This window comes from Mytilus edulis, chromosome 14 (assembly GCF_963676685.1).
Source record: "Mytilus edulis chromosome 14, xbMytEdul2.2, whole genome shotgun sequence".
NCBI classification, from domain to species: domain Eukaryota; kingdom Metazoa; phylum Mollusca; class Bivalvia; order Mytilida; family Mytilidae; genus Mytilus; species Mytilus edulis.
Window position 1 is genome coordinate 62801807 of NC_092357.1, and position 71555 is coordinate 62873361.

The window sequence follows — 71555 nt, forward strand, 5'->3', positions numbered from 1 at the left end:
TTTTTTTTTACAGGTAAAGTTTGCAGGTTCATATATAAGTCGTGTTTATATTTATAACACTTGTAAAGTACATACCTTTCGTTTTGGTCAGGTCTAATGTTGTTTGCTGTCACCATCTCGTTTTTACCTATCAAACATTACATACGTTGAAAGTAAAATTATATCAACAAAAAAGCTACTTTTCTTCGTTGTTCAAAATACAGGTGTTTTAATTTAATCGAACATAAATGTACGTATATTGAAAAGGCTGCAGCAGAAACGCACTTAACTATTTTGCGCTGAATTCATTTACGAAAAGATAAAAATTTATCGTTGTTCAAAATCATTTTGCATTATTTAAACAATACTCATTTTTCATTTTCGAAATATTCGGAAATCATATGTCATACCCCATCCATGATTTTTAAAGCTTTATTATTGAAACCTTCTTCAGACGTTTTCAGTCTTCTAAAGATTCACAATCTATTTGTCTTGCATCATTTTTTAGAATAAAACTAAATAAGAAAATACAATTCCCTGAAGATATTTTATTTTGGCTTAACTTTGTAATAAGAATACACAAATAAAGGCAACAGTAGTATACCGTTGTTCAAATCTCATTAATCCATGGACAAAAAAACAAAATCGGGGTAACAAACTAAAACCGAGGGAAACTCATTAAATATAAGAGGAGAACAACGACACAACACTAAAATGTAACACATACAGAAACGGACCAAGCATCAGACAAAATACAACGAGAATAACAAATATAACATCAAAACCATTTACATAAGTTTTAGATAGACCAGTATCGTGACACGTCTTATCGCAATGTGAATTTACACTCAAAAATGAAAGAAAACAAACGACGTAACGTTAAAATGAAACACACACAGAAAAGAACAATAATATAACAATGGCCATATTCCTGACTTGGTACAGGACATTTTTAAAGGAAAAAAATTTGGGTTGAAACTGGTTTTGTGGCATGCCACACCTCGCAAAAGCGTTGAATTCTGTACACTGTTTTAAATATTTTTTTTACGACTCAATACCCATGATTTCGTGATGCTATTTGTTTTGGATTGTAAAAAAAGTATTTTCTCATACCCCTGTTACACTGATACTATATTCCATGTTTGATGTATTCCGATTTGCCGTTATATAAATGATGTTTTACATACCTGATCTTTGTCTGTATTTCCAAATTGCGAAGACAAACGTTCCAAATACGGCTATTGTACCAATACTACTAATTATTCCTATTACAATTGTGTTAGCTTTGAAAATATAAATTAGGAATGTTTACCTATAACTGCAAAATGATGTCTCTTTATCTTAATAACAGCAAAATGAATTTTTTTTTAGTTAAAGTCTTTATGTTTTAAGTGAGTGCATAGTCAATTTATTGAACTCATAGAAATCTACCAACCTTATTTAATGAATATGATTTTATATTGAAAATAGAATTGTTTAAAAAATAAGTTAATGACCTCGTTCGTATCCACTTCATACCAAAGAGACATAAAGGTGAGGGAGTAGGTCCCTCAAATTTGCAAATGTGTTATGTGTTATTTGTAAATATGTTATGTTTCTCTATAACAACTCTTACTCCCCGGTATTGATTTATACTCCTCAACACCAAGAAGAAGAAAAAACATATATACGTACAGACAAACTAAATCAAACAAGGAAATTTGTTTTGCCTCCTTCATCTTCCTTTTTTGAGAGTTTAAAAATCAGCAATAAAAAAGGATCTTTTGACAACTGCAACTTCATATGAAATAAGATTAGAAAGAGACAAGCATAATGCAACATTTATACATATTGACAAAAGCAAAAAAGTTAAGAACCCTTCCTGAGTTTTATCAGCAATTCATTAAAACTTGGTTTAATGTAAAGGGAGGACAAGCAATTATCCCATTAACTTTCCTTAAAATAATGGGACAATCTGAACATACAAACAAAAGGAAAATACTTATTGTTTAATAAATAAATAGAATTTAATATTCGATATGTAAATGACATACTTGATGAATGAGGTATATATCAGAAAATAAAATAGTCCTTTAACTAAAAGATATTCGCGATACGCTATTCTTTATAAAGAATTATCCCATTAACTTTCCTTAAAATAATGGGACAATCAGAACATACAAACACAAGGATAATACTTATTGTTTAATAAATAAATAGAATTTAATATTCCATATGTAAATGACATACTTGATGATATCATTAATTATCTAGATAACAACACATTGAAAGTGTTTAAACAGAATATTCCTCCACACCATCATTCCTTCCAAAGAATTATTAGTTCAATTGAAAGAGTATAAAATGGCTCATGTAATTGCATGCCCTTATAATACTGAATACTGGCAAGAAATATATAACACACCACTTTTTCTTATAAAAAGAGACACATTCTAAGTCTATAAAATATATCAGATATAAACCTTTTGATATAAACACCCTTATAACAGTTTTTTGTTATCCATATATAAGGCACATTTTATTTTAAATATAAAAGGAAGATAAAAAATCTTTAAAATGTTAAAAATAAATATATACATTATCAAATCAAGTACGATAAGAAATGTTGAAACCGGAATAATGTTATCAAAGACAAATATGATTATTGAATTGTAACTTATAAGGGTGTATGTAGGTAATGCGTATGTTTGCGTATGTCTATGCTTAATGAAAATTATATAATGATAATTGTTTGATATTATATCGTTTTAATTTGTTCATCCACTAATTTTGAATATTAAATTTTGTAACGTTTTAATTCCGGGCTCATCACAGCAATGCAATATTTGTATCGTCCGAAGCGTTGAACACGTGACACAATTTTATTTTTCATTTTCAATTCCTATACCTATAATGTGTTGATGGGTTTTTTTACGTTGAGACTGATTAAGTGTAATAATAATTCGACTCAAGCAAATATCTTGAAGGGGAAACCTTCCATATACTTCAAAATAGACGATAAAAAAAAATGTCTGCTAGGCAACACGTAAGAGGTTTTTACGTTGAAACTTTTCATGGTTGCAGTTGTTCTTGCAGACAGTAACTTCGTAGACAACTAGCTTAAATTCAATGTTTCAGACATATCATAAATATAATGAAATAAAGTGTATTTATGAAATAAATCATATACATACAATATAAAAATATAGATTAAAGGTCTCCTTTTTCAATTTCACTTTACCAACTTTTCAATCTACTCCGTCTTTACTAATATGTATCATATGGATAAGTAATAATACGCATAGGGCTTACCTAACTAGTCGTACACCAAAAAAAAACCGGCTAGTTTTTTTGTTATCTTTTCATGAGTCTTATAAAGACGAAACGCGCGTCTGGCGTCTGTTTAATACATGATAGATAGTGCAGGTATGTATACTTATTGTATTTATATCAATTTGATTTTTGTCAACTGATTAAATATTCTTATAGTTTGTTTTTATGTTGTACTTTTAAATCACTCTCCCAGGTCAGGTGGTCCTGCTAACATGTTAAACCACACCACATCATGTACAATGTATAAATGTGCATGTCCAAAGTCAGGAGCCTGTATTTCAGTGGTTTGTTTATTTGTGACCTATTTGTTTATCGGTAATTTTTTGTGTATAAATTAGGCCATTAGTGTTCTCGTTTGAATTGTTTTACAGTTTCATTTCGAGGCCTTTTATATCTGACTATGCGGTATGGGTTTGCTCATTGTCGTAGGCCATACGGTGACCTACATGTGTTAATTTATGTGTCATTTGCTCTCTTGTGTAGAGTTGTCTCATTAACAATCATACCGCATCTTCTATTATTTCTATCTATATTCTTGGTAAAAGACTTCATTTTGTGTGTCGCTTGTCTTCCTTGCACACAAGATAATTTATCATGCCTTTGTGTTCTATAGCTACTATGAATCGTCGCATTTGTCATTTGTGTCATCCATCCTAAATATTATTCAGTTGAAGTTATTTTGAAAGTTAAACGAAGTTAAGGCGTCCGGTTATTGTTTCCGTTCATGAGATCGACTTTTAAGTCAAAGACAAGACTTTGGATTTTAAACATCCGTATAACTATTTTATTACTCGGAGACAAGACAATTAGTTTCGCATTTATCTGATACTTCTATAATGTAAAGATATTCTCTTTATAATATAGCAGTGATCACCGTGGTTAAGAAACTTGGATTTGATAATAAATAGAAAATAGTCTTTATTTAAAACATACGTATGTTCATGATATACAGTAACGCGAAAATAATAGAATTTAACAGATAATAAAATACACAACGGACCATGGGAAAACGAGAGAGGGCTTAACAAATCGTCCTGTTTCCAAGTACCTACTGTGACTTTTGATATGTTTTCTGGCAGCAATCTGATCCAAGTTTAGCAATAACCGCAAATATAAATGCATTTAACTATAATATATTTTGCAGCTAAATTATACAAATATATCTTTAAAAAAATAATACAAACTATGATCCTGTTTTCCCACATTTTCTTTATTTTGCGCTTGTTGTGTTACTCCAGCCTGGACTACAAAATATCACATTGACTTATTAAATGTAGTACGTTGCATTTGTTAAATCATATATCATGTGTATATGCCTTTGAAAACTGTAATTTAGAAATCTTGAACTAGAACAAAATAATGGTTTGACAATTGATTTACAAAAAAAATAAAAAAAATCGATATTCGTAATACGCCTTGCAAAATTTCATTAGGAATGCCGTTAAAAACTTAATTAGTTTTGGAGAAATTGTTTTTTTTTATAAGTTGCTATTTTTTTCAACTAGATTATGAAATCCGCAAGTAAGATCGGTATTTTGGGAATTTTTCTGCTGCATTGTTTTTGTGACTGTTCTAAATTATGAACCTTTAAATCAGTGTTTATAGTTATTTGTTGTTGTTTTATTGTGTTATAATGTTTTTGAAATTTTTGTTGTATACATTCTTTAACATTTTGACAAATCGGTGCCTTTATAGCAGACAAAAAGTTAAGGATTTTATTTTCTTGTTTTGCTCATTGGTAAAGGCCTTACTCTTACATTGTTTTGCTCATTGGTAAAGGCCTTACTCTGACCTTGTTTTCTGTTATCTGCGTTATCTTGACTTCATTGAATAGTTATTCATTAGTAATAATAAGCATATCCTTGTTCTATATTACCTGATAATTGTACCGGAAGGCTACTTCCAGTGCCAACCGAATTTATAGCAAAACATGTGTATTCTCCAGACATCGTTTCCATTGCTTCCTTAATTACTAACGATGGATTTTTAACGGTGACTCCTAAATATCCAAGGGAATCCGATGAAATCATTGTTGTATGTCCATTTATATGTCTTTGCCAGTACACCTTTGTTACTACAGGGAATACATTAGAAATGACACATGGTAGAGTTATTGTATAGCCAGTGCCAGTAAGGTGCGTTACAGCTAGTACAACCACCTCTGGGAGACCTGCAAGACAAGACAAGACAAGACAAGTTTTTGAATACTCTGAGGCACACATTGTGTGCAACAAGAGTAACAGAATGTTAGTATACAAAATAAAAAATTGGTCAATATTACAAAAATGTTCTTTGTGTTATACAATTTTTTTTAAATGTTATGAAGTAATACAAATTAAGAACAGCAAGACTGCAATCAAGACATACATGTATGATGAAAATGTTTTCTTTAATTGTCCCCACAATTATGCATACTGATGTGACAGGGATCATCACACGCAAACAAATAAGAATAACGAAAATAAATTAACCCCCAGGTCCATCTGAGCGATAACAGGACAAATAAAATTAAAAATAGCTTTATACCTTATATTGTTATCTCTGTTTTAATGGTAAACATGCAAAAAGAAAAGGATGCATCTTAGCTACCATAGAAAGGTGTTTTTTGAAATTGTAACTTCTTATACATGTTATACTGACATTTTGAATGTTCAACTTTTTCTTACATCTCTATTTTTTGGAAGAATGATACGTCGGTCAGGGCTCTTACGTAAAATCATTTGGCCATCATCTCTATATTGTGAATTTTGTGTTGCTCTTTTCAATATATAAGATAAGCTTCATTCTGATCAGTATCTATGTAATATCAGTGAATAGATTGCAACTTGGTTTTGTGCATTTTTCTGATTTGTAGCATTTCCCCGGAAATAAGTAGTTTGTTAGAACTCTTTTTTTCCTTTGAAATGTAAGAAAATAGTTAACAAAGGTACCAGGATTATAATTTAGAACGGAAAAAAGTGTTTTAAAATGTTGATTGTAATACATGTCTATGTAAAGGTATGTACCTCCTATGACAGTAAGTTTAGTTGATGAACTGTACCCCATTCCAAATACATTGACAGCAAAACATTTATAAAGTCCTGAATCCGAATCTGTTGCATGTAGCAAAGTCATCGATGGATTGTCAACCGTAATTCCTTCTGTACCTGATGTCCCATTACTTATCACCTTGGATATGCCATTATATATTTTTTCCCAGTAAACTTTGGTTGGAGGTGGATTGCTGGTAATCGCACACAATATCCGCACCTTTTCTCCATACTTTATTTCTGGTAAATCATCTGCGATCGTGACAGTTGGCAGCTCTGTAATATATAAAACAATAGTATGTGAAATGTTATCGTATGTAAGCTACTTACACGTCATTTAATGTCAAACTGAAAGTGTAGATTCTTTTGAAGGAGTATATTTAATTTTTTTCGACAACTTTAAACTGCATACTTATTAACAGTCGTTATAGTGAAAACATTAATCAATTTATTTAATTTAATAATGACCTACCTCCAATTACGTCCAACTTTATGAATTCGCTAAATCCTGTTCCGATATCATTTATTGCTACACATCGGTACGTTCCTATATCTGCGGTAGTACTTTCCATTATAGTTAGCGATGGTGTATCTACAGAAACGCCTTGAATACCGATTGTCCAATTATTCAGTATGTGTTTACTCCCATGGGCTACTTTCTCCCAATACACATTGTTAGCAGGAGGGTCAGATGATATGTTACAGATTAATGCAATTTCTCTGCCGTACCCTATGGTATAATTTTTACCTCCAACGAAAACCGTCGGCACATCTGCATTTAAATTATTACATGCTAATAAATTATATATGTGAGCATACATGTACAGTTCTAAACAAAGATAACACTTTAATATGGTGTGTATCCAAATCGGTTCCATACAAATATGGTAAAATGTACAAACATAACAAAAAGATAGTCAACAAATTCTAAAAAACAACAAACACTTAAAATAATATGGTAGGATATTGCTTAATGTTTACGTAGATGTATATTTAGTCTTGGTTCAAAAATTAAATAAGAAGGATGTCTTAATCTGTTCAAATCTATATATCATTATATGTTTGATAGATAGATCTTGTGTATGTGTTTTAAGGAGCAGTAGTTTACCGTAGATAATATCTTGTAGAAGATGACGCCAATGACGGAAACACACAAACAATGAGAAGATAGTAAGACAATAGAGATTAGTGAGACAAGATTATGATGGCCTGATGTTCATATTTCATCCATCTTTTGAATCCACAATCGGTCAAATGTGTCGAATCTGAATTGAGACAGTCGAATTTGGCTACACAATACATCAGGGGACTTTACATTGTGCGTCTGTTGAATGTAAAATAATGAGAGTATGTGACCAATATTGGCTACCTTGCTGTTTGGTATAGGTTCTGCTCATTGTTGAATACCTTAATCTGACCTATTGTTTTCATATGCTACGAAAGTTGGAATCTCGTAGAGAGTTGCCTCATTTCCCAATCAAATCTCAACTCCTTATTTCTATAGTATTTATTGAAATATCATACGGTGAGGTTTTAATCGTTGTTGAAGTAATGCGTTGTCTAATAGTTATTAGATTGTTGCATATTGTGCATATTAAGTGAAATATGAATACCTTTAGATGACCTCCCACAGAGATAGAATGGTTCATAATCAAATGTGTCTGTATTTTAAAAAAAAATATTCACCAAGACAATGTAATTACAGCGTTATTGCTTGACCCTTTTTCGTGTATGCTACATGTACTAAAACGGGATTATATTCTTACAAAAAAAAAACAATAGGGAAAAAAAGTTAAATGTCAGATTTACAAACCTCCAGTTATTGTAACATATATTGGTGTACTTTGTCCTGTTCCAATATCATTTTTCACGTAACAAATATATGTTCCCGATTCAGATGATGTTGCATTGAAAATTGTGAGTGATGGTGTTTCTGTTGAACTTCCTGATATTCCCGTGGTTTCTTTTGCAATATGTGTTATCACTCCACTATTGTTGAACTGCCAATATATTTCACGAACGGGATTCCATTCAGATGTTTGAAATGAACAGTCAGTAGTCAAAGAACTTCCATAATCCACAACATAATTGTCTGATTTGGTAGTTACAACAGGATATTGGCCTGCATTATAAAATGGCCTTTATTTGAATGTAAAAGAATATAACATTCAAAGTTTAAATCAGTCAACACACACTGCTATAGACAATGTGACAGTTAATATAAACAACATTTAATAAATTCTGATCAACCGATATTGAAAATAATATATACAAGGCGAAACAATAAAAACCCAACAGCAAATCACAGCATGCGTCCGTATTCACATGTTGAACACCTGGAACGGCTATGGTCAAACGTTCAAAAGCTGTTTCATGCATATTAAATACCGAGTCACGCCGACAATCAGCCGACCAAATCAAAATGAATTTAATCATAACATAAGTTTTAGGGTTATCCGATTAACTTTTTGATAATATTGGCTGCACATACACCGACCACGGTTTCCATACTTTCTTTGAAATCGTATTAGAAAGTTTAATACCACCAATACATATAACGTTAAATCTGATTGCATACGAAACAAAGGTAGATAAACAATTCCATTGAGCTTGATAGTTATTGAAAATAATCCTTCTTTTATTGCAGTAAAAAATATGTTTCATTAACGGATGGGTTGACTGTTTCAAAGCGCAAGATATTTTTTGTTTGGTGTTTTATTTCAAAGATTATATATAGGTTATAAAGAGGTAAACATTTGATTGGTTACTTCTAGTGATGTTATCTTTTTTATATTTCAATAAACTGTTGTGTAAAATTTTGTTTAAAGTACAGGACAGGATAACAGTTTACACATGCCTAGTATAACATTATTTGAAACAAAGATAAAATCTGGAATTTTTGTTTTCAAGATATGAAGTCAACAAAGACTAGTAGGGTATCACAATCAATGTATACAAACATGAAAAACTAGAAGAGGAATTTCTACTAGTTCTTGCGTTATTGTTGCTAAGGAGAAGAACATATTTATAATTTCTGAATTGAAATGGTCTCATTGGTAATAGATTTGGATACTTGCAGGACCATTGTAGTAGAATAATTACATTCGAGGAAAAATTATACAGAGGAGGTTGACGAGGCTGTAATTTAGTAAAAATTTAACTTTTATAAACTTTAATTTAAGTCTAAAAAGGTAATATCACAAAGATAATGAATTCCAAGTACAATTCAAAACGGAAAGTCCAAAATAAAATGGGAAAATCAAACTCTTAAACACATCAAACGAACGGGTGACAATTATCATATAGTTACCTGACTTAGAAAGACATTTTCTTTTGAAGAAAATGGCGGATTAAATCTAGTTTTAGAGCTAGCTAGACGAACCTCCTAACCTGTATAACAATCGGACTAATTCCATTATATTGACAGCAATTCTTGAACAAAGTAAACATACACACTACGTAAAAATGTAACTAATAGGGGTACAGCAGTCAACATTATATAATTATCTTAATGAACATAAATTCAAAAAATATGTCACAAATGAGCACAATAAAAAATATAGACAAAACACATTAGCAAACAGGAAAGACAAGAATACAAAACTTAAATTTGCGCAATAACACAATGACGCGATGTAATAGTGCAGAGCCACTAGTATTTTGTAGACAAAGCGTGTGTCTGGCATACACAATTCTAATAACTGCATCTACTTTGAGATCCCTTCATAACTGGATCAGGAAAATAATTTTAGTATGTGACTCTTATCTATGATAATTAATTTGAAAACAGTAATGAATATTCAAACTTGTTTTGTTACAAATTACCTTTTTCGTTTATGTAAAGTACACAATGTATCGTATCTGTTTCTGAGTATATAACAAAAGGTCTTCGCAATCCTCCGGAAATTTTTACTTGAAGCAGCTGCATATCATTTGAACAGTATATGTCACCATCATATGCAGAAATGCCCATGCTTGCTCCAGGTGTTAATGTGCTAGAAACCTTCATCATATAAGTACCATTCGAATCCGTGGATTTTAATACGCCTTCCACATTTTCCATCCAGTAAAGCTGACCACTATTATAATCTGATACAAAGATAAATGCTATGCATTATCATTCATTAAAACATGGTAAAATGTCATCAAATACACCAGTTTTGTACTGGTTAACGTTGTGAAAACGTTTTGTTGTGTGCAAGGAACCAGGGGATGATGCTTACTATAAGACACTGTTAGTTTAAATATAAAATATTTAGTTTATATACAATTTGTTTTAGTGTATATAACTATACTTGTAATTTATATACGTCAGATTCTTGATAGATAGAAATTTGCTCTTAATATAATAGCACACAAGTATAACGACAGCTTACAGACTCCAATCATATATATTTTTATATAGACGACTTATGCATACAACAATGAACTAACCTATGCTAATGCCAGTGACTTTTTCTAACTTTACATCTATAAATGTATGCTTTTCAGAACCATCGAGTCTTGATCGACTTATTGTTTTATTGGTTCCTAAGGTACTGTAGTACAGCCATCTGTTTGTAATATACAAATGTTTTTATCCACAAGAACTAACATAGGTTATACATTAATGCATACAACATATATAAAATTTGAGAGAAGCAGTGTGCTCGAAAATTAGACAAATATCCATTCAAGATCAAATGAATTAGACGTAAGCAACCGTATAGGAGTCAAACCACATCGAATAGTCTACTTTGAAAGGCCTAACAGATAAAACAATTTAACTGATAACAAACCAATTTCTGAAATATAATACTAGTATTAGTAAAGGCAACAGTAGTATATCACATTTCAGTATTCACAAATCGATTTGTTGAAAATAAAATCCGAGTAAAAAAACAGATCCATACACAACATACATAGTAAACGTAGACGAAAGACAACAAAAAGAAAGAAAAAACCCACAAAAAAATAAACAACAACAACAAAGGAATTTCATGACAAATTCGAATTTTAATGTATTAATGTTATAACCAATATATGACACTTATATCACTGATTGATATGATATATTTCCCAAATATATGATTTAAACATGTATAAGTATAAACATAAACCGTACGATGACCTATACATGTTAATTTGTGTGTTATTTTGGTCTATTGTGACGAGCTGTCTCATAGGAAATTATATCACATTTTTTTTTATTATATATATGGTCTTGTTATTATGTACCCTGCGTAACTAGTCAGATACAAACCTTTCCTTGAAATCTATTGTAAGAGCAAATATAATGTCATCTTGTAGTATAAATGTTTTCTTAGACCCGTCTAAATTGCTTCTGTACAGATTTCCTTTGGATTGTTCTGTCCAATATAAATGGTCATTAGCTGGATCAATTGCCAATCCTGTTGGTTTATCTGCAACTGTAACAGTTTCCAAATTGTACACCTTTTCTGATGGATACTTAAATCTGAAGATAAAATACTGTGGATTCATTTATGTTCGTGGGTATCAATTTTCTTGGATTGACGTACTATTGCATTTTTGTGGATATTTGATATCGTGGTTCTGCCAATCTCTGCATTAAAAGCATATATGAAATTAACAAATCGTTGAACATTTTGATTCGTGGTTAACCTGTTCACACGAAATCAATGAAAATTGACATTCAACGAGCATGAATAAATCTATTGTTCTTTATAATGTATCTATTTTAAACAGTAAGTTTTGAAGTATTCTATAACGATAACATAAAAAACAACAGCAGATAAGTTATAAATATTGAAATTTTTCTTCAGCTTGTTTGCAAAACGAGATTTTTGTAATGCACTGAAGACCCGATAGTGGCCTTCGATGTCGTCTGCTCTTTGGTCGGATTGTTGTCTTTTTGACACATTCCAAATTCCCATTCCCATTTCCATTGACTAAACCACGTAATTAAAAGCATATTTTTAACTTTTAACTGAAAATAGTACCCAGAAATAAATAAATCCACAGTATACCAATTTATTATTATTATGCTGGAAAAGTGATATTAAAGGGTCAATGTAAGATAACATTTATGTATGTTTTAAGTCAGTAGCATTTTATTCAATGGTTTACGTTCGTTCATTTTTTTTTTGTTTTGTTCAAAAGCGATCATACTAAAAAAAGACGTTTTTTTTTTTTACCCATTTGAGCCGTTTTCGCTTTTTATGTCGGAGCAATCAGGCCAATTAGAGCTTAACATAGTGTATTACTTTTTCACGTTCATGAAGTTGTACGGTAACTTTTTGTTTTTACGTATAGAACAGAAAGTGTAGATGTTAAAGTGTTTTCTTTCTTTAAGTTATACATATTATATTTATAAACTCATATACATTAATATAATATTATTTTAGAACAGTTAGCTTACCTTAATATGTCGTTTTTATCAAATCTTGGAAAATAAATATACATATTTCTATAATCATAATCTATAGAATAAATGTCACTTTGTAGATCAGTCAGTAAATATGATGCATCTCCAGTATCCAGGTTGATAACTTTCATGTAGCTATAACCCGTAAGGATAATCATGTTTGGAAGACCTGGAATGTATAACACCACAGATTAAATTCATAACATGATCTATGACTTGCAGTTACAATAATTTCTTTCAAAATCCCGTCAATATTCGCACATATATTACACCTGAAACAATTGTCTGTTGTCTTGACGTACATGATTTGGAAGTTAGCTTTAATTGTCTGTGAACTAGTCTTCACAAATATGCAAGTTCTATAATGCCGGTGCGTTTTGTATATAATTTATTTTTTGATTTAGTGGTTTTGAGACTCGCAATGGTCTCTCAGAAGTCAGTTGGGCAGTTGTTGTCTTTGATTCATATCTGTCTTGATTGCTATTTGTTGATTGTTTGTGTTATAACACACATGTAAAGTTCCTCCTTTTAAAAAAACTTATAGAAAACAAAACGCTAAATGCAACTGTATATATTTTTTTTCAGGTTGCTAATGATAGTGTTATAATTATCTGAACAATAGTATCGAAGTGCTGGCAAAAAAGGCGGGCAAAGTATTTTTTTCTCTTAGAGCATAGACCTTTTTGGGCTCTTTACCTATTGCAGTTAAAATATCTCCTTGATAAATTGATCGAAATCATTTCAACATACAACTCTGAAATATTCTTTTGGGATTATTTCCTTGTGTACCGTACGGTAAAGCAGGAGTGAGATTTGAGTCAGGTAGATTTCCAGTTGATCATTTTATTACAACCAAATATATTGTATACATGTACCTTGCTAGACTAAATTTTGATTCAAACCCATTATTGAAAGAGGCTTTAGACATTTCAAAATTCGTTTGATTTACAAATTGCATATTCTTGGTATACAAGGGGCAAAAAAAAAAAAAAAACAGCGGAAAAGGGAAACTCATAGATCGAAAATAAACTGACAAAGCCATTGCTACTTTATTGTAATAAGATATGTCGTGATTATATGCAACCGAGATACTGAACAAAATGATAAACGGTCTGGTATGTATCGGTAGTCGGATTAAAACTTAAAATTGACATCTATTCAATAAAATAAAATGTCTTTAGTTTTAAATAATTGATTATTTATACAAAAGTAACATACTTTCAATTTCAAATTTTGTGACGTTCCCTTCAAGTACAATTTAAACCACATACATGTATGTTGTTATATCAAGATAGACAAATTACACGGCAACGCGCAGAAAAAAAACCAACATTTGTTCGTAAAAGTGTTTATTTCATGCAAACAACACAACTCTATGATAGTAAGAAACCAATATTTTGGGAAACCTCAGCTGAACATAGGAAGAGATCGAAACTATATGAGTTTATTATATTCTGAAAGACAGAATGTGTTTTCTATCAGACCCAGAACAAAACATGGTTACAGACTCCTGTTATTTGAAAAAAAAACAGTATTTCATTTATCTCCATTTTAGTCAAATTGGAACTTTTAATGTAAATAATTTAACATGTTGTCTATTCTAGGGATGAATGATATTACCTTTTTGGGATATAATATACAGTGTAGGAAAGTATATGTACAAGGAAGAATAACAAATATCAGCAGAGCTCATATATACAATATAGAACACATAGAACAACACATTTTCCAAATAATCAAACGTAATACCTTGCAAGCCAGATAAAAGTTTCTTTAGGGATTTTTTTTTCTTTCCATATCTGTCTTTTGTGTTTAGAATTCATGTGTTTTAGCAGTTTCTCGCTGTATTGAAGACCTATTGGTGACCTTCTTTTGTTGTCTGTTCTTTGGTCAGGTTGTTGTCACTTTGACACATTCTTTATGTCGATTTTAAGTTTCATTTAATTTAGTTTTTTCTTTCTTTTGTCTTTTGATTTTGCTTTAATTCATTTTTGCTTTTTCGTTTTGTTTGAATGCGATTATAATCATTTTCACAACCTTTCAATATTGTATCACATGTACGTTGCCTACCTTGACTAACAAAACATAACACAATAATCGGTGTATACAAAACCAATGCGTGGAACTCCATTTTGTGATCCACAGGCTTCAACGGAAAATGTTGAATGTTCCTGTCTTAAAAGTAACACCAACTTTCATCACGAATATTCTTAAATTCATGACTCGTTTTCTATTTTTACATATTCATTTGACTTCTATTGACAACACGTGGTTCGTATGATTGAACCTTTAGATAATTAATAAATAGAAAATTAATCATGGTACAAATATACCTTACAGGTTTTTTCGATTCACTATGTTTTCTATTTATACTAATCATTCAGCAGATTTATATGCTACACTTTCGTTGTTAATACGAACTTGGTACTTTATGTTTACTACATAAAAATCATTGAAACAATTTTTAAGTAAACACCGAACTCTACGTATCAAATGGAAAATGAAAAAATCAAACATCAAGCTAATGGACACTTCCGTATATACTTTGTAGGAACTAAATAAAGAGAAATATGAAAAGTTACCTCCTGATATAAGTGTTGTCGTCCTTTACTACGTTTTAAGAATTATCGTCGACATCCCGGATATTTTACATGTTTTCTTGTTCGATTGCTGTTTTTCTAAAATATATTAAGTAACAGCTATAGCCAGTTTATCTATCAACTTTAGTCAAGAACAAAATAAATCATATTTGAGGAGGGTTAAAACAGTAATGAAAATGATGTAACGAGTATAGTTTTCGAAATAGGAAATAATACAACGCTTTTAATGTCTTATGATTTGATTAAATACATAAAATTAATGCTAGTATTAAAACAGTTTTTTTTACGAAAGCCATCATTTTGAGCAGTACCCCACATTTTAAGACTTTCAGATGATGCGAAGATCAAAATGTTCGCATCTCTGTTGTAAATAACATTTTTATTTATTAAAAAGTATATAAATAACAAACATAAAAGGGCAGAAACAAAATAAAAGGTTCGTGCCCTTGTTTCTGAAGTAAATAGTATAATAACAAAAAATACTGCTCCAAGGAAACAGAGGAAATACACAAAATAGCATTATTATTAAATGGGCATAGTCAAAATCTCAAACATGTCAAACGAATGGATCAGAAATTTTATATTCTTGACTTGGTATATGTATCTCTCTAAATTTTTTCTACATGTACAATTGCTATCTTTTTTCTTTCAATCACTCGATTAAAGGATTTTATGAAATTAAAAAAAAAAGCTTTTAAATTGTCTATACTATTAAACGAGAAGACCTAGTTTTGTGTGTCTCTGCTCTTCCTCTCACAATGAATTAACCATAATGCCTCTGTGTTCTATAGGTACCGTGCATAGTCGCATTTGTAATCTATTCTTATGACAATTCAGTTTGGGGGGGGGGGGGCAAACATAAACATGATAAGGCATCCGGATAAAAATGGTTATTAGAAAAAATTAAATACACTTTAATATTTATTATATACGTATGTCCATAGTTTACAGACAACAGAAACAACATAACAACGGACTTTGAAAAAAGAGAGAGGGCTTAAAAATGCCGTCCTGTCTCCACGTACATGTACCTATATTCTTTTTGATCTCATTTCTTAAATTCCCCAGACATAATTTTATTTACAAAATCATCCTCCAATAGGTAACATACTTTCAACCGAGCTTTAAATGCCTGCATTTTCGCTTTTACGTCAAACAGGACTTACAGTTTTGCACTTGCACATACATTTCATAAGAGTAATCGGGGTGAGGACACTGATTATCGCGTTATAAAGACTCTCTAATAGAATAGCAGTGATCGCCTAGGAGAAGAAACAAACGCGAAAATAATGGGATTTAACAGAAACAAAATAATAAAGGACTGTGTAAGCAACGAAAAGGGCTCAAACTGTTTCAAAGTACCTATGAATTTTTATACTTTTTCTGAAATTGTCAAGACATGAAGTCTTTTATTGAAATTTTCCAGACACAGCTACACACTTACAATTAAGCTCTAAATCCCCGCGACTTCGCGTGTTATTGTTTGTTTTGAAATTACAAAAAGAACATTACAATGTAGGTTAAATGTGTACAATTTGTATTGGCACTTCATAGATAGCACTAGAGGATTCCGAATATTTGAAGAAAACAAAATCAATAACAAGAATAGTTAACATTATTAGGACTACCATAAGCTTAATTTATTTATTTAAAATACAATCGACTGAAAATCACTGAAGTGAATTGTAATTCATCCTTTAACATTTCCGGTTGACAATAAATACATTTGCATAACTCACACAGGAAACAGTTGCGCGATAGTAAAGTGAAGCATATAGCGCGTGTGAAGTATATTTAAATGGTGATTGCATAGAGAAGTCGTAAGTAATATGTTTCTCCTGTTTTAGAATAATTGGCCGAGTTCATTCATTTAGTCATACACAATGAAATGTATTTATACACATAGGTATGCAATATATAGAGTTACACTTTGATCTATTGTTATATATCTATTTTAACAAGCACAGCTACTGTATTTCGTTGTCTGCATGTTTGATTTGCAATGCTTGAAAACTCGTCAAATGATTGTGTTATAATTTTCCGTTTACTTTTGTGTATTGTGAAAACCATTACGCGACACAACTTTAACAAAAGCTTTAGAAAATGTATAAAGTTCTCAATCGTGTGACAACGTCATTCTATATAGAACGACAATAAAGTAAATCGTGAACGACTTGACATATTACACAAAAGACACAATTCATTGATAGAAGAAGATTGAATTACTTTTTTTGACGGATATAAAATTTAAAATTAGTTTATTGTGTTTAAACTTTTAAAGTTTAAATACACCTCGGAACAAAGGAAGACATTTTTATATACTAGTAACAATTTTGTTACTAGCGGTTATTCTGCATATAACTATTTGTCAAGAGACTCAATTTAAGCATGTTGTTAGATGGATGCGTACATTTATGCAAAGGTTTACGAGCATAATACTTTGTAAGTCGGGATACTCATATCCAAATTTATTTATCAAAATGAGATAAAATGCATAATCAATAAATAAACGAAATTTAAAAGACAAATCACATTAAATTACATTTGTAGTTAAAATATTGCATTCAGATATAATCAATATTATTACCTACATCATTTTGTACATAATCCAGCCTAAAGAAATAACGAACATGCAGTCTTCTAACATTATTATCACACTAAAACAAACCTAAAAGACTGCTAGGAATAAAAAGCACATTCATTTGTCGTTTTAATATTAAACGACACGATCACAATTGTGGTCAGTCATCTTTCATTTCCAAGTAATACATATTCCATTTGTTTTCAATCGATATTTATTGTTATAAGATATACCTTAGCTTGATAATTGTAGTAATACATTACATTTGTTTGCGATTGTCGAAGTGTGTGTTTAAGGGGGATATATTTGGTTACATACTTCCTGTTCATATTCCATGCAATGCAGATATATTTAAATGACATACAAAGTAACATTATAACGAAATTCAAAGTTCATGTTTTCCTTTGTAGGGGTTTTAATAACAAAAATATCTGTGATGATGTATTTGCCTTAGACAGGGTTGTGGTATTGATTCAATATAACATTGAGAATGGAAATTGGGAATGTGTCAAAGATACAACAACCCGACCATAGAAAAGACAAAAGCAGAAGGTCACCAACGCCATACTAAACTCCGAATTGTACACAATCGACTAAAATAAAAAATAAAACAAGACTAACTAAGGCCCGAGGCATCTGACTTGGGACAGGCGCAAAAATGCGGCGGGGTTTATGAGATCTCAACCCTCCTCTATACCATATATGTCAATGAAGAAAAGTAAAAGCATAACAATACGCACATTAAAATTCACTTCAAATGTCATAATTTTACTTTAGCTTAATACATACTATGTACTCTTATTATATTTTGTAGAAATGCATCAAATTTGATCAGTTAAACACATTAATTTTAATATTTTACTTTATAAAAGGCTTTGGGTTTTTCTTTTTTTTCGCTCTCATTCTGAATGAACGACGAAATTGGCCAAGAAATTATTAAATTAATGCGCTTGATTATTATATCTTCAGAAGTATGCTATATCTGCTAGCATAGTCTTGGTTAACGTATCAACCTATCATTTGTGTTTCCTCAACATGAGACTACACGTGCTGGTCTTGTTTGAATTTGTTATGTGTGTCTGCTTTATAAATACAGGTAAGAACAACACATTAACATAAGGGATGGTCTGGTTGGGGTTCTTTATATCAATATTCTGTAGCAGTTTCTCACTATTCTGTTATTGATTTGCGCATTACTCTACTTGTATCCTTTATTATTTAATTGATTTTGCCCGTTTTCCTTTTTTCGTTTTTGTTTGCTACTTTTGTTTATTCTCCATATTTTTACTTTTTTATTTAAATGTTATGCCCGTTTCCTTTTATCCTGCAACCCAGGCCAAATCCCATAACATGCATACGAGTATCAAAGAAATCAACGAAGTTTGGTATTCAACTAATAGTAAGGAATTCATAGTACATCATTTAAGCTATGATGGTCAAAAAATTGATTTTCGAAGAAGAAGAACTCTTATCGTACTTATTCAATCAACAGTTCATCAATATAAAATATAATGAAAATACAACAACTATTTCAATTCCACTTGATATGGTGGGTCTATAACTTCCAAACAATCTTACACTTGTGAAAATACACTAAGCAAAATGTGGAATCATATTTTGTTGATAATTTTCTATATTTTATTAAAGCAGAATTTAATAAATTTTTGTAGAAATTTCGTTAGACGTTTTTAACAGACTATTGAAGTTTATGTTATAATAAACATTTTTCAAAGATACTAGTCTTTCTAATTAGGGAAGAAATCTAGGAATAAGATTTGAGAACAATCGTTTTTTATGTGTATTTTTTTTCTTCGGAAATTTGCATTCTATAAATATAAGACATGTCATAAAAATGTACATGATTGTGGTATTTGTTTTCAAATTAAATATGCCACGCATGTGATATGAATCTTATACTTTCTACGTAGCTATTATTGTATTTACATTTTCTTGTTAACGTAATATAACGAAGATCAAGGGATGCATGTACATAATTATGTGCAACTTATAACAGAGAAGAAAAAACTCATTTTGTTTTTCAATTTATATTTCAGTTTTTGCATATATGTTTGTCTTTTCAACTAATATGACTGATGATAACGGTAGAATATATGAATACAACTTGGAGACTAGAACTGTATCATATCTATTAACAAATATACAGAGTGACGTGTATTCTATCACTTACGATTATAACAATGGATATATCTATTTTCCAAGACTTCACAAGAACGACATACAGAGGTAAGATAATAACATCATTTTCATAAAAAAAAGTATGGAAAGAAAACTAGGGGTTAGTTGGCAAAATATCTAATGGCACTACATGGATAAAATCAAAGGATTTCGAAAATCTGTCAAACATTCAAATCCAAAAGGAGCAAAATCCTTAGGTGAATATTGACATGTCATTTGAATATGTATAACGAACCTATCCAATTTAGAGATATACTTTGTTAATGGTTTGATAATTCAAAAATAGGATACAAGCAACAACTTCAAATTTCAAGGCACCCAATGCGCATTATTTATCTTTAGTGATGTATAAGGTGGGAATATCCAAAAAAAAACAAAATCGTTATTCATACGTTTAAAATTTCATAAAACCAAAAGGGTCATTCGTTATAATGCAAAACCTTGATAAGGAATCAGAGCTATGACTGTAGTAATACATTTTATTACAACAAATGAAATATATTAAACAGCCATATTTCTATATGTTACCGAGGTACTGGATGTTGAGCTAGTTATACTCTTTTATGATTACAGTCCATCGTTAAGGTCAAACTTATGATTGAATCAACATTTATGATACACATGTCACTGCACCTTTTTTTAATAAATGTATCTTCAGTGATGATTGAGACCAATATATTTGAAAATGAAAAACTAAATTCAAACCTTGAACATATACAGCTAATCTGATTCTACATTTTGAAATGCAATTTGTGAGTCAAGAATATAACAGTTGTTTTCCATTCATTTAAGGTGTTTTAGCTTTTGGCTAGGCTATTTTATGCATGACATTCCGATATAAATGAGCTTTTTAAACGAGTTTTATTCTTAGGTTTAAGTATCCATCAGATCAACCCTACACATCAGAGTTTGTGATTAATGCGAGTGTACCAATAGGTATTGCTATTGATCCGTTATACGACCAAGTGTATTGGACTGAATATAATGCCGGAAATATTTATAGATGTAATTTAGATGGATCTGGTAAATCACGTGTCCTCAATGATGATCCACTATTTGCCCTAACATTAGACTATCAAAACAGGTTTGTATCAATTTTGTTATTTTAATAAATATCAAAACGACTCCACTTCACGTCTGAGAACGCTCATATAAACCATTGAATAAAAATTGGGTAAAATCTTGAACAGATCAGGGGATATATTACACTCAGGTCAACATTAATTTAGGATGTAGGAACCTTATTGTTTTCGTCAATATAAATTTACTATATCGATAAAGAATGCTTTTTTGCTGTTCATGTACTGATAATGTTTTATGGATGAATACCCCATATCATTTTATTTTTTTCTGTTAAACGTCATTCTTATTGTTATGCACTAATTTTGGAAAGAGGAAATCGTTGTGTACATGTATATCAAATGCTATTCCTATCGTTAAAAACACAAATATCCTAGCAATCTAATTTAACACTGATATTTTGTCTTTTTTTGTTGTTGATTGTTATAGATCTAATAGTAAATTAAGTAACGCATGTTTCAAAATGTTAAAGCACTGAATTAGGAAAACTAAGCACAATTCATAAAGTGATGTTTCAATGTTCTTCTTTTTAAATCAAAATTGTAGATGGTTGTATTATAGTACAACACTAACGACACCAATAAGAAGTATACAACGATCACGATTGGATGGTACTGAAATACATACCGTGATTAAAGAGGAGGCTTCAGATATAAGTATAGGTATGTTATAGTAAGGAGCATAGTACAATCGTTATTAATTTGTCTTTGAAAAGTATCACATACATGTAGGTGAAAAATAACATGATTTACAAGTTTATATAATTCATAAACTTTTTTTAATATAGTCTTTGTAGTCATTTTCTTTATTATTTTTGTTTTTAATACTGTTCTTTCCTGTTAACTTCTCTTTTTTTTTTACATTGGTGTTACTTTGGCTATGCCGAGCGGGTTGTTTATAGACCTTAATATTCATTAGTTTGATGTGTTCGAGCCTTTTTATTTGCAAAGGATAACTTTCCAGAATTTGCCTTGAAGTTCTGTTTTTGATTTGATTTTTACTTTTAACTTCCCATGAGGGTCTTTCACTGTCGCTTTTTGCACACCCGTACATTATTTATATATTAAATCTCGTTTGCTATGCGCTGCCATCTGTAACATTGTATTTTCATGAACGTAAATTATGTCTTACGTGTTAGCTTTATAGCTTATATAACAATAGACAGAAAGAAAGAAAGAAACTATATACATGTGTTTTCAGTTCAACTGGACCACAGGGCCAAGTGAGCTTTTATCATCACTTGGTGTTCGTCGTACGCTGTCGTTAACTTTTACAAAAATATTTCTTGACCACAATCATCAAAAAAAAGAGAGAGAGAGAAATACATCAAAGATTATGTGTCTGAATGATAGCATATGTTGAAAGGATGGTATAAAAATGTATACATACATTTACTTTTTTACTACATAAATATATATATGTAGCAATATTTATCGGTGCTCTGAATGCATATCTAAAACAATAAATGTTTTTATTTTAGATTACAAAGACGAAAGAATTTATTGGATGAACTTCGCGACAGGTGATTTGAAATCTGCTAATCTAAACGGAACTGGTGACAGGAAAGTGTTTAGCACGAATACGACCATAAAAAACGTAGGCATCCATGTACTTGATAGCGAAATATACTGTGTCAATTTCAATCAGATACTTAAAGTCACATTGTCACCAGTGAAATCTGCAAGAGTCATATACCCAGGTACCACAAGGATATATGGTTTATTTGTTTATAAGGAAAAAGGTAAATACTAGCATAAACATTTACCCAACTTTTAGTTAAATGTTCAAATCTCACCTTACAATGAAGAATAAAAAAACATGACTACACACAAAAAAGAGGGAATCAATTGTAATATACATTGAGTGAGACTAATGCACCAACTGAACTCCGAGGACAATTCAGCACGAATAGTTCATAATCAAATGGCAAAATTAAAAGCTCAAATAATTCAAACGAGTGGACAACGACGTTCCTGCTCCTGAACTGGTACAGGCATTTCCTTATGTAGTGAATGGTAGATTAAACCTGGTTTTAGACTAAGTTAAAATTTTAATCTTTTATGCTAAAATAAATTATCGATAAATCTATGATTCAACTAAAAAACATTTATTAAATTGAAACTTGATGTACACCTTAAAGTCGTTATAAGTATGTTTCTATCGATATAGTATTGCATTAAATAATATATGTATATGTTTGCTTGATGAATTGTCTGTGAGTGTTCAAAGCTTCTGGCATGTTCATGACTCTAACATGAAAGATAGTTTAATCTAATTGTCTACTGTTTTAGATATTATTAATATAGCATGTCTGTGGCAGTATAGTTCATATCTTTCTCTTTTTATGTGTTGTTTAGCTCGTGCGATAAAAAAATAGTTACTGCTTGACGTTTTCATGCAAATATATATATAGCTTAAGGTGGTACCTAACACCTGAACTAAAATCAATTTGGCTCGTTTAATTTTCTTAAAATTTTGACAAAGTATTTACTTTGACCCTCTGACAAAAATATAAAAAAAATCAAAAATATTGAACCAACCGTTTAATCAGAAAAATTACACTGGTTATATAGCAGTTTGACAAACACTTATTTTGATCATTGAGAAGCTTAATATTCCCTTAAGAACACAACGTCATTAAAACGTTCTGTTGATTTTACAGAGTTATCTCCCTGTAGTGTTAGGTACCACCTTAACCTAATTGTTTCACGTCTTCGCAGATTAAACACAAGATACCACAGTTATCATGGTTATGAGCGTGTCACAAAAATATTTTTTCTAAAAAAAACACCAAAACGTATATAACGTCTAAAAGAGCGTCGAAAGAGTCAAACTCAAAGTTCGAACGTAAAATGACAACGCCATACTAAATAATTAAAAACAAACAGAAAATAATTGTACACAATACACAACATAGAAAACTAAAGAATAAACAACAAGAAGCCCGACAAAACCTTGCGGTCATCTCAGGTGATCAGGGTAGGAAGATCCTGTTTCACATATGTCACCCGTTAAAATATTTCTACTTTGGTATTCAGTATGTGAATTTTTATATAATCAGTTCTTTTATACATTAATAATGCAAAACTAGTTTTTGATGTTCTTTGCATATGTTATACTAACCTAGCTTCTTTGTTGTATTGTTTCATATGCATGACATGTTGACCGATACGATTCTATTCTACATTTATTTAAGAATTGAATGCTTTTCTGTAACCTCATTGGGGTGTAAAGGCGTTGAACGAGGTACATTTTGTATGAAGCGCGGAAGCGTTCCATTCTAAAGATGTGTGCACGGTTAACGCCTTTACAACGTGATGAAGTTACAAAAAGAAGCATTCAATACTTATAATTACATTTTAGCTATGATCATGCAACCACAATGTTTATCACGTTTTTCTCTAATTTACCTGTGCACTTTATTGTGGGAATATATACCACCATGAATGATACATTTTGTTGTGTAATGAAGTTGATTAAGGAATAACGCGAGATTGCAGAATAGCAAATCAAAATAACGTATTTTAATGAAACATACATCTAATGTAATTATTCTATGTTTTATAATCGATACATTCTAGTTGCAAATCAATCGCATAGTTTGATAACAAAGTAGCTTAGTTTTTATATACGTCCTAATATAAACGAGATGCGGAAAAAAGAAGGACGGACAAACTAATAAGTCGGAAAAAAAACTGACCAGGCCATGGCTAAAAAGTATAGACCAACAGCCGATCAAAGGTACACACGACACAAAATAGATAACTAAAGAGTCAGCAACACGAGACCATCAAAGCTTAGGTTGCCCTGGATGTACACAGATCCTGTTTCACAGGCAGCACACGTCGTGTTGCTTATATTAAAGAACCATGATATTATTTTTAATTTGATTTAATTGTATTATGATATTTGGTATTCTGTGGCTTCATTTATTTTCGTAAGTACCAATTTTCGAGGATTGACGAACACTTGCATATTCGTGGATTGACGAAAACTTGCATATTTATTGATGCTTAAATTCTGTGTTTTTTGTAAATACTGAATACATTCTTTTAGAAAAGCTGTAGATCATTGAACATTTAAATACGTTGTTCCCCTGTACCAACGAAATTCACGAAAATTAGTATCCAACGAATATAAACAATAAATGAATTCACAGTATTCAATTGTTTAGATACTTTTTTACTGTATGTTGTTAAATATATAAACATATAACATGTATATATAACATGCCAAATGTATTGTAACTTTATTGTCCTGATCTGCATGAGCAAGTAGCTTATTCAATTTATCCGTTCGATCGCATTGACATCAAGGTGAGTACTACGTTATATTAGTTAATAACATTCTGCACGATTCAAACTTGATAGATAGCAATTTAACATCGTCATTTGGTCCGGAACGACATACATTATCATTTAAAACAAATAAAAAATGTACAAAAAATAGAAAATAAATAAAATGTTGCGAATATATTAATTGCACTCATCATTTAAGTTTATTTATTCCATTAAAAATGTGCATACTCCGAGGGTGGCGAATGTGACATGTGACGAATGTGACATGCCTAGTGTACGTTAGGTTCACTTTATTGCAAAGCATTGTTTATTAGTTAAATGTTTTAGATCTGACATGAGTATATATTTTTTTTAGGAACTACACTGATAATTTTATTCAACACTACAATCATCAAACAAGATTCTCGAAGAACAAAATGAATATCATTATATATGCAACATCATCATCTGCCGTGTATATTGACACACACTTATAAAAGGGATATCGATGATAAAATACACATAAAAAACATCTTATACCAGGCTTTCCGTAATTTCGGATAAAACAAGGATAACCATGATTACAAAACGCGGCCATTTATTTTTTGAAAAAATAAAATTACAAAAATATTGAACTCCGAGGAAAATTCAAAATGTAAAGTCCCTTATCAAACGGCAAAATAAAATGATAAAACACATCAAACGAAAGCACAACTGTCATACAAAAAAAAGTATTAATTTCTAATTTTTTTATTTCCATTGTTTACATTATGTTTTGTCATACCAAAGACAAAAGAAACATATACAAATTGTTGACACAGAAAACATGCATTAAGTTGTGAAAATGTTAAAACTAATTTTTATCGTTTTTTTTTGTGTTCCACCTGGATCAATATAAATATTATCTCTTTTTTAAAGGTTGATAGAGCATACCAGAATGGAAGTCACATTATCATTAAGTTCTTACAGAAAAAAAACCCAAGACAATTCAATGAGGAAGATTACTATTAAAGTGATACATAGTGTTGGTGACCTTCTGCTGTAATTTTTTTTCTATCGTCGGGTTGTTGTCTCTTTGACACTTCCACATTTCCATTCTCAATTGTATTGTCAAAATAATAACAATAATCAAATGATCAGTATTGAAACAAGCTTGCATTTATCAAACTTAAGACATGTATGTGATAGAATATCCCGTCTTAAAATTGCATCAAACCTGCTGATACAATGTATTTCTCTTCTTTTGATAATGCCGACCAATGCATTGAATGTAGAATGATAATAATAAATTTTAGTGTATTTTGTTGTAGTTTTTTTCTATCATTCTATCTTATATTAGTTATAGTGAAATGCATGTGTTTTAGTTAATGTCTTATGTATATACACAAGATATCAATACACTTGTAGTGGTGGGTTTATCTTTTATTGTGCAAATGCCATCCCACTTTTGTGCTGACTTGAATTGTCATTGATATGGTTATATTTATAAATTTACTGTTTATAAATTTTTGATTTTTTTGAAATACTTATGCTTTTCTACCTGAGGCATAGATTACCTTAGCTGTATTTGGCAACACTTTTAGGAATTTTGGTTCTCAGTGCTCTTCAACTTCGTATTTATTTTGCCTTTTTAACTTTTTTGGATTCGAGTGTCACTTACGAGTCTTTTGTAGACGAAACGCGCGTCTGGCGTATACACTAAATTTAGTCCTGGTATCTATGATGAGTTTATTTATCATATGACAAAGTTCATCTTGCATCTAGAATCTATGACAAACGATTCGATTTTGATTTTAAAAGTATCTAACTCCTCAACCTTATAAAAAATAAACCAACATTTCCTACATAAAAGATATATATTTTCCAACTTATTCGGTACTCAAGAGCTTGCAGTTGCTACATAGACTTTTGAAACCGCCACCAGTGTCTGATATATTGTTGAACTAGTTGTAGTTGAAAGATCGTTTCTCCTTTTTTTTTTATTAAAGTTTATTGTGTTCGTGTCGGTTAAATACATCAACTCGTTATTTCACATAAAAAAGTTAATATCTGACCCAGTTATATACAAAAGAGAATCATATGGTTTCAGATTTAAATGTATTCGTGGCAATACATCTGCAATACACATTACCAAGATAGAATCGCGACACAATAAGCTGATACCTTTTTTTAAAGAGCGTGTTTGATTAAACTATCCACACATGTATGTAGCGTTATTCACATTGGATACTCTATTACAGAGAATAAAAACTATTGATTCAGTAATTTCAATATGCATGATACAGTCTGATATTCAATTTCGTCTTACAGGGTGATAAACAATAAAATTGTTACTCACTTAGACCTAAATGACAGTTGTTTTACCTGTTTTGCTTAATATTCTTCAGAATCGTTTGCCAATACAGTGATAAAAAACTTCCATCATCATGATGACAAATTACTTTAACCCATTAATTCACATCCCTCATTTGGCGGACGTGGTATTACTCTAGATGGTTAATAGATATAGGAAAATATGGTATGAGCGCCAATGAGACAACTCTCCATCGGTCTTATCTGGATATGAAAATACAATTACATATCACTGATATGTTTATGTGAATAATTTGTGTTCATTAGTATGCATATGGTATGGTAACGTTTTTTTTAATATTTAGCTGATGATATGCAAACTTCCTTAGTTTGTGATATCTCTTACAGTTTTAGATTATATACTGGCCTTAAGGCATTGCAAATTTCATGATATAATTTTGCTTATAAAATTGAGAATGGAAATGGAGAATATGTGTCAAATGTACAACAACCAGACCAAAAATCAGAAAACAGCCGAAGACCACTATAAAGTCAACTTAATTTTTACAATCAATCGTTCATTAGCCTCGTTTGAATTAAAATTCAGCACAATTTCAAACAATGTGTGATGTAGTTGTCCAAATTTGAACAAGAAAACAATTAACATGAACAACACACACTTAAAGTAAACGTTAACAGAAGAGCTATCACCTAAATAGACACAATGCACTCTCAGGTCAAATTGGTATTAAGGGCGAAAGGTGTCAAACTGAGTATTCAATCAAAATCTTACTCTAAAGCATGATATCTCTATTTGACAAATCACATGTAACGTTACGCTGAAAAACAAAGCTTATATTTTAAAAGTATTTTAGGGCGCCTTCTGTATATTCAAAATGATGTTTTATGCTGAATAACCAAGTTATTTTTTATTCAGTTAACAACAATATGAAGTATTATGTGGGGGTATTGTCTGAATTGCTCCTTTTTGTCTGCTTTATTAATCAAGGTAAGACATTTATAATTTACATTATTATTTACGAAAAATATCGACACTTAAAGCAAAATTATAGTATAAAAACAAAAATGTAAAACAATAACCGTACTATCGGAAATATGCGTAGGCCTCTGTCGTAATAGAAAGTAAGCATGTGGTATAAATACAAAATGCATATGTTGAAAGCACACCTTGTAGTAATGTCCAAACATAATACCTACTGTAAAATGATCATCTTTGTTTGCTTTTAAGACAACGGTCGAATAAACTAAGTGTTCTTTTTTTTTGTAATTCAAAATTTATAAAACAATTATACTATATTAGGAGGCTTACAAACAAGTTTTTAAACCCGACATTTTAACGAAATATGTCAGAAGTTTTAGTCATTATAAAAATAATCATAAAGTTTCAAACTATATATTTTTTATTTATCATAGACCTTAAATAACTAGATTAAAACACATTCAATCCCTTGTGCAATATACACTGTCTGGAGAAAAGTGAAAAACAACCAGATATGAAATAAGGTTTTTTTTCTACGTTCAATTCAATTAGATTGATAATATGCTTGGACTTATTGACGTTGATTAACCGAAAATTCAATTTTAACAATGTGGCTACGCCCCTAAAACTGTGTATGTTGCCCTAATCCCTATGCCATAAAAACAAACCTGTTTACTACAAACATAACAAAGTAAGTAAATGCAAAATAAACTCCTGAGCTGTTGTTAAGTGCAAGTGGATGATGATAGTATGCTGCTTAAAACTCATAAATAAGTAACAAATGATGCTCAATTTAAAAAAAAGAACAAAAAAACAAGAAAAAAACCCAAACAACGTTAGGGACAAAAACATTTTTTTGTAATCGAATTCAAGGTCATACGACCGTGTTGTTTGACACAATGAATCAACGGTCACCGTGTTACTGTTGTTTTCCTTCAATTAATAATAACAATCTAATAAATGGTTGTTCATAGCTAAGTATTAATGACGGCACAAATACTAGTATAATTTTGATACATACACGAAAAAAAGAAATATTAAGTACTAGTATTTGTATTTGTTACGGACATGGCATTGTAAGCAAATCCTTAAATTCCTCTTAATTTCCATTCAGGTCTTCAAAACAAGATTATATTTTCAACTTTTGGTAAAATTAAAGAATTCAACATGGACACTGGAAACGTATCAGATATCTTAATCAATCAACAGAGTTACATACATTGTTTTGTTTATGACTCTAACAACGAATATATATATTTTCCAAGAGCGGACAAAAACGATACAATGAGGTATGTGTTTGGTATAAAGAAATGGAAAATATTATTCACATAACAAAAATAGATTAAAATATGGTTGATTTAACTTAAATCATCGCTTTATATATGCACAGATCTAACGCTTCTTGTTCTGACAATAATGATTATTATTTTTATTTTCATATTGGCAAATGTTTAATAAAACAAAACTTGAAAGAGAATCAAAAGTATCGAAATATCTATTTGATGTTTGATACGAAACATCAATACATCGTCAACTTTATTGTACTAGACTGAATGCCTTTATCTTGCAATTTCTAAGCAATGTTTTCGCTATCTCTCGTGGATGTTATGGAAACGACCATTTAATCGTCCGATGGGAAAAGGGAGAATGATTTTAGAATGAATATCATAACCTTAAACATGTTGAAAGACAAGAAATTTTATAACTTCTTACGGTTCGCCACTAGAAGATCACATGGTCGTCCCCTAACAAATGTTTATCATGATTTTTACAGGTAATTAGCACGAAATATAACACGTAGATAATTTACCCGAATAATGAAGAATATGAGGTTGTTGATTAATGATAGAAAACAAAGAAATATTAGGTATACAAACATACATAAATGTACTTGTACGTGTGTATCTCCGCACTTAAAGCCTCAAACTACATCTCGTCTATGCGTAAATTACCTATACATAACCAGGCTAAACGAAAATAAGGTATTGCTTATTCACCTGATGTTTGAACACATATTCCAAAGACATTTACCAAAAAGGAAATCCAAAGTAATCTTAGGTCTGTCATATGTTTCTTTGGAATTTTAACCAAAGAATGGTACATGGGTGTTTCTGCTCTGTATTGTAAACATAAAAACAACATGTTATGAAAAAAGGTGTCCAAAGTGTATTTCTGGATTAACCCTCATCATGAACTCTCAAAGCCTAATTTTGAAAGTCAAGGATGTATAATAACCAAAAAAGATAAGGAGCAATATGATACACTATAAACATCAATTTAACTAGCAATCTAAGCCGAGCGTGAAAGATATTTTGAAACTTAAGGGGCGGTGTGAATCAATTTCGGATACTTATCAATTAGAAAAGAGCTAAAAGAGCAAAATTAGAACAAAGTCAGTAATAATGTGTTGATCTCATCCGAGACAAAAGGGATATAGTATTTCAGTTTATTTGTCTACACCTTTTGTCTATCGTTTATCAAGAGAGGATAAAACAAACACAACGGTATACACAAAGTTTTCAAAGCACCAGTTTGATTGATTATTCAACAAAAGTGCTGTATGAGGATGATGGTTAGCTGTTTCACGTACAACAGCTAATTGAATGCATATTCGGGACGAAAACATGTTATAATTAGAAAATGAACACTGCTTTTTACTAGACCGACGTGCTAAGCGCAATTTTGAGTATGCTATTTCATAAAATAACAGTCCAAAGAAAGACTTGTCACCCTACCCGGACACATTATTTTGACACTGAGCCGACCGGTATTTGCTCTTACTCCTTAATGCCACCTGCTTAGTCGAGAAGCAGCAAATACCAATTTAAAAGTAATTGATTCGAACGGGACGGGTTTAAACCCACGACCTACCGTACTCAGGGCGAACACGCTACCACCTAGTCGGCCAAAGGTCTGTACGCGTTTACTGTAAGGGAGAGAGTCACATTACCTGCTCTCGAAAATTTATTTTGAAAAAAGAACAATAACAGTTGAAAGGGTTTTAATTCTTTGTTTTTATATTGATGCATGTATAAAACAAGCCATCGATCCCAACTCTATCCTGCACATTTAACTGTACATATTTCCGACTTATATGTTATAGTTTTTTTATAGGATTTATCTCAATAAAATGATCAATTGAGTTGTATTTAATTAACATACATTTATATATATATATAAAAAGTACATACTAATTAATATCTTCTTAATCTTATTTCAAGATTTCGTTATCCATCAGAACAAGTTTATATGACAGAAACAGTGACCCAGGCAAGGAGACCAATAGGTGTTGCTATTGATCAAGTGGACAATCATGTTTATTGGACAGAACGAACTGCACCAGAAGAGCTTAAGCGATGTAATTTCGATGGGCCAAACAAGATATCGATTCTTCAAGATAGTGAACTATATGCTCTTACGTTAGATTACCGGAACAGGTTTGTTGTTATCATGCTATCAACTGACATGTGATTAAAGAAAAAAACCTAGGAAAACAAAACAATAAAATTGAGAATGGAAATGGGGCATGTGTCAAAGAGACAACAACCCGACAATAGAAAAAAAATCAACAGCAGAAGTTCACCAACAGGTCTTCAATTTAGCGAGAAAGAAGGTCACCAACAGGTCTTCAATTTAGCGAGAAATTCCCGCACCCGGAGGCGTCCTTCAGCTGGCCCCTAAACAAATATATACTAGTTCAGTGATAATGAACGCCATACTATTTCAAATTGTACACACGAAACTAAAATTAAAATAATACAATACTAACAAATGCCAGAGGCTCCTAACTTGGGGCAGGCGCAAAAATGCGGCGGGGTTAAACATGTTTGTGAGATCTCAACCCTCCCCTATACCTTTAAACAATGTAGAAAAGTACAAGCATAACAAAACGCACATTACAATTCAGTTCATGATAAGTCCGAGTCTGATGTCAGAAGATGTAACCAAAGAAAATAAAGAAAGTGACAATAATACAAAAAGTACTACAGACTACTAGCATTTAACTGACATGCCTAAAAGCTAGTTCACCACTTAATATTGTGCACCTTTCTAATAAGTAAGATATGTTTTTGAATACGTGAGACAAAGCTTAGTTAAATCAGTTCTAATGTTCTGCGCACCAATCTGTACATACATTTTTGTATTTTTACAACGCTAGAATATTCATATGAAATGATATGATACCTTTTTCATGCAATTGGAAACCTCTAGCATATCATATTGCAACATGTCAATATAAAGGGTTATTCAATTCAATTACTAATGGAAAACGGAATATTCTGGAAATAAGTCATGGAAAAAATGATTTACCAAGAAATCGAAACAATAGTATTATGACGCACTATAAGCAAATGAGATGATTTCGAGGCTAGAAACACATCGTTAGAAAGACCTTAACAACAACACAACCCAGACAGTATTACAAAACATTCCTTGAAGTGAACAAAATGGCTTGCTAATCGACTTCCGAACAACTAATTTAACACTTTGAAAAGGAAGTCTTATATCTTTTTATCTTATTATGCATGTTTCGATTTTGTATTTATATTATGTTTTGTGTATGTGTATTTCACTGATATGTAGATGGCTGTATTACAGTATCTATCCCACACGTAGTTCAATTAGACGATCGAGTTTAAATGGTACTGAACGACAAGAAATAGTAGATGTTACAAGTAACTGGTTTGAGTATAGGTATATCATCAAGAAAATTCAATTTTTGTCAATGTAAACATGGTAAATATGTATCCACATATGGCACAGGATCTGCTTACCCTCCCAGAGTACCGAATATCACCCCCAGTTTTTTGTTGGGTTCGTTTGTTCTCCGTCTTTAATGTTATATGTTGGGTTTTGAGTGTTTTTTTCTTTTAGTCCGATTGTCAGTGTGTCTGTTTGTCTCTTTTCTTAATAAGCCATGGTATTGTCAGTTATATTTCGACTCATGAGTTTGAACGTTTCTTTGGTATTTACAAAATGGCATGTTTAGTTTTTCATGATTGGAATCGAATTTATTTACGTATAATTAATTTGTTTCTCAACGGCTTAATTTATCACTGATTAACAAACAGACCTGTGAGGGGTACAAATGTATTCATTGAAACCAAGCTACTTTTCTGTTTGACCTGTATAATTGCTATTCTCATCAAAACTACTTACATACATTGTCAAGCTCCATTTATTATATAATGTATGACACAGCTTGACTGAAATAAGTTACTCCATTAGCTTATCATATGAAGCTGTTCATCGTAACCAGGATCTAGACAATTAATTTATTGTGTTTATACGTGATGTTTGTATTTATTGATGTTGGCTTTGAACTAGCTTTCTGTAAGTGCTCTGAGATTTATAATGTGTGTATTTAGTGTTGGGACGATTTGTTCTGTTAATTTGTTTCACATTTTAGTGATGGTTTCGGATGTGTAAAATGTTCAACATCCTCCCTAACATACGTAAGAGCCTGTTCAAATTACAGAGCTTGTGATTTGGCGGGTTTCCTGTGTTTATATCATATGTGTTTTCCTTCTGTTGTTTTGTATATGAATGCTCTCCTATGAACGGTTTTGTATTTTGTCAAGTCTTGGCTTTCTACAGCTTACTTAACGGTAGGCAATATCTTCATTGTTCAAAACCTAACTATGACATCGGCGTTATTTGGTCTCCGGTGGATGATGATTTCTAATTGGCAATCATACGAACTCTCCGCATGTTGCATATTTTTATAAAACCAGCTTTTTTTATATCATTCGAAACTGTATGTTTTTTTTTTTGTTTTTTTTTTTTTATAATTTTTACGTCATGTTAAATATCGAGTTTTAAATCAGCAAATATAAGGCACTTTTCATTCATATATTTGGTCACGTTAAGCAGACTTATCGATAGCAATTTGCTTTTAAACATGTTTTGAGCATGTTTATTTGGTCGGAATATGGCAAATATATAAACACGAAAAGATAACTTAAAACATTAAAACATAAACAGATGTAATATATTTAGGTAGAAGTTTGAAAGAAGCAACATCCTAAAGGATTACTTCCTTAGACAAAAATTATATATAAACATAACATTTGTATCAAAATACAGTTTGTAGATCTTTTACATAAAATGACGAAAAAATAGTTTCGAATGTATTTTGAATATATGTAATGCCAGGTGTCCAATTTCCTTCCAGGATATAATCCTGATAGGCTGTTTTGGCTTGAACGAAAGAGCGGTGATGTGAAATCTTCCAATCTTAATGGATCTAATATTATCAAAGTTGTCAGCACGAACAAAACACTTGCAAACATAGGGATACATGTACATAATAGCAATATATATTGTGCAAATGGCAAACGAATTCTACGGGTCATACTTTCACCACCAACTAAAGCAATTGTTATATATTCTGATACAGAGATGATTTACGGTGTAATGTTTTACCAGGAAAAAGGTTAGTGCGTATCTAATATAACAGGGGTTTACAGCATGAAGCACGCGAGGGCACGTCAGAAGAGCATACACGTTACATTTATCATTGAATCAAATTACAAAAAAAAATTATGTTTAAAGTCAAAACATAATAAAATTAAACCGCAAGAAGAACGAAGAGATTCCTAAATGTAGTTCAAATTTTACTACTACAAAATAAAGGAAAAATTTGAGAAACTTCAATGAGACAACAATAAACGACAATTTTTATCGCAATCATAAAACTTTCCATATTGAAAACAGAACCAGCCATAGATCTGCTCTGAACACAACGTTATATACGCTTTTCATATTATAATTGCATTATAAAAGTTCACAATTTCTGTTTTTATATAATATATTTACGGATACACACCACATGCGTACCAAGTGTAAGCATTTATAACTCAATAAATGAAACATATGTAAAACAACGTGTATTTAGGTTATTTACAGACATTAAATGACAAAACATATTTTAACTAAGCATGTACCTTTTCAGAAGTTTTCGGAACTGTTAAAAGACAAATATTTTTTGTTTGTACATGGAGTTTTGTATTTTACAATAATTATGATACATTACAATGTGTATGCGCATCTCTTTTTTTTAATTTACATTTCAATATTTTAATATGTGATTTTGTTGATAGTTGCTAGCGCTTCTATGCACATGTTTGTTTATTTATTAACACCAACCACATAATATTTACAAATATTTACTAAAATATACACTAAACTCGTAATTTTATAGGTTATATTTGTATATTTTAGGGTCTAGGTGTTTCGTTGAATCGTTTTTTATGTTTATATAGTTGATAATCACATGATATTTAACAGCTTTATACATTTTTTTTTATATATACTGTCGTGTAGTTTGTTGATTTATAGCATGTATTACTATATCGTTCTATTTTATAATTTCTTTTACTGTTTTATATTTGTTACGAAAACATGTTGCATATGTGTAACAAGATAATAGTTAAAATCATAAGTGGTACTTGTATTACAAATCTGTGTGAATATTTTTCAACGTATTGTAATGTTACCAATGACTGCAAATTACATTTAGGTTTGTGTATTTGAATTTTACATGCACATACACTCATATGTTACGTTGTCCTCAGATTCAAGTCTGTATTAAGCTCTTATCTACTTTCAAGCAGTGTTTGTCGATATAGTTACTTAACCAGCTTTAAGACAGTACATAGTGGGTAAGATTTCTTTATAAAAAATATTCAAGAAATATTGGCATGTGTTTCTTTCAATAAATGTTATATGAGAAGATTTAGATAGCATCCATTTGTCAATATAAATCAGTACATGCACAATTGTAGGCTAAGTTCCTCGCATTGAAGATCGAAATCGCAACTATTGATTGATAAATGTATTTGGAATATTTAATACTGCAAAATACAAAGTAAATGTATGTGCTATTATATCATTCACACAAACAGAAAAGCGCAACACTTAAAAGTAGACTGGCAAAATCATGGTAAATATTCACGCCTGACAAGACATTTATCAGATAACTGTCTTGTGTATATTAAGTGGTCTGGAAAGGTTAACATACCCTGCTCCACAAGCTACCTCCGTACACAGCTACTTTTGCATAGGTACTAATTCTGTAATAAAAAAATGCAGTCCTGGAAATTTACTTATAATATTTTGTACTATTTTTTTACTTTAAAACTATTGTAATAGTTAGGTACTTATATATAGCAGTAATTGATTTGTACTAAATATTTTGGTACAGAAATAATACAATATTCCATGTTTGAAAATCACATTTACTTTAAGAGATTTGAAAAAGAAACACTTTCAAAATACTGAAAATGTACCGGTAGTAACCAAAAATCTGTAGTACCTAAATTTCAAGTACAAATAAAGTACTGTAAAATACAGGTACCTAATATTACAATCATTTTAGAGTAAAAAAAAAAGTACTGAATGATAAAAGTAGATTGCCAGTACTACACTTTTTAGTACAGAAATAGTATCTATGCAAAAGTAGCTGTGTACTTTAACGTATTATATAGATCAATCTTCTAATGAACAAGAAACACAAACAAAAAAGAACTCTGTTGTCGATATCATGATGTAAACCATAGCAGTTGATTTGATTTTGTTTAAGTTTTTGTTTAAAATTTGTGAAAGTCTTTTTCAGTTCTTTTGCAATAATTGTCAATAAGTGTGTGGCCGTACCGAATCGTATCGGAAATGAACTGCAGAATGGAATGGTCATTGAGAAGACATTGTGCGTGTGTTTGCGATTAATAGTCAACGAGGTAAAATGTAAATAATTATTTAACTTCAATCTTACAGTTTATTCCTGCACAATACGTATTATTGAAAAACTTAGTTACGTCAGACAATAACATCGAGTGATAATATACAATGTTAAGTTTCGGTGTACTGTTGTGGCTAGAGCATTCTAAGCTTAGTTTTTTTTTAAATATTGCTTCCGCATTGTTCCACAGTTGCGCCAGTTTTTTAAACCATAACTAATTGATTTAATGCGGATGTGTGTAGTAAAAAAATATATAAACCGACTTCTGTCACAAAACTTATTTTCAGAATTTTTTTATGATTTTAATGCTTCTTTTTGTAATTCTATCTTGGTGTTAATGTAGTGACCGAAGCATAGTCTCGGTCAAACGTTTAACCATTCGACAGTTTCCTGTTATCTGACAGTTTTCTCTTCTACATTGTATTGAATATAGACCGAAGCTATTACTATGAAAAAAATGTCGTACCCAAAAGCAAACAAACAAAAAAACATTTTTTAATTGAACATATATCAAAATTAAAACAGCCTGTAGTAAAAAAACGCACATGTTTCAATGTAAATGTTAGAAGTATGATTTACAGTCTTATATACAAAATACTACGTCTTTGTACCTTTTTGCATTCGATACGATTAAATATACTGGTAACACAGTGCATTAAAATATATGAGTCAACAAATTGCTTATACTTCTTATTTTAATACAATTATTTTGTATCAATGGTTCTGATTGGATAACAGTAAGCGTATTATTTTTTGTATCTCCTTGTCTGTAACTAAGGAAGCCAACATTTTGAATAGCGGAATTTATTGATATGTAAATTCTACAATAAAAAAAAACTCACTTGTTGCACCTAGAAATGTTCTTTTTATCAAATTTCATTACATTCTGAAGCAGGCCTAGAAGCCAGAAAACGCCCGGTGTTTACGTTTGACGCCGGAAGCACACATATGACGTCCTCTAGTTTAGGGACCAAAGAAGATAACATCTTTTCGCGGAATTTTCTTTAAAGTAAATTTTAAACTGTAATATTAATTGAATTAAATTATGTACTTGTTTTGCATTAGAATAGAGGTTACTGTATTGTAATTGAAGCTTTGCGGACGTCGCCAGGTAAACTAAATTTGCGACAGTAAAACTACCGATGGACGTCCGCAAAGTCTCAAATACAATACAGTTATCTCTTAAGTATTGGAAACATAGTAATGTTGAAATAAACTCATCATAGATACTAGGACTACATTTTATATATACGCCAGACGCGCGTTTCGTCTACAAAAGACTCATCAGTGACGCTTGAATCCCAAAAAGTTAAAAAGGCAAAATAAAGTACGGAGTTGAAGAGCATTGATGACCAAATTCCTAAAAGTTTTACCAAATTCAGCTAAGGTTTAATCTATACGTGAGGTTGAAAAGCCTTAGTATTACAAATGCAATAGTTTGTAAGCCTTTAATTTATAAATAAAACCATATCAATGATAATTCATGTCAGTATAAAATGGGTCTATATCTGCACGTTTTGAAGTGAATCTGAATAGGTTCTCGGTGTATGCAATAGTTTGACTTGATTTTTTTTGTCTCTTTCCCATCCGTTTTGGTAAGCTGTACTCTGACTGAAATTCTATGACGACGTTTTTAATTCTAAATTCAGAAACATCACATCAAACTAGAATTATTTTTTCTTTCGAAAGAAAATGTACTTACAAACTTTGCAGAGGCGCACAATGTTTGATAATTGTTTTATTGTTTTTTGTTATTTTATTTTAGACTGAGACGGATGTCTTTAAAAGAAAGTAAAACCACAACATGATTTTTTTTTATCAGCCACCATTTACAATTACTTCAAGATACAAATGTATGTCATCTTTGAAGTAGGACTCTTTATAAGATGCAGACAATAACTCTTTTTATATTAATGTATATTGCATTTGTGTATGTAGTGTGATTGCATTTCAATACATTTATTTCAATACGCAGTTGTAATTATATCTATTTGTTAATAATATAACAAATACAGTTCATACTTGTTGATTTTTTTTGTCAAAACATAATGCTGCGCGTTTTGTCTACAAAAGACTCATAAGTGACGTTGGAATCAATAAAGTTAAAAAGGCCAATATAAAGTACAAAGTTGAAGATCATTGAGGACCAAAAATTCTTACACCTTTTTTGCAAAATACAGCTAAGGTAATCTATTCCCGAGGAAGACAAATCTTAGTATTTCAAAAATTACTAGTAAAAGTGTTGTTAACAGTTAATCTATAATTATGAACATATCAATGATAATTCAAGTCAACCTAACTGTGCTGATTACCGGGCTGGTTATACTCTCGGGGAATAAAAACCTCACCAGCAGTGGGATCGACCCAGTGGTTTTAAATAAACTCATTATAGTCACCAGGATCAAAACTTTGCACCTGCGCCAGCATATAGAGTAAATTATAAAATGTTTACGATTATCTAATTGCGCATGACTGTAAATAGAGATAATAGTAGCATGAGTAGTCACAAATGTTTAGAATCAAGAAATTGCTGCTTAAGAAAGACAAATGAAGGTGAGTCAAAAAGGTAAACGTCTCCTGAAATGCATGGCTATCAAACATCAAATACACACTCAGTCAGACATGCTCTAGCAACATAAGTACAGGTTAGACGACTATGCTGGTATCTAGATATTCAAGACTGCAAATACATGTCTCTAATAAGTTGAGACAAACACACATAGTAATGGTCAACATTTTTTTTTATGGTGACTCTAAAACTTATTAAGTGTGAATTTAAGTCGATCTTCCTCATTACTCTGTTGGATTAGTGTTTGTTGAAAGGGAGTGACTTTACTATCGTTCGGCATGTCATATCTCGCACATAGGGTTATGATCTCTTGATCTTATGTTATCATAACAAAAGGTGACACTTATAGAGCAGTATCTACTGAACCTACCATATAACCGGCGATTACTTCCGGTTATTTGAAGGGTGGTGTTGTTGGTTATACAGTGTCATGATATGTTTTGTGGACCTTTTTTTCGTCGTTATTTACTTTTTTTCTTTCCAGCTTTTGTCAGTCTGTTTCTTTTAAACCCTTTTGAAACCTCTGTCTATCTTTCTTAATGTGCTATAGTTGAAACGCATGTTTTCTCGGTAGTTAGTTATATAGCATTTAAATAAGGCATTCTTTATACTATTTGAGATCACAACCGTGGTCAGCGTCATGGATTGATTAAATGCATATATTCAAGCCCCCATTAACAAAAAGCCTATTATTTTCATTCTTAAATGGGAAAAAATTAACAAGAAGGCTTTTTTTTATATTTTCTTAATATTCAATTTTGATTGCATACTTAAATGTTAAAACGTAAAGGGTCAGTGGTGACAAAGTGGCGAAATTTGTTTCTATGCAGTTTCCACTACCATATCATATCTAGCTTTGTGTCTAGGGTTGTGAAATTTTCATTCCGAATGTTGTTTTTTTTTACTTAAAGAAACTCATCATAGATACCAGGACTACATTTGGTAAATACGCCAGACGCGCGTTTCGTCTTAAAAAAGACTCATCAGTGACGCTCGAAAAAACTTTATTTAACAAATGATAAAAAATTTCCACCACGATAAAACTATGGACGTAATCAATTGAGTATCAGACCATGCAACACACTACCTGCCATTTCGAAAAGAATGAAATGAATTGTACACATTCAAATATAATTCCGATGACAACAAAAACATATTTCATGTAAACAAAAGGATATATTATGCAGTTCAATCTACAAAATAAAAAAGAAAGCAAACACAGGACTATTCAAAATAAATGCAAACAGTGGCTTTGAACTAGCTGTCAGATAACTGCGAGTACTCTCAGATCTGTTCATTGTGTCTTTTTAGGTCGGGATGTATAAGTACCCGGCCACGCGTACGTCCACTTCTTTTTGTGTCTGTCTGAGGAGTTAAGCCTTTTTCAAATGATTGTTATAGTTCGTTCTTATGTTGTACTGTTATACCACTGTCCAAGGTAAGGGGAGGGTTGAGATCCCGCTAACATGTTTAACCCCGCCACATTACTTAATATGTATGTGCCTGTCCCAAGTCAGGAGCCTGTAATTCAGTGGTTGTCGTTTGTTTTTGTGTTACTTATTTGTTTTTCCTTCATTTTTTGTACATAAATAAGACCGTTTGTTTTCTCGTTAGAATTGTTTTACATTGTCTTATCGGGGCCTTTTATTACTGACTTTGTGGTATGGTCTTTGCTCATTGTTGAAGGCCTACGGTGACCTATAGTTAATCTTTGTGTTATTTTGGTCTTTTGTGAATAGTTGTCTCATTGGCAATCATACCACATCTTCCTTTCTTTATAAATAAATATCAAAAGAAATAGTTTCTAATGAGAAATGTTCTTTCCTGTGGTAATGATACAAAAAAAACCAAGAAATATTTTCTCAATACGGTTGTACACTGATTGACCTTGGACATCATAAAAAGGTTTATAATCGTTGTGGTTTCTTTTTTCCGTGAATTAAACAAAACAAATATCAAACGAAAATGTAAACGGAAGCATTTCGATGATTTGTTTCTATAAAAAATAAATCTTCCTCCAATAAGAGGGATACATTAAGGCTGTATATTTTAAAGATTTTATATCAAGTCTACAATATTAAATACATGTTTATGCTTTACATAGTCTTTTCGTATTGTTTATTCAGTCGTAAACTCATGAATTTATCTTTTCTTCAAAGATATAACCAAACAGTAAACAAAAGTTGATCTAATTAGTATAAATCTTTAATTAATTTCACGCACAAAGGAAGAAGCAAGATTACGATAACGATTTAAACCTGCATTTGTATTATTTTATGTTCTATTTCAAAAGGAAAAATATAAAAACAATTATCATCTTTCGAAACGAGATGGACAATTTGATTGTAGATATCCACATTGGACTTGTTTTTGTCCAACAGAACGAACTGTCAAACTCTGCAAAAAGACATAAACCCAACAGGATACATTAAATTGCCTCAACATGTTTTCCTGTTATTACTTAATATTGAATGATTGCTGAAGAAACAGCAACATTATTTTAAAATAATTTTGTTTGATCCGAATTGAGTTAAAACCTACAAGCTCCCGCATTAAAGACTTAAAGTATACTGCAATGACAACGGGCCACTGACTGTCATTTCATCTTCTTATTATTTTAGTGTCCCGTTTGCCAATACTATGAACTAGACATTTGTAATGGGAAGACTGAAATGTCATGCTGATGTAAATATTACATGGACGTAAACTAAAACAGAGCGCTATCTGTTTCTTATGGTGAACATTTAGTACAGGAGATGTTTTTTGATCTGATTGCGTGAGGTTGATAATTAAGCAACCCAAATATTCGTTAATTGTGTTCGAGGGAGCCATCATTTTCTCAATCTTTAGACTAAAACATAAACATTTTTGTCATTACAAAGTATACCTTCTTGTACGAATTACATGAAGTTCTACTTCGACCTAGCTACAGTATATGGTGTGCATGCGAAGAAGCATTTAATTTTAACTATTATAACAAGCTTCAAGTTATAACATTCATAAAAAGAGACAGATAGTAAAGCAAGAAGAGATTTATTTTTTGTTGATTGATATTCATTGAAAAATGTAATATAATATTATATTGTTTTATAATATATTAGATATGATAGACGTTGTCTTTGTTTTTGAAGATACCTGGTGTCAGGATCCCCTTGAAAATATCTACCTTGTGATCTAAAAAATCAATCCTGAATCACCTAAAAAGGACATATTAATCCGTAAGTTAGATGTCCGTTATACCAGATTGTAATCACATAAGCAACACGACGGGTGCCACATGTGGAGCAGGATCTGCTTACCCAACCGGAGCACATGAGATTAACCCTGGTTTTTGGTGGAGTTCGTGTTGTTTAGTCTTTGGTTTTCTATGTACTTTCATGTGTACTATTGTTTTCTGTTTGTCTTTTTCATTTTTAGCCATGGCGTTTGTTTTAGATTTGTGAGTTTGACTGTCCCTTTGGTATATTTCGTCCCTCTGTTTTATACCAGATTGTGAAAATAACAAATATGTAAATCATTATTAACCTTTAAATGTTAGTTTTTACTATTGTATTCAATGCTCTTTAATTCAGTTAATACAAGGCTAGCACCACTTTTAGTGGGAATTTATTGATATGTATTTTACATGTTTTTTTACACTATCAAATATATATATAAGGAAGAACAATGCATATATTTATTTTTATCGAATTGCATCTTCATATTGTACTATTTGAAAAAAGTTTCATTTGGAATTTCCGAGAGGAAATAAAAATAGTTACCTTTTAGGCGTAACACTATGTGAAAATGAATACGTTTATAGCTTTACATAGAGGTCATTTAGTTGTCAATGAAAGATATATCACATCATAAATTAAGCGTCATTTCTACATTTCATTAAATAAAATTAATATCATCATTTAAAGATAAACAAACGTGATAGCCTATGGTAATGTTCGCTTTATTATATGTCAAAACTCATCCGGAATTTCGGGGAGGAAATAAAAATTATTACCTTAAAGGCGTAACACTATGTGAAAATGAATACGTGTATAGCTTTACATAAGGGTCATTGAGTTGTCAATGAAAGATATATCACATAATAAATTAAGCGTCATTTCTACATTTCATTAAATAAAATTAATTTCATCATTTAAAGATAAACAAACGTGATAGCCTATGGTAATGATCGCTTTATTATATGTCAAAACTCATCCGGAATTTCGGGGAGGAAATAACAATTATTACCTTAAAGGCGTAACACTATGTGAAAATGAATACGTGTATAGCTTTACATAAGGGTTATTGAGTTGTCAATGAAAGATATATCACATAATAAATTAAGCGTCATTTCTACATTTCATTAAATAAAATTAATTTCATCATTTAAAGATAAACAAACGTGATAGCCTATGGTAATGTTCGCTTTATTATATGTCAAAACTCATCCGGAATATCGGAGAGGAAACAAAAAATATTACCTGAAAGGCGTAACACTATGTGAAAATGAAAACGTTGAACGCTTTACATAAGGGTCATTGAGTTGTCTATGAAAGATATATCACATCATAAATAAAGCGTCATTTCTATATTTCATTAAATAACATTAATATCATCATTTTAAGATAAACAAACGTGATAGCCTATGATAATGATCGCTTTATTATATGTCAAAACTCATCCGGAATATCGGAGAGGAAACAAAAACTATTACCTTAAAGGCGTAACACTATGTAAAAATGAATACGTTGATAGCTTTACATAAGGGTCATTGAGTTGTCGATGAAAGATATATCACATCTTAAATAAAGCGTCATTTCTATATTTCATTAAATAACATTAATATCATCATTTCAATATAAACAAAGTGATAGCCTATGCTGATGATCGCTTTATTTTATGTCAAAACTCATGTATCCGATATTATGAGCTTTACCTCATTACACTTATAGTTACCTCTACACGTAAATGTACCCTAAATAGCAATAATATACTACAATTAAGTGCACTGATGTGAACGTTCGTTTATAAATCTTCCCCAAAAAATCTGAATAAATTATGTGTTTGCTTTCATTTATTAATTAATGGACTTTTGAATACTAAAAATTAAGATTAAACCACGATATTATGTTTTAAATAAAAAAAAGAAAACCTGTAAAAAAGGATTTATATGGTACATTTAAAATGAATGCACATTGACTACTAATGGATACATACTAAGCAACCAAAGGATATATAAACAATGTGTAAACATATCATGTTTCCAATTTGAATGTCAAATATGAAGTAAAATTTCTTATTTATCATGTTTATGTTTTTTTTCCGTCACACTAACTTTATTGAGATCAAATTTGTATAAATTATACCGAATCACAATAAAATGACATTTTTAACTTGATATCAAGTTTTAAAAAAAATATATTTTTGATTTACAAATACAAAAGGACAATTGAAGGTTTAGTTCAGCGTATGATATCCGAGTATCGTTTGTGTAGTAGGCATTTCTTTTGTAGTTGACAAATTTGGTCATTAAGCATCCAGTATTAGTTACAAACATAGTAACATACACTTAGTAAGAAATAACACCTGCTCAATTGGATTGAAAGTAACTGTAGTTATGAAATTATAATTATATGAAGATACAACAGGTTATGCTTGAATACCATTATATCAAAATATGAATTGTCTTTTGTTTGGATTTATGATTTACGTGAACTTTATTGACAAAGGTAAGAATTTACAACATTCATATTTATTTTCATCTTAGTGGGAAACGCACTACACCAAACAGATATCTTTATTTCGCTTATAAAGATATGCTAACCAAATTATGACATTGTGACTTAGTGTATTTTGTGACAAATACATTACGAGGTAACTTTTCTAACAGTACGGTTTGATTTCTATTAACTGCTAAAGTAAAGCGTGTGACTAGGATCTTTGATATGTTTTCCATGATAAAGCTGGATTAGTTCAGGAAACAGCCACAGAGCCAGGTTTAACCACCATTTTATCTTAAAATATCCTGTACCAATTCAGGTATTTGGCAGTTATTATCTAACAGCTTATTTTTGTGTATGTTTCATTGCCATCAGTGTTTTGGTTGCACCTCGGTAAAATGTTCTTTTGTTGGTTTGATATGTTTCCCTCCGTTTTAGTTTGTAATCCGGATTATTTTTTCTCTAATTCAAAGTATGACTTTTGAAAAGTGGTATACTACTGTTACCTTTATTTGCTAATACTATAGTCAAATATGTTATCTTGCACTGTAGCGTGTGTACGACAATTGGTTGCATTTAATCTTATCGTATTTTCAGAAATCATTTGTATACACAAAGTATTTACTGTTTTAAAACATTATCTGTGTGTCGCTATTTGTTCAAAAATATGAGTAACATTAATGAAATTATGCATGGAATTGATGAAGAGAAAGAACTTAACGGTAGGTAAAAAAAATCGTATACTATAAGCAAAATGAGGATGTTAAATTTGATGGATGCCTTTTTTTGTGCTTCATCGTTACATTTGTTGTTTTTATAGTGATTAAGATGATAACACAATGTTGACTACTGTACCCCTATTTTTGACATTTTAACTTATTGTGTCTGGGTTTTTTTGTTCACGCATCGTTGACAATGTAATGGAATTTGATGCGACTGTCATACAAGTGAGATGTTTAGCTAACTATAAATCCAGGTTAAATCCAACATTTTCTACATAAGAAAATGTCTGTACCAAGTCAGGAATATGACAGTTGTTATCCATTCGTTTGATGTGTTTGAACTTTTGATTGTGCCATTTGATTTGGGACTTCCCTCTTTGAATTTTCCTCGGAGTTCAGTATTTTTGTGTTTATACTTTTTATTGTCAACACGTAATCAAAGGAGTATGTTTTTATATACGACAGCTTTCATTGTAACTAAAAAAAACTAATAAAGTGATAACTACGGTGATTTGAACCTACATCAGGACTTAAATCACTCATCTCTATTGTTTAAATGCACCATAAATTTTTACAATACACATTGATTAATTGGGACTAATGTTGTAATTTTATCCTCGAGCTTTACTGACAACACATTATTTTTAGATACGCACAGGTAATCTACTTTGAGACTCATAATGCACAAATGATATAAAATGCAAATATGATAAGAGAGGAGGAAATGGAAACATAAGATTTTGGAATATACTCTAACATTTAGTTCTTCGAAAAAAGGTTACATTCTTCCTGGTAATATTTAGACTGATATAGTCTAGTGATCAACAATGCAAAAAAAAGGTAGTTTAATATCGCCTAACACAACAAACAGACAATGATTTTGTATGACTTAATATAAAATATGAGTGATACTTCTCGTAAGCGGGAAATGAGATGTGAAAGATAACAAAAGGACATATCAAGCTGAAAACAAACCGACTACATTCAAAACTACAGACTGGGAATTACGAATCATTCCAAAAGCTGGGGTAGAGGGTTGAATCCATTGTGTTAGTAACAAAAATATCAAAATCAAAATCAAAATTTCATTAATCTGTACATTGAAAACATTTTTTTTATTCCAGGTCATCAACACAAACTTATCTTTTCAATTTATGGGAACATTAAAGAAACCGACTTAATAACTGGAGAAGTAGCTGATTTGTTAACGAATCTACAAAGTGTTATACATTCTATAGATTATGACTATCAATATGAATATGTTTATTTTACAAGATTTGAACGTAATGATATATTGAGGTATTTTTTCACATAAGTTATATTATCCCTCATTTGATCCTACTAATACATACACAATAAGACAGGAATCCCTTTTGTGTAAACCTTCGTCAAAATCCAATTTAAAAACAAGTGACGCAGTAATAAAACTTGGACAACTATAAACCATTGACACTAAAACAGAAATTGTATACAATATTAACGATATCCACGGAATCCTTGGCTCCTGTATAGGATCAGACACAATGTGACAAGCAGAATTTAGATGACGCAAAACGTTCATCTAACCTAGTATAGCATTGCAACAATATAGTGATACAACAATGAAGGGATGTTACAATATCACATTAGAACAAACTATCAAAATCAGTTGGAAAAGGATTTTATTTATCAAATCGATACAAACAAACAAAAACAGACTGGACTTGGGAGGCGTTTTATTCACCCCATCAACAAGAAAGATACGAAGTTCAGATCAAAGATAAATCGAAAATCACAATGTTTGAAAGAGAGTTCACTGCCTATAATAACTTATAAAGGTGGTATATATGGAAAAAGGCTGTGCGAAACCCTCATAGGTAGTCATTGTTGTTACCTACTCCTTCTTCGTCGTCATATCTGGTGATTTCATACACGAAGTCATGTATGTAGTGACTATGTTATGAAATTTTAGTTATAAACAATAGGTTGTTTAAAGATATATTACTATAAAGGTAATGAAATATCTATTTGTTTTTTTTCCTTTTAGATTTCGGTATCCTTCAGAACAACAATACATTTCAGAAACTGTAACAATTGCAGATAAACCGGTTGGTGTTGCGGTTGATTCATTTAACAGTGACGTGTATCTGACTGAATATGGCACAGGGAAGCTTTATAGATGTGCTTCAGATGGTTCAAATAAAAAACTTATACTGCAAGATGATCCACTTTATGCTCTCACATTAGATACTTCTAACAGGTTCGTAGTAAATAAAAAATAAATGACTTTTCACTATGAACTGGTAAATAGCGAGATTATTTTCTGTTATTTTGATATTACGATTAAACAGTACACTATACCCTGTGTCTATTGTTTACGAAATAAACAATATTGGTTAAGGGCATACAATACAGTTTTGATCCCATATTGAAGGCTTGCTGACAATTTGCATATAGGCTATATATTTGCCTGATTAAATCATATATGTAATACAAATATACTTTGATGTACTACTTTTTGAGTAAAATTAGGTCCACATTTTATATATTTGCTCAAAATTTAAATAAGTGGAAATATTTTTCCTTTCGACAGAAATACATATTTATTTGTTTTAAAAGAAAAACACAAGCTGATTTTGCTGTAAGTGTATCGTATGCCCTTTAAATTGTAAAAATAATATATATTCATATGTTAAACTGTTCCCTCCTCATTGAAATATTCAACTCTTCTCAACCAGGTAAGACCCTTATGTACAAGTTGATATAGTCTAAGTCATGTTAATGTTCACCTAAAAGTCGTGTTCTGCAACTGGCATGCGAGTTGAAGATAAAACTAGTTATCGGTCGTCCCTCTGTCTATATCACTCTGTTCAGCTCTTAATAGTATTCCGTATCATGTCTTTGTGACGTCAAATACGTTGACCCGGCCTTAATAACTTTGACCCGGACATATCAGCGACGTCATAATGTTTGAACCGACGTTAATAACTTTGACCCGAACTTATCAAGTCATCTGTTTGTGCTGGCGAAACAAAGAAAACACTTCCGAAACACGCAAATATAGCCCGATAAATCGATTATCAGATTATCTGCATATTGATATTGTAAAATATCAGCTGCTTGACATTATATGAAGGCTTTTTGATCTCGTTCGCTACGCTCACTCGACAAAAAGCTTCATATTATGTTTCGCAGCTGATATTTCACGATATCAACATGCAGATAACCGGATAATTGGTACTTATTGTGTTTTCTGAAAATACGGGTATCAAAGCAAGAATTTCAGAATTTTTTCCGATCGTATGTCAAATTTCTTATGTTTGCATTTACTTTAAAGATGTGGTATGAGTGCTAATATGGCGATTCTCCATCCAAATCAAAATTTATAAAAGTATACTATTATATGTCACAGTTCGGTCTTCAACGCACGGCCTAGGCTGACAACGAGCACCAAGCTTAAAAGGGCCTTCTAAAAGAATATAGTGTTACACCATTCAAATGGGAATATAAGTTATGTTTTGTTAAACTTTTCCCTATGCATGCTATACTTAGGGTGTACAATTTCACTTGAGTAAAATTGTTTGTACAGCATAACAAACGAAACATATAAATCTACTTTAAGGTAATAAGAAAACACGCCATGATCTTTTTTTTATCAACCTTAAACAACTCAAAGAGTATCATTTGTTTGCCACTAGTGGTGAAGGATAGTACTCATCACTAAATAATGTAATGTTTTATAATTATCATTCATTGTCTGTGAAACTTTAAAACATTTCGAGTTCTTATGATCTTCTACCAAAGGAATTGATTACCGTAGCTGTAGTTGCAAAAAACAATCGGAGTTTTGGATCCTAATTCTTCAGCAATGTTGAAATTTATTTCGCCTTAATTTTCCTTATCGAGTCTTTTTTAGTCTTTCATACAATATTTTAATCTTAGTATGTATGATGAGTTTATTGTTTATGTAAGTTTTCAAATCTTTGCATTTCTTTCTTTAAAAAGATGGATGTATTATAGTACTTATACAACTAGTGGTAAGATAAGAAAATCGAGACTAAATGGAACTGAGAAACAGACAATCGTCAATAGTTCACACAGAATATATGGTTTGAGTATAGGTGAGTTATCTAGGAAATCATGATTTTCAATGGAAGGTACAGTTGGGTGCAGACCAAGCATTACATAAAGTAAACGCAAGTTAACGCCGCGTGCACATATTTCGTTAGTTAACTTCAAATCTCCCGTTTACTAGTAAACGCACGTTTACTATAATTACGTTAACGTGGTCGAAATGGAAATTTCTAATGTCTACCCTAGTAAACGGGCGTTTACTATGTGTCCGTTTAGTCAATAGTAAACGGGCGTTTACTTCAGAATTCTTCAAATTTATTTTTACGTGCACTTAAAAGTAAACGGGCGTTTACTACAGATTTTACAAGTGTATTTTTACGTGCACTTGAAAGTAAACGCACGTTTACTTTTCGCGTTAACTGATTGGGTAAATTTAGAAATAAACTTCAAGTTCATTTGCACATTTTTTTTTATAAAAACGACCCTTAGTCTTAATATTTTACGTATATAATAAAGTATGTGTTTCAAACCAGAACAATTCAAAAACTTTTTTAATTCAAAATATTAAATTACACAAAATCACTTTCATTAAGTCCATTAACTTTACTGATTTGCAGATTTTCTATATTTTTTTTTCAAAAGTTACAGGTGCAAATATCGATACGGAAAGAAAGGTTATCTGAGACATAGGGAGAATATTTTTACATGATGGGATGTAAACATCATGGTTTACGTTGTTTCGTTCGCCATTTATAATTTGTCTCTTCGAATTCCTAACTATAACTCGGTGCATTTAATACATTATTTTTAATCGAAATTCACCTTGTTTGCCTTGGATTAACATGATAAGATTCTGTAATGACAAATGATAAAAAAACGTAAATTGTACAGTGTATTGAAAGGGATATCAATAAAGTGTAACATAAGTATGTACATTTGTACCATCTCGTCAATTTAAATATTCAAATATTGCTATCTTTACATGGATATATAACTAATTTACTATGCAGCTATATATAGTGCTAATATGGTCTGTTTTGGTTATAATTCGATTAGTCTGATGTTAGAAAACTACTAAAATTTGTTTCAATATTCAATATTTTGAATAAAAAAAGGACGTGCTGGCACTCTTAATTGATGCGAACAAAATTTTTTAGTCATACTATTCAAATATTGCTACCTTTTTCATTATACAATCAATCCTTACATGAAAATATAACCCATTTACTATGCGGCTGTATAGATTTACATGATAAAATGCTGATATGGTCAGTTTTTGTTGTTGCGGACAAATAATTTTATTATATGAGTCAGTCTGAGGTATGAAAACTACTGAATTTTGTTTACGATTCAATATTTTGAATAAAAAAAGTACATGCTGGCACTCTAAATTGATGCGAACAACACTTTTTAGTCATAATATTCAAATATTGCTACCTATTTTATTATACAATCAATCCTTACATGAAAATATAACTCATTTACTATGAGGCTATATATATTTACATAATAAAATGCTTATATGGTCAGTTTTGGTTGTTGCGGACAAATAATTTTATTATATCAGTCAGTCTGAGGTATGAAAACTACTGAATTTTGTTTACAATTCAATATTTTGAAGAAAAAAAAGACATGCTGGCACTCTAAATTGATGCGAACAAAATTTTTTAGTCATAATATTCAAATATTGCTACCTATTTTATTATACAGTCAATCCTTACATGAAAATATTACTCATTTACTATGAGGCTATATAGATTTACATAATAAAATGCTTATATGGTCAGTTTTGGTTGTTGCGGACAAATAATTTTTTTATATGAGTCAGTCTTAGATATGCAAACTATTAAATTTTGTTTACGATTCAATATTTTGAATAAAAAAAGGACATGCTGGCTCTCTTAATTGATGCGAACAAATTTTTTTAGTCATAATATTCAAATATTGCTACTTATTTTATTATACAATCAATCCTTACATGAAAATATAACTCATTTACTATGCGGCTGTATAGATTTTCATAATAAAATGCTGATATGGTCAGTTTTGGTTGTAGCGGACAAATAATTTTATTATATTAGTCAGTCTGCATGAGGTATGAAAACTACTGAATTTTGTTTACAATTCAATATTTTGAAGAAAAAAAAGACATGCTGGCACTCTAAATTGATGCGAAGAAATTTTTTAGTCATAATATTCAAATATTGCTACCTATTTTATTATACAATCAATCCTTACACGAAAATATAACTCATTTACTATGAGGCTGTATAGATTTACATGATAAAATGCTTATATGGTCAGTTTTGGTTGTTGCGGACAAATAATTTTATTATATGAGTCAGTCTAAATGCGCATCTGGTGCAAGAAAATTGGTACCGTTTATTTTATTACTACCACTGGGTCGATGCCTCTGCTGGTGGACTATTAGTCCCCGAGGGTATCACCACCCCAGTAGCCAGTACTTCGGTACTGGCATGAAAATACGGATTTTGTGTGTTATTAAAATTTACTGTTACAAAATGATAGAAATTATTATAAATTAAGGAATGTATCTCCCTCATGCAAAGCTCTGATTCCTTTCACGGATTTGGCTATACTTTTTGGACCTTTTGGATTATAGCTCTTCATCTTTTATTTAAGCTTTGGATTTCAAATATTTTGGCCACGAGCATCACTGAAGAGACATGTATTGTCGAAATGCGCATCTGGTGCAAGAAAATTGGTACCGTTTATTTTATTTATATGAAAACTATTGAATTTTGTTTACGATTCAATATTTTGAATAAAAAAAGGACATGCTGGCACTCTTAATTGATGCGAACAAATTTTTTTAGTCATAATATTCAAATATTGCTACCTATTTTATTGTACAATCAATCCTTACATGAAAATATAACTCATTTACTATGCGGCTATATAGATTTACATAATAAAATGCTTATATGGTCAGTTTTGGTTGTTGCGGACAAATAATTTTATTATATCAGTCAGTCTGAGGTATGAAAACTACTGAATTTTGTTTATGATTTAATATTTTGAATAAAAAAAGGACATGCTGGCACTCTAAATTGATGCGAACAAAATTTTTCAGTCATAATAATCAAATATTGCTACCTATTTTATTATACAATCAATCCTTACATGAAAATATAACTCATTTACTATGAGGCTGTATAGATTTACATGATAAAATGCTTATATGGTCAGTTTTGGTTGTTGCGGACAAATAATTTTATTATATGAGTCAGTCTAAGATATGAAAACTATTGAATTTTGTTTACGATTCAATATTTTGAATAAAAAAGGACATGCTGGCACTCTTAATTGGTGCAAACAAAATTTTTATGTCATAATATTCAAATATTGCTTCCTTTTTTATTAAACAATCAATCTTTATATCAAAATATAGCTCATTTACTATGCGGGCTATATAGATTTACATAATAAATTGCTTATATGGTCAGTTTTGGTTGTTGCGAACAAATAATTATATATTACGAGTTAGTCTGATGTATGAAAACTACTGAATTTTGTTTACTATTCAATATTTTAAATAAAAGGAGGTCATGGCCGTCAGGCTGGTAAAAATATTTCTGTCAATTGTATTATATGGTCAATTATGGCATAAAAGTATAACTGAATTACTACTATATAGAATAAGATAGTTGTTAAACAGTTAAAGGGTAAATATTGTCAGTTTTGGTTAATTTTACGAGTCAGTCTGTCTAAGATGAGAAAACTGTTTGATTTTGGTGAGGATTAAATTACATTTATTTGAATAAACATACTTAAACTATTATTTGCGAAGAACAAGAAATTTACTATAATTATTGTTCAATTAAATACAAATGTGTGATAACATTTTTAAATAACTGTAATCGTCAATATGTCAAGCGGAAATGACCAGTTGGTCAATTAATTTTGATGTTCCTTATCATTTCATATTGTATGTCAATGTATCCAGGTTACGGTGATAATCTGCGTTAACGGGCGTTTACTACAAACAGTAAACGGGCGTTTACTTATTACGAAAATAGAAGACGCGCATTTTTCCACGTTAACGCGGAGGTAAACGGGAAAGTAAACGCCCGTTTACTCTTTACAAAATTAGAAGACGCGCCGTTTTTACGTTAACGCGGAGGTAAACGCGAAAGTAAACGCCCGTTTACTTTTAATGTCTACTGCAATTTCGGAGTTAACGCACAGTTAACGCGGCGTTTACGTGAAGTGCACGCGAGTAAACGCCGCGTTAACTTTTTAGGCCCGTCTACATGTAATGCTTGGTCTGCACCCAACTGTATACATGGTATAACTATTGTTCATCTCTATTATTTATTCTCAGCAATCTGAAATCAAAATTGTTTAAATTATTTATATCTTTTCTTGAAGTTTTGTTGATGGATATATGTCTCCTACACACAATGCATTTTTCGCATAGGTCTCAATTAGAGAAGTGCTTTCTGCAAAGTGATATTTTTGGTATATTTCAATACATAAAGTCGAAGAACAAGCTCGATTGATACGTCTGCAATATTCAAATAGGCAAATAGCAAGTAATACAGTGGGAATAAATGAGTCAATTATCTGCAATAAAACAACTTAATTCAATAATAGCAAACTTTCAACAGATGAAATAATAACTATTTTTTACGTAAGATGCCATAAGAGGTCGACTTTTTTGGATGGAATACAGCAGTGGCGATTTAAAATCTTCAAATTTCAATGGAGAGAATGAAAAGTTGTCAGCACAAATGCAGCCTCTACAAACATAGGTATTCATGTCTATGGAAGCAACGTATACTGTGCAACTGGTACCACCATTATAAATGTCACAACAACATCTACATTGATAAGGAATATAATATACTCAGATCCAGAAAGAATTTTTAGTGTAATTGTATATAAGGAAGCATGTGAGTACATCAATAATAACGTATTCACAGGAAATTATATGAGCGATTGCTATTATATTGTATTCAAAGATATAAAATAAAAGGTTTTAAAAAATGAATAACAAAAATACTTAACTTTAAGGAAAATTTAAACGAATAGTCCTTCAATAAATATCTAAATTGTAAGCTCACACACATCAAACGAATAAAACACACATGGGAAACACCTGTCGTACTCCGTCCTTGGTACTGACATTTTTTTTTAAAGAACATGGTAGAGTAAACTTGTTTTGGATTGTCTAGCTCAACCTCTATATAATTCCACAATATTGACAATAATGTTTGAGCAAAATAAAAAGGCATAACTAATCAAAATTAGCAAAACGTGTGATAATAAGTGTGTAATAAAAATTAGCTTAGAGTTATCAATAAGTTGTAATACATTTTATTGAATAATTTATAGTGTGAGCAATGTATCAAATGCAATATACAAACATTAAAAAGTCATTCAATGGTTTGCTAGAAAATAATTATAATGTCTGAATTTCATGATTTTGTAATATATCGTATAAGTCAGTGTATTTTGTAATTTTCATTTGCTTGTGCATGTTTATTTATCTTGCCAAGAGTAACAATTCAAGTTTATAACTTACAACTTCTTAATGCATACTTTAATTTTATTTTACAATTTGCTTATCTCTGATATGAATGCCTGGACTTAAAACACTAAGCTGATATCATATTAAATGCTTTTGCAATATTTGTTTCTTTAGTTAGTTTGCTTTTATATAACCTATTGGCAGTTGAAAGCACACCAGAATTGACTACTGTTCAGTTCAATACTTAGTGTATAAAACAAAATTGCCGGTGGACATGTAATAATTCCGGATTCATATTCTTTTTTTATATAATTATTGTTAAATTTTGAATATTTGTTTTTCTTCCGATCATATATGAACTCATTCAGAATTGAATATGCATCAGATTTTTTTTGAGCCTTCTCTTACAAGGTTGTATTGTTATTTCAGAATCTTTAAATGTAATTGATGTTTCTATAATTTAAGAATAAAATGAGCCACACACTTCTATGTTTTTACTGATAGTAAGATAAAAGTGACATCTAGTTCATTACCGAAAACGCTAGGATAATGCACATGTCTATCTTATATGTAAGTATTAATAGATATATATATATATATATGACCTCGAATGGCTTTCCATTGAAATGTAGCACTGACATCGTCGAAGCGTACAGGTCCAACTTAAGCTAAGTAACTGTTATATTTGAATTCACGCCTCCTTCTTTTTCAACCAGAGCACAATTGTATATATAGTTTTATTTTAAACAACAATTTTCCCGAAAAAATAATATGATTTTAATTGAAAGATTATACACACTATACCATAAAGTTATTGTTCATGGAGAAATATTTGATAGCCGTGAATACAAAATAAAAAGATATGGAATCATTTTCAAGAGGCAAAATTGCACACAATACATAGAAAATATATAAAAATATCAATATTTATTTCTGATCTTATTCTTGACAGTTAATGTACTTCAACATGGTCAAGACGGTCCTTTGTGTCGACTTGCGTGGAACTATTGATAAATAAACCACAATTCACCTTCCTGTTCCCCACCCGCCTTGTGCAATGCTTGTGTAGGACGTTTCTCCAGTCGATACACCTGGGTTCTCCAGTCGATACACCATAGATACAAAACAAAATGCAATAGTTTTGAAATATATCGATTGATGCTAGTAGGACGAAACAAAACTTGCCAATTAAATGTTTAGTAGAAAACCTCTGACAATAACTTTTGTTTCATTCAACAATTATCACGGTTGACAATTGGGTACGGTCGACGTGCTGCTTTGTCAACTTAGCAAAGTATCGATGTCGAGTAGTAGCAAGAGTACTGGTTTGTTTACCTTTCTTTAAACACGAACACACAAAAATAACGGTAAAGTATGTAGTTCTATCATTATAAGATTTCATTTAACATGTTGTCATTTCAGTAAAAAATATAGTAAAAACAAATGAAAGTTTTCTCCGGCGATGACGATTGACACATATAAAACTATTTACGGAGTGTCTTCGTTGATTTTGAGCGTCTTACGCCACACTTAAGTGTAAGTAGTATCACTTTTTATTGAAAGTTAAAGCTAAAATGGTTCGTTTGATTCTTATTTTAATTAGGAAACACATAACAGCTTTATAAAATGTTGCCTATTGGAATATGGAATGTCAGTCTTTTAATATCATGGATTACGTTCACGATATGCATTGTATGTATTAAAGTATTATACAGAGAATCCATAACCTCAAAAAAGTATAATGAGAAATGACACTTTTATCCATGGGCGAAGAAAAACCTATACTCAATATGAATATTATTGTATTGTTTTTATGCTTACTAAATAGAATCAAAATTATCGTTTCTGATAAAATTGAGAATGGAAATGGGAAATGTGTCAAAGAGACAACAACCCGACCAAATAAAAAAAACAACAGCAGAAGGTCACCAACAGGTCTTCAATGTAGCGAGAAATTCCCGCACCCGGAGGCGTCCTTAAGCTGGCCCCTAAACAAATATATACTAGTTCAGTGATAATGAACGCCATACTAATTTCCAAATTGTACACACGAAACTAAAATTAAAATAAAACAAGACTAACAAAGTCCAGAGGCTCCTGACTTGGGACAGACGCAAAAATGCGGCGGGGTTAAACATGTTTGTGAAATCTCAACCCTCCCCCTATAACTCTAACCAATGTAGAAAAGTAAACGCATAACAATACGCACATTTAAATTCAGTTCAAGAGAAGTCCGAGTTTTGTTTGATAGTTGTCTTTAAAAAATGACAATCATATAATGATATAAATTGTTATTGTTAAGCTGACGGTTCAAAAGAAAAGACCGATGATACCAAGAGATATATTAACAATAAAAGTCAAAAACAAAACATGTTCAAATGTAAATAATTATCTGTCCCGTTTTCGCAATACGGTCTATCAAATACATCTAGTATTCAATGAGAGAAATAAGTTTTGTGTATATATTTTTTTCTCATTTTTCATAGTAAATGCAGTTAGTTTTATCGGGCCAACAACGACGATGAAACGTTTTTTTTTTGTGAAACTTGAGATAACCGAACAAATACTTTCAAAACACATTTTACCGTAGTCAGGTATAAGTTTTATTAGATGCTTGTTCTTATTTTATAGATAACCTATGAGAAGCGAGTCGTGTGGTGTACCCTTATACTTAGTGCCACATAGGCGTTGAACAATGGTGTTAGCATCCGAATGCTTGGAATTTTATTGATCGTTGTCATACAAAAACGTTGATGCCGCAATATTTAATGTTCAGATGTTATATTCATTATTTCATTTTTTAAATATATATTAATTTTTTGTTGTTGTAGATAAAACTCGAATAAATTATCTCCTACGTTTTATAACTGTTATCATTCTGATGTGTTGCTCTAATTCTTACATGACTGATTATTGTCCTGACAAATTTGATTATGTTTATTTAATCAACATGTTAATTGTTCGACCTCAGCTTTTCTTCAGTCATAACTCGATTATGTCGTCGAATGTTCTTGACTTCCTCTGAATATCCTATTGTGACGGCATGTGAAAAGGCTTCACATCGTAAGATCAGTTGAAAAGAAGGAAAAAGTTTGCCTACATATTGTTTATTTAGACAGTGCATTTTAAATATTCAAAACGCTCGGTAGACCTTGCGTTCTACATTTTAAAGAGTCAATGTCTTGAGTATATAAATATTGTATCACACTCGATGCAGTGGTTAATCTAATAATATCCAGCATTTCAATTTATTATTTTTTTCAAAGATAAGTAAAGACTGAAATAAGGATAATTGACTTGTTATGACCCAAATTTATTTTATATATGGTTAAATATCGTAAAAGACGGGAATTTTATGTTATAAGATGAACTGTCATAACAGCTGTACACTACTGTTGTCTTTATTTACCAATAGTTCCAAATGGTGAATTTGGAATCATCCCTTCTTAAATTTTATGGACGCCATCACGAGGGTTGGCCGTTCTGGAATAACCGTCTCACAAATGATATCGGCTATGTTCCTTACGTCGTAACTACAATCCCCTTCCCTTTCATGAATGTGACCTAAAACACTATACTATGGTCCGGGTTTGTTATGCCGGGTTTGTTATCACATAAGCAACACGACGGGTGCCAGATGTGGAGCAGGATCTGCTTACCCTTGCGAAGCACCTGAGATCACCCCTAGTTTTTGGTGAGGCTTATTGTTTATTCTTTAGTTTTCTATGTTGTGTCATTTGTACTGTTGTTTGTCTGTTTGTCTTTTTCATTTTTAGCCATGACGTTGTCAGTTTATTTTCAATTTATGAGTTTTACTGTCCCTTAAGTATCTTTCGTCCCTCTTTTACACCTTTATGGAATATTGAGTGAAATATGTGTAAGTAGTCTTTGGAAAAAACCAAAAATAAAAATATAAAAACAAACACTTCAATTTGAACAGTCTTAAAGTCTCAAACAATTCAAAGAATCATTTATCAGCTATCTGTTAACATGTTTCAATAATCTTAAGATTCAAAGGAAATGAGTGAAATATTGATACACAGATTCGGAAAATAATAACAAGTTAAGATATATTATATTTTAAACCTGCTTTTGTTTAATAGCAGAACATACATGATAGTGAATGAATGTTACGGTACGATGAATAGGGATTTAACTTTTATTTAAGGCAACCGTCTGCATAATGCATTATTTTACGGTTTTCATACCGTATAACAAACCAGAGAAATCAGGATGGTTTAAATGATAGACCAATCAGAGAGAGTTACTTTCATGAAACCATGACTCTCTATGGTGTGTTACAGCACATATTTTAAAACAGTCTTTATCTAATTTATATAACAATCCAACAAACAAAATGTTACCCATTGTATTAATGTTTTTATTATTTTCGTCTCAACTCAATGCTTTAGATATGAAAACAACACACAGTAAATTTTGAACCTTTCAGATTAGTTTTAAGAATGTTACCGCTTTTTGAATATCACTTTACACATACAGTCTATGGTAAATCAGTTGATAATGTATACATTTTAACGATTTCTCGTGGTACCGAACTTTGCTTAACAAATAAACGAAGAAACTATGATTTTTAAAAACAAATTGATTGCAAACATCGTCTTTACCTTTAAATGAGAGGTTGGCATCATTTATTGGAACTTCTGTTTTTGAAATTGTCGTATTATGTAAATTTTGTAGAAAACCAAAGAAATCGCAAAAAAAAACGTCACAGAAAGCCAAAAAATTTCTTTTTTAAACGGATTTGCATTTCCATAATGATTAAGTATTATTACCTTCAATATTGGTCCAATGAACGGAAAACGTTATCTTTAATTTGAAAAAATCTTATTTAATTTCTTTTGTTGACTAGTATATAATTGTGGTTTTTCAACAATTTTTGAAGTTGTGAACCCTTTGTTTTTGGACAAAATAAGCGGAGCACAATGCTCACAAACAATGTATGTTTACTTTTCTACATTGTTTAGAGGTATAGGGGTAGGGTTGAGATCTCACAACATGTTTAACCCCGCTGCATATTTGCGCCTGCCCCAAGTCAGGAGCCTCTGGCCTTTGTTAGTCTTGAATTATTTTAATTTTAGTTTCTTATGTACAATTTGGAAATTAGTATGGCGTTCATTATCACTGAACTATTATATATTTGTTTAGGGGCCAGCTGAAAGACGCCTCCGGGTGGGGGGATTTCACGCTACATTGAAGACCTTTTAACCCAATATCTGAAAGCGTTTAGAAAAATTCTGTATAAGTAACTGTGATTTTCCACAATTCATCAAATTCCATATCCCGTAATTTCGTCAAAAATAAGCAGAGCGGAACAAAACTTGATCAAGATATGTAAATCATCTTTGTTAACCCACATGCCACAAATCTTCCCAATATCTGAAGGCGTTTAGAAAAATAAGACTGTACAACTGTGATTTTAAACAATTTACCAAAGTCCAAAAGCCGTAATTTCGCCATGAAATAACGGAGCAGAACAAAACTTGTTCATGATCTGTAACTTATCATGGTTAACTCATATACTAAAAATTAGCTCAATATCTGAAGGCGTTTAGAAAAAAAAACTGCGTATAACGGTTTGTTGCAGAATTACGAAATGAAGGAATTACGAGTTACAGAATAACAGGATTATTGAATTATGGATTGACGGACAAGGGTAAAACTATATGGCACCGACAACTTCGTTATGGGGCCATACAAACCTGTTTATGTAACTGTGCATGCACGAAGCAAGAAACATGGTGTATGAAAATGAGAACAAGTAAATTATTTGATTTTGATTCTACAATTTTGTTTAGTAATGGTTTAATTATATCCGTCTTTTGCTTTGCAATGCAATTTTCTTCTTAAATAACGTAGAGTAAGGAGAACGAAAAGTAGACATACTCTTTCTTTTTAAAAATACCCAGTACATTGTATGTTTCCTTTCATGTTTTAGTTGGATTCGTTTTATTTATTCTTTGGTTTTCTATGTTGTGTTGTGTGTCGTGTGTGCTGTTGTTTTTCCTTTTTATTGTTGTCCCGTTTTATATAGAAATGAGAACATGTGATTACTTTGTAAGGGTTTAGCTATATACTAAAATTAACGGTACCAATTTTCTTGCACCAGATGCGCATTTCGACAATACATGTCTCTTCAGTGATGCTTGTGGCCAAAATATTTGAAATCCAAAGCTTATATAAAAGATGAAGAGCTATAATCCAAAAGGTCCAAAAAGTATAGCCAAATCCGTGAAAGGAATCAGAGCTTTGCATGAGGGAGATACATTCCTTAATTTATAATAATTTCTAATATTTTGTAACAGCAAATTTTAATAACACAAAAAATCCGTATTTTCATGCCAGTACCGAAGTACTGGCTACTGGGCTGGTGATACCCTCGGGGACTAATAGTCCACCAGCAGAGGCATCGACCAAGTGGTAGTAATAAAATTAACGGTACCAATTTTCTTGCACCAGATGCGCATTTCGACAATACATGTCTCTTCAGTGATGCTCGTGGCCAAAATATTTGAAATCCAAAGCTTATATAAAAGATGAAGAGCTATAATCCAAAAGGTCCAAAAAGTATAGCCAAATCCGTGAAAGGAATCAGAGCTTTGCATGAGGGAGATACATTCCTTAATTTATAATAATTTCTAATATTTTGTAACAGCAAATTTTAATAACACAAAAAATCCGTATTTTCATGCCAGTACCGAAGTACTGGCTACTGGGCTGGTGATACCCTCGGTGACTAATAGTCCACCAGCAGAGGCATCGACCCAGTGGTAGTGATAAAATTAACGGTACCAATTTTCTTGCACCAGATGCTTATAAACATAGAAAATGAAATATGTATTGAGATAGCACTAATATCAACTACGGATTAACAAATTTTCCGGTATTTCGGTCGAATAAACACACGGAACTATGGTGTCTGTGACAGTCTGTCTTAAATCTGTTAATACTATTTCAATTGTATAGTAAATCCCCATTATGCATTAAGACTTGACAGTTACCATATGATTTGAATATTGTATAAAACTGCTATTGGAGTTATAATGAGAGTAATATTAATGGTATATACCGTTAATTATTATATACCTTGGAACACATTTCATTAAAACTTAGTATAGTTCGGTTTGTTTCCCCTCAAAGAGGACCCATCGTTTTGATAGGAAATAACATATATGCACGTTATAAAGTAAAAATATTCCAAGTGAATCTATATAGAGTTTTTGTTTTGTTGATATAAAATATAATTGACAAAATACCACTTCATCATTAATATAGATACTTATTTTGGGAATTGTCTCAATTTTATATGAATTGTATTTGACCAACATTTACACAATAACACTATCAAACAAAATAGTAAAATAATTTAATCCTATATGTTAGCTATAACATACCTATCGACACACAATTAGATCTTCTGATGCGTATCGATATCATCACCTGGTATTTGTTTTTAGTTAAACAAGATTTTAGTGAAATTATTAGGATAACCTGTGAAAGCCTAATTTAATCATTCTACTGTTTTGCCGATGAACGTGGTAAGTCATTGAAACAAATAGCTGGCGTTTTATTAAGTTTTTTACTGAATTGTGTTTATTATAGCAATTTATAAATTCATATAGATCTGAAGAGTCAATTTAAAACAAGTGTAACCGCCATTCTTTGACAGAAAATCTTTTATTTGCACAATCAATGCAGGATTCATATTTATATAGTATTTTATTGTCTTCTTTTTTTAAATCCGGCCTTGCGATATACAATATATTTCTAGTTTTGTCGGTTGATTTAGACACTTTTATCATCGAAACTTTGAACTTAATGTCATTTATGTCATTTATGTATTCATGTTTATAGTAAGTGAACGGTTAAGTTTAAATAAGAACACAAAAGAGTCCGTGTCAGTTAAAAAATCAACCTTTTGTTTACAACAAAGGATGTAGAACAATAAACAGATTTTATACAAAAGACATGTATGAAAGAAATGAGGTCAGTCTCTGTTTTTGAAGTAATTTGACGCGGAAACATTTAGTTTAAAACACACATTGCATCTATGCTTAGGAGTTCACACATGTTTACTTTAACAAAATTAAAGGACCTCTTCAAGCTATAGTATTTACGATTGATATTCAACATTGTCACCTAAAAAGATGGGCCCGTTATACTATCATAACTGAACATCACATAGTGTAAGACATATTGGTCTTGGATTTCGAACAAACATGACTGCTTATATAGAAGGAAAACAAAAGAGATTAAAAATGCACTGAATGGTTGACAATAAGAGTACAACTTTCTTTTCGTTTTATCCCCTTAAAAAACCTATTAAAATACACAACGCATTACAGTAATGTACTCCCCTCATATAAATCTATAAAATGGAAACGATCTTTAACAATACCATACTTTGAGACGCTGTTAAATTCGATTCTAGGGCTAGACAAAAACTCTCTTATAGCACTCATATAAAAAAAAAGTAAAAAAAAAGTGCGAGGAAAAGGAGCATTAGCGACTACAATTTCCAAAAGGTTTTGGCAAATATAGCCTAGGTAAACTATTCATGGGGTAACAAATTATTTGTATTTTGATATATTGAGAGCATATTATTTAAATATACATGACATTTAACTGCAATAACCTGTCAGTACGGAAGTGTACTTGCTATTTTCTATAATTTGTGTTTATGAATTTATTACTAACATGACATATAAAACTAATCTTTTTAAAAAACGTTGAGTACAGCCCTGCACGGTTAAAACTGTCAAACCCGTTGATTCATGCAAATTCTTTGTTTCAGATGTGCTTAATTCCCTTCCGATGATCATCTGTATCTAGTAAGCTTAATTTGTTTCTATGCTTTGTACATAATATCAACATGGAATGCATGCCTGAATTAGTTATTTTTGTATGCTTGATTTGTCGAGGTAAGAATTTGGTATTTTTTCATTACTAGCGTATTCAATTTGGCTTCATAAATACAATATACAAACGATGTAAAAAAGACTATCGTCGGGATAGAAATGACAACAATAAACTCGACTTAAAATTGCATAGGAATACAATAGAAAAAAATAAATCACGCAAGGAAACATAGTTGGAATGTTGGCAATCCTTATCGATTACTGGATAACATGTAGAGTCTTTTAGAGTGTGTTCATCTATATCAACAAGAATAACCCTTTTCTAATACAAAATATAAATGCTTTTTCATATCATTCTGTTATCAATCAAACAAAACGTGTGAAATTAATAGTTGATAGATATATTATTGAATTTTCGATGCCATATAGTGCATTACTACTAATTTCAAAGAGTAAACATACACTATTACGTAAGTATTTAATACACAACTATAGCATGTGGTCTTAAAGTCAATCATACCATATCTTCCCTTTTAAATGAAACTATAAATCAGCTGTTTATCTATATGTCGTGTACAAGTTGCGATTTTGTACAGGTTATAACAATAATTGCAACTTGTACACGACATATACATATGTGGGATAAGTAAAGAATTATAAATTCATGAATGTGTGAGATGCAGACAACACGCAAGGTACATGTATGTTGCTGTTATGTATCAAATAAAACACACAATATGACATGTTTTATAATGTATTTCTTTTTATACTTTTTAGGTCTTCAAAACAAGTTGATATACTCAACTAAAAATACAATTAAGGAAATTGACATGCGCTCAGGCGACGTATCAGTTCTCTTGTCAAATTTAGGCAGTAATATATATTCTTTGGATTGTGATTATAAAAATGGATATATTTATTTTCCGAGACATGATTTGAACGTCATATCAAGGTAGGTACTTACGATATTTCATATTTTTATACATTATTCCCCTCTTTTACTTCTTGATATTATCTCTATGTCATTTGGTATGTTACTTTTATAATTATCATTATAATTATCACCATTGTCATCGTTATACTTTTCAAATCAATTTAATAAGATACAAGTAATACTAGTCGTGTTATTATATCAGATTTAATATAAGGTAGGTTGAATTGAAAGAAAACATGACGAACTCGGTTTGGAGTTTGACTTTGATTTATATATTTAGTGGCGTGAAAACTTGTGCTTAATTGAAGTACATGTATTTTTGATTTTGTTCTGGAGTAGTTTTATGAATAGGAACATGTTCAGGTTGAGGGTCTAGAATTTCCTACATTTTTAACACTTTGTAGAATGTACATTGATAACACGTACTGATATTATCTTACAGATTTCGTTATCCAGCAGACACACCTTACACAGTAGAACATGTGACAACTGCAGCGCAACCAATATCACTAGTTATTGATCCATTATACGAAAATGTATATTGGACAGAATTATACACAGGAAAGATTTGCAAATGCAATTTCAAGGGGCTTAATAAAGCATGTATACTGCAAGATGACAACATATATGCTATTACACTAGATCAGCGGAACAGGTTCGATTATTTATGCAATAGCTAACTATGAGCAGAAGCGACAACAAAAACATGTTTTACTGAACTCTTACAGTTATTTGATCCTCACAAAAAAGTATTCAATTGAGACAATAATTCTGAAACTATAAGCACTTTTTCTACGGATTTTCATATGTAAGAGTTTTCATGTATAAGATGGCTAAAAGTGTATGTATCAGACTAGACGTCAGAAAAATCAGAAGGGTTAAATACAAAATCAAACAATGTTAATAATTATAATACAAGGACGTACTGTTCTCTTTAAGAAATATCTTAAACGTACAACATATGAATTAAATAAAGGCAACAAAAGTACAAAATGTATTCCGCTCTTCGAAAATCATAAATTGGTCCAAATATTGGCTACAAACCAAAACTTTGGGAAACGCATGAAATAAAACATGAGAACTACCACACAACAGAAACACAAAATAAAATGTAACACACACAATCCCGACCGTGCAAGGGCTATATAGCCAGTCAAGGTCGTTAAAAACTTCAATTTGTTGTCACACAGAAACGAACTATAATATAACAATCATGGTAATTTCGTAAGACTCGATATAGAACATTTAAAGAAGAGAAAGGTGAATTGAACCTGGTCGTGTGGTATGTCAAACCTCCCGAACCTGGTCGTGTGGTATGTCAAACCTCCCGAACATGGTTGTGTGGTATACCAAACCTCCCATTATTATAGCAATGTTGAATATAACATTAAAATGACAACATTACATACATGTAACAGGACTACAATACAAATTGATGAAATTCATTACATGACATATATACAATCAACCATTACTCACTCTGACCATTTGAAATGGGTTTTTTTTATTTGAAATGCAGATGGTTGTATTACAGTACATTTGGAACGACAAGAAAAATAAGAAGAGTACGATTAAATGGTTCCGAAAAACATACAGTTATAGATTCAGTCGAAGTAACTGGTTTAAGTATAGGTATGCTATCTCTTTGATAATATAATGAACATGAAATGAAACATATTTGGTAATGTATAGAATATCCGTACTGACTTAAAAATTAATATTCAATATATTTTGATTCTAATTATGTTACTCTACTTCCTTTTTTTTTGTAATATTTAATTATGAATTTAAGAGTTCCTTAATATGTTATGTTAAAAAATCAATGTGTAGTGCTGTTCTTAATGTAATACAGTAACGTTTCAAAGAGAGTTGTTTTTTCCTTTGAATTTCAGTTTCTTTATTTTGTGAATGATCTTATTTTTAGTATAAACATGTAAGAATACTTGTATTTTTTGTCTATCTGATGAGTTAAGCCTTTTTCAACTGGTTTTTATAGTTCGTTCTTATGTTGTACTGTTACACCACTGTCCCAGGTTAGGGGAGGGTTGGGATCCCCCTAACATGTTTAGCCCCGCCACATTATTTATGTATGTGACTGTCCCAAGTCAGGAGCCTGTAATTCAGTGGTTGTCGTTTGTTTATGTGTTACATATTTGTGTTTCTTTCATTTTTTTACATAAATAAGGCCGTTAGTTTTCTCGTTTGAATTGTTTTACATTGTCTTATCGGGGCCTTTTATAGCTGACTATGCGGTATGCGCTTTGCTCATTGTTGAAGGTCGTACGGTGACCTATATTTGATCATGTTTGTGTAATTTTGGTCTTGTGTAGATTGCTGCCTCATTGGCAATCGTACCACATCTTCTTTTTTATATATTAAGATATTACAAAGTTCCATCATGTGGAAAGGAAGTAAACTAGATAAATGTAGTATCAAAACTAAGATGAATGCATCTTTAGTGTTGACATAATTCCTTTATTTGTCCTTTTAAGCATTTTGTGACTCGAGCGTCACTGATGTGTCTTTTTCAGACGAAACGCGCGTCTGACGTAAATGTTTTTTTTTTATCCTGGTATTTATAATGAGTTTATTTCTTTATCAGATACCAATGAATGGCGACTTTACTATATGATACACGACAAAGGCGAACTAAAATCGTCATCACTAAATGGAACCAATATCGTTCACGTATTCAGTACGAACGAACCCCAAACAAGCATAGGCATATATGTATTTGATAGCAACATATACTGTACCAATGGTACCCAGCTATTGAAGGTCATATCATCCCAAGCAGCCGCATCCTATGTTATACACACAGATACTGCAAAAACTCAAGGTGTTCTTTTGTATGACGAAATGGGTATGTATAAAACTAATTCTACTTGAGGAAATATTATTTTTAGCTTAAATACCTCATTGTGTTGTTTTATAATCATTTAAAAGGTTGTAAGAATGCAAGTGATATTTAATCTTATAAGTCGACAATAAACCGACAACGCAATAGCAAAAAAAAAAGGATCAAAAGACAATCAATAAAATTACAAAATACAATTCAGATAACTTGGCAGAAGGAATTCCATCGGAGGATGATTTCTAAAACTCCGGAATAATTAGCAGATCGTGTTACACAAGTGGGATATGTCATGCCTCGTTCACACGTTATTCGAATTCGATTCGCATTAACTAATTCGAATAAGTTTAATTCGCATTCGTAACGTTTTACATCCTAACATCAATTCTAATTCGAATTAAAAAAGAGTGTGTGAACGCGATCGGCGAATTCGATTCGCATTCGATTCGAATTTAATTTGAATTAAATGTCCGTGTGAATGAGGAATTAATTAAGAACAAAAGGTGATACATTTTATTCGATAAATTTGTATTAAAAAAGAAGAGTACGGTATTGTTGCTACAACACTTACAACAATTTGAACTTACCGTTAATAAATTAAGTTTAATTTGATGTTAGACTAAATAAAAATAGAGGATTAAATGCACAATGCAACAGAAGGTTTTGAAATGAAAGATGCATGTATTTATTCCTGTATTTATTTTTATTTTTATTAGTGAACGATTAATAAACAATAGAAGTTGGAATGTTGTCATGTTTTGTTTGATATGACATTGTGATAATTTTTACTTTTAGTTATTACTATATGTATGTTTGTCGCACTAGTTTTTACTATTGGGTGCTGCTTTCGCTTTTATGTTGATACTAATTTATGTATGAAGTTTCTTTTGTTAGTGTTTATTACATGATTTATAAAGAATAAACGTATTGTTAAACATGCATTTCGATGGAAAAGAAAACCAGTGGTTCATTTACACAAAAACAAAGAAGAAATGAGGAAACTCAAAATGAAAAGGTGTTTCATCAAAAAGAGTGACGCATAGGTCATGCACTCAAAATGATCTGTAATACTCGATAAAAAAAGACTCACAATAGGAAAATATACGAAATTGTCTAATGTATGTACTGAACTACATTTAAGTTCTCTTCATTAACAAAAAACGAGAATAAGTCTCACCATAGAAAATTTATCCGGAGAAACGTACTTGAAAATACACATCTATGCTATAAGTATGTTTATATTCTTCAATATTTTGTTCTGCATTCTAACAAAAAGCTTGATATTTTTTTTACTGTGTGGGCTAGTATAAATAACAAATGTTTAATGCTTCATTTTGCTTTTGCAGAATCATAATTTTAAGAATTGTAGAAGAAGGATATTTTTTTTTATATTTCGATAATGTATCTTTCTATCAATGGATTACTTAATCTTAGTGTAATTTTGTATAATCTAGATATTGTATTATCGTTGTCTTTGCTTTTAAGAACTGTGCAATTATATATAAAATATTTTCAAGAGCAATAATAAATTTCCGCCTGCACGGATTTTCAACGGTGAGTAAATATCTGTTCATCATTTATGTATTTACTTTATATGTGTATGTGTAGAAGTTCCATTTAAACGTGTAAACACGTCAGTACAATGCTATGATAACTGACTTCAAATAACAGTTGCAAAATATACATTTTACTCTACTGCAGTAGTACAACATAACAAACCACTTTGTATGACATTAAATTCCATTGTTTACATGTGCTAGTTTGTATAAAAAAACGAAAACAATTCAGCATAAAATGAATGCGTTCGACACGCTTTTCTTGATATACTTTTTTTTTAGCAAAGTTTAATGCCGAATGATTGAAAGCACAATATATATACAAATCGATATTGATTAGGAATAACATTTCGAAGTTAAAACCGAAGTTTCATTGTGATTTATTAATTTTTAAACGGACAATCTTAGAAAAAAGTTTGCTATAAATCATTCCAAACAACTAACTAATGAGACCTTTAAGAACTGATATTACTATTAAAAATGGAAACAATACTGTTACTCGTATTACAGGTTTGACGGATTAACTGTTATCAAGATAACTGAATGCTGAATATTCGAGTTTTTTTTTCTTTTTATTTCTGTTAACTGGAAATTGAACAATAAAGTTGCAAACAGATTATAATAGGGTTTGTAAGCGATGAAGTAAACATTATAAAAAAGAAGATGTCGTATGAGTACCGATTAAACAATTATGAGGAAACGTACGGCCTTTAAAAATGATAATAACACATAACGTATGGCTATAAAATTCCCCGACATGTAAAAGATGACACAATCAATTGTGAAAAATAACAGAATAATTTGTAACAAAACTTGTTGCCACAAAAACAACATGATAGACATGCATGTTCATATTAAAGTTATTTGTACACTCAACAATGTTATTACCCATCTTAAAACAGTTCTGTTGAATATGCCCACGTATGTTGCAGATTTTTTTTATCTTGAACTTATACTTTTATACATATCTTTTAAAGTATTGGAGAAACTTTAATCTGTCATACAGCCAGGAATCACCTTTAAATTGTAGCCATCAAAAGACAAAGAGTTCAACAAGATTTCTAGGCATTTTACAAGTCATATGATACAAATTAAAATGTCAACTTAACAGTTCAAATACATGTCTAATATTTTGACTTTTCTTTATTCGGAATTCCTCTCCTTACTATGACTTCAAATGGAATATAGACGTTCAATGAGTTCACAATCTAGTATTATGTCGCTCGTAAATAAAAATGTCAATCCAAAAACTCCAATGATAGTCTGAGAAAACAAATATCTTTATATATATATGATTGTCACTAAAGAAGGAATATTCATAGAAAAC

General features: G+C 30.9%; 3 protein-coding genes and 2 long non-coding RNA genes across 5 annotated transcripts in view; 4 read left to right on the forward strand and 1 right to left on the reverse strand.

The window, feature by feature from the left end:
• The window catches only part of LOC139502736 (uncharacterized), a 4383-nt gene extending 3121 nt beyond the window's left edge, over positions 1-1262 (reverse strand). Inside the window, exons 1-2 of the long non-coding RNA XR_011658922.1 lie at positions 1167-1262; positions 76-127 (exon numbers count right to left, since the gene is read on the reverse strand). This is a non-coding gene — a long non-coding RNA (uncharacterized lncRNA). The remainder of the gene's footprint in view (positions 1-75; positions 128-1166) is intronic.
• Positions 1263-17014: 15752 nt separating this feature from the next.
• LOC139503156 (low-density lipoprotein receptor-related protein 5-like) lies at positions 17015-23858 on the forward strand. Its single transcript, XM_071292889.1, has 6 exons — positions 17015-17125; positions 18856-18982; positions 19941-20130; positions 20954-21166; positions 21709-21824; positions 22643-23858. Exons 2-6 carry the CDS (start codon positions 18922-18924, stop codon positions 22912-22914), a joined length of 852 nt encoding a protein of 283 aa, XP_071148990.1. The 5' UTR covers positions 17015-17125; positions 18856-18921; the 3' UTR covers positions 22915-23858.
• A 6157-nt stretch (positions 23859-30015) lies between these two features.
• On the forward strand, positions 30016-35713 carry LOC139504381 (low-density lipoprotein receptor-related protein 8-like). Its single transcript, XM_071294457.1, has 4 exons — positions 30016-30020; positions 31953-32168; positions 33316-33426; positions 34907-35713. Exons 1-4 carry the CDS (start codon positions 30016-30018, stop codon positions 34911-34913), a joined length of 339 nt encoding a protein of 112 aa, XP_071150558.1. The 3' UTR covers positions 34914-35713.
• Positions 35714-37200: 1487 nt separating this feature from the next.
• LOC139503825 (uncharacterized) lies at positions 37201-39490 on the forward strand. Its single transcript, XR_011659200.1, has 2 exons — positions 37201-37469; positions 39237-39490. It is a non-coding gene; the product is annotated as an uncharacterized lncRNA (long non-coding RNA).
• Positions 39491-46406: 6916 nt separating this feature from the next.
• On the forward strand, positions 46407-50584 carry LOC139504382 (low-density lipoprotein receptor-related protein 8-like). Its single transcript, XM_071294458.1, has 4 exons — positions 46407-46461; positions 47586-47760; positions 48488-48700; positions 50446-50584. The coding sequence occupies exons 1-4, from the start codon at positions 46407-46409 to the stop codon at positions 50582-50584; spliced, it is 582 nt and encodes a 193-aa protein (XP_071150559.1).
• The last annotated feature ends 20971 nt before the right edge of the window (positions 50585-71555 follow it).

Coding starts and splice junctions, on each gene's coding strand:
- LOC139503156 (XM_071292889.1), top strand. CDS start 18,922: ATGAGACTACACGTGCTGGTCTTGTTTGAATTTGTTATGTGTGTCTGC. Junction 18,983..19,940: donor TGTCTGCTTTATAAATACAG/GTAAGAACAACA, acceptor TTTATATTTCAG/TTTTTGCATATATGTTTGTC. Junction 21,825..22,642: donor GGCTTCAGATATAAGTATAG/GTATGTTATAGT, acceptor TTTTTATTTTAG/ATTACAAAGACGAAAGAATT.
- LOC139504382 (XM_071294458.1), top strand. CDS start 46,407: ATGAGTAACATTAATGAAATTATGCATGGAATTGATGAAGAGAAAGAA. Junction 47,761..48,487: donor GAACGTAATGATATATTGAG/GTATTTTTTCAC, acceptor TTTTCCTTTTAG/ATTTCGGTATCCTTCAGAAC. Junction 48,701..50,445: donor ACATTAGATACTTCTAACAG/GTTCGTAGTAAA, acceptor TTCTTTAAAAAG/ATGGATGTATTATAGTACTT.
- LOC139504381 (XM_071294457.1), top strand. Junction 32,169..33,315: donor ACGTTAGATTACCGGAACAG/GTTTGTTGTTAT, acceptor ACTGATATGTAG/ATGGCTGTATTACAGTATCT.